This window comes from Lepisosteus platostomus, chromosome 6, assembly GCF_059453375.1.
Source record: "Lepisosteus platostomus isolate fLepPlt1 chromosome 6, fLepPlt1.hap1, whole genome shotgun sequence".
NCBI classification, from domain to species: Eukaryota; Metazoa; Chordata; class Actinopteri; order Semionotiformes; family Lepisosteidae; genus Lepisosteus; species Lepisosteus platostomus.
The window spans coordinates 29,678,741-29,750,829 of NC_142616.1; the positions used below are offsets into that span (position 1 = coordinate 29,678,741).

At 38.2% G+C, this 72,089-nt stretch overlaps 1 protein-coding gene across 2 annotated transcripts; it reads left to right on the forward strand.

Moving 5' to 3' along the window:
- The first annotated feature begins 844 nt into the window (after positions 1–844).
- wdr11 (WD repeat domain 11) lies at positions 845–45,332 on the forward strand. Of its 2 annotated transcripts, none has more exons than XM_088635243.1 (29): positions 845–1,055; positions 2,974–3,085; positions 3,776–3,929; positions 5,548–5,721; positions 6,636–6,822; positions 9,744–9,909; positions 12,130–12,232; positions 12,568–12,766; positions 14,025–14,128; positions 14,517–14,693; positions 18,744–18,828; positions 21,899–22,005; positions 24,724–24,799; positions 25,593–25,701; positions 26,197–26,318; positions 26,553–26,700; positions 28,767–28,873; positions 29,161–29,275; positions 29,975–30,146; positions 31,524–31,632; positions 32,104–32,166; positions 32,498–32,563; positions 33,761–33,941; positions 35,985–36,080; positions 37,476–37,641; positions 39,079–39,176; positions 39,993–40,138; positions 40,693–40,772; positions 41,268–45,332. In XM_088635243.1, exons 1-29 carry the CDS (start codon positions 970–972, stop codon positions 41,426–41,428), a joined length of 3,669 nt encoding a protein of 1,222 aa, XP_088491369.1. In that variant the 5' UTR covers positions 845–969; the 3' UTR covers positions 41,429–45,332. The 2 variants fall into 2 exon arrangements, with proteins under 2 accessions (XP_088491369.1, XP_088491370.1); XM_088635244.1 differs by having other exon boundaries at positions 14,028–14,128.
- The last annotated feature ends 26,757 nt before the right edge of the window (positions 45,333–72,089 follow it).

Consider the following 72,089-nt stretch of genomic DNA (forward strand, 5'->3'; position numbering starts at 1 on the left):
ATTGAGTGTTCAGTTGAACAACATCTACAGTACAGGTAGGATACAAAATCAGACATTTTCTGGTTAAAGTGCCTTCTGTTTAAAATCTTACTAGTGCAACAATTTACATAAAACGTTGATCATTGTTTTGTTTCATGTTGCATGATGGTTTGATGTAATGGATTATTTAACTTTAAAAAATGAGATAAAAAATATGTGAATGAAATAAAGTGCGGTGGTCTGTATTGATTTCTGAGTGTAATGAAAAACAGAAAAAATAAAGCAAAGTAGACTGTCCGGAGTGTCTGAAGAATAGTTTTTACAAGATCATTAATCAATGTCACAGCCCTTGCTCTCTGCATGAGAATGGAAGCCAGTGTACCAAAGATAATCGATATGCCGTACTTTATAATGGTCGAACACAATGGTAAGGACGCAGACGCATTTTTAACATTATAAATTATTAACCTACGTGTGTTTACGCGCATGAAAGTCTCTGTTTTCCATTTTAACTCCCCCCTCAATATGTGTAATTATTGTTTTACGCCTACATTGTTTAAGGAGCTATTTGGTACATACTGTACTGTACGTCCAAATAGTAGAACGACATATATTTAAGCCATTTCATTTTTTGCAATATGTGGTTTCGGTACATTTATAAGTATATATAAGGTATATTATACTCTTGGCTAATTGACACGTCCTTGCTATTGCAAACAGTTTGGGGAATTAAAATAATATAAATGATGCAATTCTACTCTTGCTTGATAAATAATTCACACTCAACAAATGAAACGTAAGAAGAGTCATTCTTCCCTGGGAACTTTTCCTGCTTGAACGCTTTTCCTACACGGACTTGAAACGCGTCACTCGATGAACATTGGCTGATGTCTACTTCCTGTTTACAGTGGGCTCGCTTGGTAAACCGGTGTGCAAAGCGAGAATCTGGATTTATTCTTATAATTTTATTTTGAGTTGCCATCCCTCGATATGAATCCCATTACAGTGAATATCAAGCTGTCAGCGCGGACGTTGACGGGTGCTCTCAGCATCCAGAATAAATCAGCCGTGCACTGGTGAGTAAATGCATCGAGGAAATGCATTTCTGGTAGCTATAGTTCATAACACAACGGCAACCAGGAAGCGTGTCAGTTATTTACGAGTAAATATTTTTGCATTAAAGGTTAAGACACCTTCACAGGTCCCTATTGGTTTGCTTGTTCTCACTTCCGTAACTGGACGAATTCCCTTTCTCAGTTACTCTGTAATGTGAAATGCTTGGTTGGTTTGTTGTTGCGGATAATCACGACAGAATGTGCGGTATACGTTTATTTGGCATGAGAAGTAGTGAAATGACTCGTGTAACAGAAATATAAACAGGTCATTTATCGGTTAAAACAAGCTGAGTGGTTCTTAAACGTATAATGTATTACTTAACTGCTGTTTTATTCACTGCTGTTCTTCTAATAATAAACAAAATATAAACGAATTATTTTACTTCTCTGTAGCAATAATTATCACATGAATATAGCATTTTTCAACCTAAGGGAGCGGAATGTACATAGTTCATGCGTCATTACCGTTAGTGCACCAGCTGATACGTGGCAGGCAGTCTGAACCAGCAGGTTCACTGCACAACAGATCAGGTGAAGTAAGAAATTCTCACTCGGGAAGGTCAAATGGTGCCAACCAAGACTGGTATTTAGCAAGAACCCTGTGGTTAACAACTCTACTCATACAAATAGTGACAAGGTGTCTTCAATTACCAAGTAGTCAGGACATCAAGCTAGAGCAGGAATAGGTCACCCTGGTCTTTTAGGGATGATGTGTCAGCAGGTTTACAAGGTCTCTTAAAAGCTCCGACACCTGAAGAGCCAAGAGAAGATGTTAAATTGGTCTCATTAAGACTGTAATGAGCTAGTTTAGGCCTTTAAGCATTGGAATGAAAGTCTGCATTGCAGCTCTCCAGATGGGCCAAGATTGCTCATCCCTGGGCTAGAAAGTGGTAATGATGCTATCTAATCTATTGTAACTTGTTTATGTGTCTACTTTCACCTGGCAGCATCTTGTAGATCTCATGCATGTGCTGAGTCATTACTGTACCGGCAAACCTGGGTGTAAAATGAAAAGTCTTTTTGGAAGTCAAAAGCATCCTTGCACTAAAGGAAAGTGAATGGTTAGAAGGGAACATAAGGAAATAAGCTAATTCACTTTGAAAAAAGAATGGATAAGAAACAATGATAGCGATCGAACTCAGGCAAAGTGTCTGTGTGCAAATGCTCATCCCATGGTAAAATCATGGCCCTGAGGCATATCAGTGGAACACATGTAATGCACCACATACTGTTCGAGACTCAATCCAATTATTTGAATCAGTAGAAACAAGTTTGTATTAAAAATATAACATGTTATGCACATCTTATTTTGTCTTTCCAAAGTTTAATTTTATATAATCTGTTATGACTTTGCTGTATGTTTTAGATGGCATAAGCAGAACTCCTAAATAGATTAAATGTGAAAAGACGAAATGTTACTTAAACTTTGAAGATTTTTATGACCCTCTTTTCTGTTTATACATCAGTCTTTCTCTTCATTTAATTTTATGTATATGTAAATATGAGAAAAGCAGTGGAGATAAAACAACTGCACTGCTGTTTGACAGAGTCAGTAATGGAATGTCAGGCTGCTCTTATAGGTCTTCATCCAGTTTTTAGCTTCTCTGATATAACACTACACTGTCAAAGCACCTTAGTCTCTGTTGAGGAGTAATTTTTTCACATCTTGTCTGTGTTGGTTGACTGATGTGAAGTGTATGCATACTGTAACCATATTTATTTTCAGTTTCTCTAGTCATTTCGAGTACTGCAGTGAAGCTCTTGAGTTCTGAAGAGTGCTATTAAAGGTGACGTCAGGTTGTTACGTGTGCTGCTAGTACTGTAATTGGGTTTTGTTGTCCTTGGAGAAGTGATGTCTGTCTGTTTCTGTCCTTCACAGGGGCTGGCAGGGATTGATTGCCCAAGGCTGTCATTCTGTTGTCCTGATCATTGATCCTAAAACTGCACAGACCATACAGGTCCTGGAGAGGCATAAAGCTAATGTTGTCAAGGTAATCCACGCAGCCTTTGTATTTTTTATTTTTTTCAGTACCAAAGGTGAATTAGAGATCATTGTCCGTATTTGTCAAGAGCTCTCAACCCTGTTGTGTGGAGCTTTTTATGAGAGCCAAAAGCAGAATGTATAATGCACTGAAATTATGAAAATGACAACCAGGGTGATTAATCACATTCACTATGCATACTTAGATATTCTGTTTCTTGGTACCAGTGTATTTTTTAAATTTAATATGTTGTGATCTGTACTAAATGAAAGAGTCCTTGACAAAGGGTGATTTAATGCACTCGGTATGTACAAAAGTATTCTTTGTGTCCACTAAAAATAGTTTCACACTTCCAAGAAAAGTGTGATAGGAAGTGGTAAAACTAAAACAAAACTTTCAAAATGTTTGATGTTCATCTGCTTTTCTTTCATTTCACTATGAGTGAGTGCTGGAGTAATAGTTGTCCATTGTTGAGTAATTTATAAATGCTTGTCCTCAGGATTCTTTAGCTCATTTCTCACTTTGCAGCTTAATCTTGTTAACCACTTTTGTAAACTGCATGCACTTTTTTGGGATGATACCAAACATCTGTAACTATATTGTAAAATCATTGTTTGCTGTCTGTGAATATCAGGGCTGGTTCTGGTATTTATCACAGGGGTGATGATCGGTATTTTCAAACAGGCTTGTTTCCAATAGGTGAAATGGGCTAGGGAAAACTACCACCACAGCATGAGATCCCCATACTCTCTGCGCCTGGCGTCTGCAGACATGTCTGGGAAGATCATTGTGTGGGATGTGGGGAATGGCACAGCGCGCTGTGAAATTCAGGAACACTCCAAGCCAATTCAAGGTGAGGAAGGAGTGTATTATAATGCCTACTATACAGTATTCAGGAAGTTTGGCCGGGCGGATGTGCAAACTAGGCCACAAGCTGTTAATTCACTGCAAGAGCTCAATGCTTTTAATGCGTGCCAAGGAAGGCTTTAGCAAGTTTAGTATTATTCTCATTGTTTTAGCTCCTTATACATTCTGATGAAGACATTCAGTGTTCATGTTGATTATTCTTTTGATTTACAGGATTAGTTATGTTTTTGTGCCTTTACTTTTTTCATGACCTGGCCTGTACCCTTGTGTCCCTGTTGTGCTGTTTTACAGTGGGTCATGCTGTTTGCAGATGGTAAAGGAGCCAATTCATGGATACTATAACAATTTGGACACCACTGAATTATAGAATTGCCTCAGCCATGTTTTGCCATGGGTTGTTTGACAAATGAACTCTTTTGCCACCACCATTCCACAGTGCTGGCCCTATGGGGTGGTTAAGTGGCTGAGTATCTCCATGAGTAAACTGAGACTGCCTTTTCAGAATCAGCTCATGCTGCGAGGCAAATGTACTGGGATCTTAGACTTTAAAACATCACTGCAACATTATCATCCTTCTTGGCTCATCAGAGATCACTGACTATGCAGTGTTTATGTGATTCTGCTGTGTTGTAAAGAATTAATGCACAAGGCCCCAGTGATGCTGTGACAGATCTGTTACTCTTGAGTCAAAGCTGAATACGTACAATAGTGTTTCTTTCTCCTTTGTCAAAATGCATATGCAAGTCTTTAATTCCTGAGTGTCCCTGCTGCCTCTACCATGCCAGAAGGAGAGGATGTTTGTTTTGATGCTTATAATCCTCTATAGGGTTTTGTCCCACTCAGGGGTAGACAGCAGGTTTTATATTTCATACTTCACTAACCTCACTTCCTGGCCACTGCATTTCCCAAATTAATCACATCTGCAGTGTAACCCTACTCTGTGTGCGTGGATCTTCAGAACAGTTCTTGCTGCCGTGGGAGTAATTAGTTGATTGTCACCCACTCTTCTTCCCCTTTGAGCTTCCTTCATTAAACTGTGAAAATTGTCTCTCTAATGCCTCTCATTCCATTAAGGGATTACCAATTTTAATGTCTATGACTAAACTTTCTTTCACTGTCTTTCATTCCTTTTCTTCTATTGATTTTAAAGTCTGATAGCCATTATTAGAACCTGTCACTGATGAAATCTGCTAACCATTAACGGAACTGAACACCTGCAAAAAAGCCTGAAAGGAGAGAAGTGAGGGTCAGTGCGTTATTGCTACACTAATGGAGTACATCTGTACAGAATTGTGTGGTCCTCACCATGTTCTCTTGTGAAAGATGGGGAACAGGAAAAAATGCTTTTAAAAGCCTTTCACTGTTTCTAAAATGCCCTGTATCCTGCAGAATGAACAGACAGGGCTTTGTGTCTCGTTTAGTTATAAAATGGAATTGAAGAGTTTTGCAGTTGTTATTAAATTTACCTTATGTGCAGGGTGGCGAGTAGAGTCTGTTCTCGGGTAATAACGGAATTATCCCTTCTGGGAGTGGGTAGCTGGTGCAGAGTGGGCTGTGCGTTCCAAGCAGTGAGCTGGCAAAGATTGCTTTGTGTTCTGCGACAGACATGGAGTGGCTGTGGAATCAGGATGCCTCCCGGGACCTGCTGCTAGCTGTGCATCCTCCCAATTACATTGTGCTGTGGAATGCTGACACTGGGACCAAGCTGTGGAAGAAAAGCTACGCTGAGAACATCCTCTCCTTCTCCTTTGACCCCTTCGACCCCAGCAACCTGGCCCGTAGGTCCACTGTCCAGCATAACATGTCCTCGCCTAGCAAGTTTTGCTTTTTTTTTATTCTCCAAAGATTCATTAGAGAATGAGCAAAATCTAAAGGGAAGGAACCATGTGCACTTTGAAGCTGTTCTATGAATTAGGTGTTTAACACATTTCAAATTAATTACCTCTTTTTCTGCTCTTGGAAACCAAAACCAGCAAACATTATTTTAAAATAAGATTTTAATGTCACACTTCTACATTTGTGAAGAGAACACCAGTTTATACACGTCATGATCAGCTAAGGGATAAAATGCTTGTCATGGACTCTATTTATATTTCACTCTCCTGACTTTCTTTTAAAGACCTGAAAGATAATCTTCAAGAGGCTGTATTATAATCCTTACTTTTTTTTAAATGTAGGATTTTTAATTTTGTTTTTTTACATGGAATGTTCCACAGCAGAATGGAAGTTAGAGCAGCTGTCTTGCAGTTCTGAGCAGTGGAACATTCCATGTAGAGTTTGCATGTTCTCCTCGTGCACACATGAGTTTTCTTCAGGCTCTCTGGTTTCCTCCCACCTTCCAAAGACATGCTGCCTGGGTAAATTGGTGTCTGTAAATTGTCCCAGTGAGCTTGTGAGTGCCCTGTAATGGGCAGGTCCAGCTAATAGTCCTTGAGACAGAGACACATGAGTGGCTTTCAGATAATGGATGGAGCTCTTCTTTTTTAGCTTAAATGTAGTTTTAGAGTATTACCAAGCTTTACTTGGAGGAAAAAATATTTCGAACTGTTCAATTGCAGTAAAAATGCGAAATTTTGCCATATTATCTTTATTTTAAAGTCTGATATTTTTTGTTCTGTAGCCAATACAGGAATAGTTTTAAGAGCATGTGTTTGTGGTTGACATTTTTCTCATTTGGTCTCTCCCTGTCCAGTGCTGACAAGCGAGGGGATAGTGTTCATCTCTGACTTCTCTCCGTCCAAGGCCCCTGGTAGCACTGGGAAGAAAGTGTATATCTCTAGCCCTCACTCCAGCCCCCTACACAACAAGCCAGCACCCCCCACCGGAGCGAAGAAAGCCCTGAACAAGGTCAAAGTCCTCATCACCAACGAGAAGCCTAGGCAAGTCTGCCAGCTGCAGGCAAACAAATCTCCTGTTGCAGAGCAGGGTTTTATGAACTGCTGTCATACTGGCTTTTCACTTTAATCTAATCCCTTCATATTCTAGCTTGCTTGGCAAAATGCGTGCTTTTTATGTGCTTGTTATAAAGCAACTTGATAAGCTTGCTCTTTTTAACGATGTGGACAAGAATTGTTTTTTTTTGTTATTTATGGTCTGAAGAAATACAAACTGGGCAGCAAAAATGTTCTGTACTGCAGAAGATTAATTATGCGTTCGGGCAGCAGTCTGACAATTTAAATGTTTGCTGTACTTCATTTTATGAGGCTTGGCATTATTATTTACCTAAAGCTTTAGAACTCAATGATAAAAGAAAACAGAACAAAACCAACAAGCTGAGTACAAAGAAATAAAACCAAGTTGATTAGCCTATTTTATGATGTGAAAATCTGACATTTCAACTAGCTTGCAGAAGGTGGTATGATAAGCGGTGTTTTGGGGCCCGAACTCTGTGAAAAGCATAATGAGCTAACTGGTGAACATTGATTAATGTAAAAATCAAGGGGTCAGAACATCTTCAGAATCAACCTCTGTGATCTCCATTCTAGAGGGCTGCTGTGACAGCTCCCTATTATCATCTCTGTGCCATTCTATAGAAGAGTGCACCTCTTCAGCAGACAGAAACACCTTCTGAACCATTAATAATGATATTTTTCAGGTGCATGGGTAAGCTAATACGGAGAAGATTTTTTTCAAATTAGCTTTACTTTTCTTGAGGTACATCAGGTGTTTTGTACCATACCCAGCCAGTGTTCGTGCTCTAATCTGCGTTCATTGATTTCCTCCTTTCAGATCAATAGAAGTTTAAATGTGTTGTGGCTGCTGTTATTTCTGCTGTTTGGCTACAGTGTATATCATTCTTATTACTTATCCCTTGTAGGATCCCATTAGGTGGTCTGTCTTGGAAATGGATATAATTGATTTTCAGGAGTTGTGCTGATTGCAGTGCCATATAGTGTACCTTTGCTGTCTTATTGTTTTATAGTAGTCTGGCTTTGTCACTACATTTAAGCCACATAGTGAAAAGTGTTAGTTTTAGACACTGTTTACTTTGTAAAGTAAGCCAGCCATTTGTTTCCATCCACAATTAGAGACAGCATTTATATTTATAAAGTACATTATGCAAATGCTCCACTTAAAATAAATAGAAGTGTACAGGGTATTATCATTGGCTTGTATGTTCCCGGTATCAGACATATTCTTCAAGACCTGTTTGATGATGTAAATTGCCATTACTTGTCAAATTTAAATTTGAATGACTTTGACTTTTGTTTTTAAGATAATAGCTAATTATGCAAATTATAGGTTCAATTTCATTTTATGCTGAAAGAAGAATGTTGCTTTGCAGTTAACAATGCAATAAGGTAAAAAACATGATCACCCTTTGTTCTATTTTAACTCTTCCATGCTTATATGCTTATTGTCTTGTGCATCTCTGTTTTTTCAAATGACATTTTTTAAAAACATTTTCCTTTTCTTTATTGATTATCCTGCTGGTAGTAAATACCATGTGAGTGATTATCCGTAAGATCTGTTGGGAACAAATAAGAGAATTTGGAGAGATATATTAAAAAAAAATAAGTTAGGAAAAGTTGTTTAAGGACAGATAATAGCAGTGTTTGGTGATAGTCTGGTGCTCCCTTGCATTCTTTTATGCAGCAAACAAAAGATGGTGCTGAGTTTTGTTTTTGCTGCAGTATATGTAGAATTTTCAAATGTCTAAACATGGCCTTTTGTAGTAAGCTTTTTCATTGTCAAGATACAGCTGTAGAGTATGGTTAGTTTGTCCCAAATTTATTAAAACACAAGCTTAAGTCATTCATTCTTTGCTGCATGGGAAGCTGTTATTTTGCTTCCCGCTCAGCAGGAAAAACCTTTTGTTTCCAAACATGAGAGCTGTCAGGGCTGTGTTATAGTCAGCTGCTGCTGTGTGTGGGTGGGAGGGACAGATTATCTTCTTGAAAAGGAGTATTATCCTCAGAGATTAGACCTGAACTAGAGTTCCCCAGAACACACCTTGCTAGGCACTGGCAGGAAGTGCTTTGCAAGAGTCCACTTCAATTGTCCCAAATCCTAGCAGGGGTATATATGAATGCCAAAGCATGTTTCTCATTAGGCATGCAGTTTTTTTCCTTTGAAATGTCTTTAAAATCTCTTAATGTATGCAGTAAACCTGCAGTGATGGATTCCTATTTTAATAGAGTAAATATAGTTCTAAGTACTTGATGCAGCATGAGTTAACAAAGGTTTATAATTTGGTAGTGTCACTCTTTGAAAGCAACTTTGGTTAATAGTAAGATAGATATGAGTAAGAAGAACCTGTTTAAATTGACTAGACACTGGTTCAGTACGTTTATCATCCCCTTTGCTGTCTTTACAGCTCCCTGCAGGAAAATCATTAAAGACCTGCAGACTTGGGTCACACACATTAATCCCACTAATGCTGCACTTGACAAGAGTCTTGGCAGACTCTTTAATTAGTGCTCCTAAGCCCAGCTAAGCCTGAACCTCAGGACTGGTCTAAAGGCCAAGTGGTGACTTCAAAACAGATGATGTATGACTCAGAAGGAAAAAGATCCTCTGCAGCTGTGGAATTGCCCAGTTATGTCATAGTGCTTCTGTTCCTCCAGGCATAAATGTCAGTCTTCTCTACATGCATCTGCATCAGGGCCTGCAAGGTACGCAGGGCTAAGTACAGTAAATGGAAGTGTTGATGTCTGCTCTCTTATTCATGTTTGGGGATTAATTAAAGTTTTATAGTTTTGCTTTTGTATCAGAACTGCTCTCTGTAATCTGTTAGGTTTCCTTGTGAATCAAGGACTGCAATGGAAATACATTTTAATGTGTACTTTTTACTTGCCAGTGCCGAGTCTGTGACGCTGAATGACTGCCTGCAACTGTCATATTTGCCATCGAAGCGAAACCACATGCTGCTGCTGTACCCCCGAGAGATCCTCATCCTTGACCTGGAGGTCAGCCAGACTGTGGGGGTTGTGGCTATAGAGCGCACGGGGGTGCCTTTCATACAGGTACACAAAAAAAACTCTTCTCATTTTAGTCGAAGCATTTTTCTTTTATTTCCTCTGTTCTTGTTAAATGAAAGGTTGGTGAGAAGAAAGTAGTGCGTTAAAGTGGTAAGGTAGTAGGTCACAATGAAAAAACATGGGTCTCGGAGTGGTTTCTGTGTACTCCCAACACTGATGTTTATTTTAGTCGAATCTATTCAAGATCCACTGATTGTTTCTGCCTTGTAGCTTGATCTCATAGGATCTTAGAAGCTAAGCAGTGCTGGGCCTGGTCAGTAGTTGGATACAGTAGCAGGTTGCTGCTATAAGTAGTGTTAGTGGACCAGTAGGTGGAACTCTAATATCTGGTCCAAGATTTCTGGGGACACTGTGTGACAAGAAGATGTCTTTCAGATGAGATATTAAGGTAAGTTCCTGAATACTTGGTCATTAAAGTTTGCATGGACTTAATTTAGCCAGGTTGTTAACCCCAATGCCCTGGCTATATTTCGGGCACACTGTGGTATTTCAGAAGTTCATTATTAATTCAGTTGTTGAATTTCTTCACCTGATTTGTGGTGCAGTGGGGTTAGTTGCTCAGAATGGTTGCTACACATCAAACAGGTGGGTGTTGCACTTGAGTGGTAGATGAAGTGGGTCCCCTTCTATATGTTAACCATTTTAAGATTCTACAAGTTGAGAAATGTCAGATAAATGGAAAGAATCATTTTAATTATCAAATTTTTTTGTCTTTTTTAAAATCCCTTAGGTAAACTGGAAATATGTTGAGTGTGGTCAAATAGTTTATTATAATATTTTGGAGAGGTCAGGGGACAGCGTATCCCTCACTAGTAATGTATTTTAAGTGATTAGGATTTAAAAGTTGATCAGTAATTGGATCCTTCCGATATCTATCAGCAATTTGCCCAAGGTCGGACGGTTTACACTCCCACCTTGACTATACAAGTCAAAGAACAGCCAAATCAGGAGTGTTTAGGTTTCGGTTTTATTATTTTCTATATTTTCAGGTTCTGTCATTGCTTAAAGAGTATTTTTAGTTTATTTTGTCCACTCTTGTTTGTAATTAAAGACCCTCCAAGAGGTTAGCTTAGAATCCACTTTTGAATACAGGGACCTCTCTGTTTATATCCAGGTGTGTTCATTAAGGTTTGCTGCTGGCCCCATCACTAATCTTATTTCCTCCTTATTATATAAAAAACAAAAAATATACATTATATTCTCTATTTTATTTAATAAATATATTGGCTAGAGCAAGTCATTGATTCATTTAAACGTGTGGTTGTTATTCAATCTCTATGCTTTTTATATCCTAAACTGCTGGAGGAGAAAACATCCTATGTCCTGGGGGGTAATGAAAATTCTGCGGATTGATGCCATGAATTTCTTTTCCAGTCTTGCTTGTGGCAATCTGTCTTGCATATTGAAAGTACAGTCATCTCATAGGATGATAATTCAGAAAGATTATGCTCAGCCAGAGATGTGTATTTACTTTTGGCCTTCTGATTATAAGACAGTTGTTTTGTTATAATCATGGATTCGGAAACACCTGCCAAGCCAAGTGAGTGCTCTAGCCCTCTGTCACAGTCGAGGAGACACGCTGCATTAGTCACAGTGACTGCAACGAACTTACAAGAGCTCAGTGTATCTTAAGTATTATAAACTACATGTCAGGGATGCAATTTGCATTACAAATTATATTCTCAGAGATATGGCAGCAAATCCAGCCAGAGTATAGAGGCTAAGGATGAGCTACTGTGCCTACTGAGATGTGCATTAAAAAGACCGCAATCTTTGGGGGTCTCCCCACAACTGTTGGGACTGTGTTGAGTTTCTGATCTGTGCACATCTGTTCTTTTATTTGATTTGGATCAGCTCCTCAGTATAAGAAATGTTACGGCAAGAAGTTTTTGCAGCATTTGTGGAGTTTCTCCCATCTGTTTCTAATGGAATCTGTATGCCAAATAGCATTTTTTAGAAGAAAAGCTTAGTAGTTTGTAAGTGCAATAAATGTTAAGTACGCATAATGTAATGGGAAAGGGCTGTCATTTAGGATGAATTAATAATTTAGCTCTGGTGAAGTTTAGAGTTGACTGATGCTTAAATTGTCTTTTATCTGCAGTCTGTGCGACTAACAGATTTAACCTAAAATACTTTAACATTGAAATACAACATTATGCTGCTCGAAAGAAGTAATGAAGATGAAGCATGCTTTCTCCCATGCAGGTTATACCATGTGTTCAGAGAGATGCACTCTTTTGTCTACATGAAAATGGCTGTATCACTCTGAGAATCTGCCGCTCCAATTCTAGTGTGCTGGAGGACACAGGCAAGTGACAGTGGACTGAGCTTCTCCGATCCCTTCTTTAATATTATGTTGTCCATATATGTTGTGAATACTAATATAATAGCAAAAGACTTGTACTGAAGATTATTGGTTTTATACTTTTAACTTTATTGCACATCATTAAAATTAGAAGGCATTTTCTTATATTCCATCTGTGAATGTACCTGTCAGTCCTGAGTTATAAATTCAGAAATTCACTTTCCCACCTCACCCACATATTTCCTTTATCCTGCTTCATTGTCTTTTTACTTTTCGCACCCTCTTTTTTTCCTTTTTCTTAAATTGTTCACTCTACTTCTTTTCGATCCTCTGTTTAGATGCAGACCAGAGTGTTCAGGAGCTGGTGTATGACCTGCGTTCTCAGTGTGATGCAATTCGTGTGACGAAGACAGTGCGACCATACTGCATCGTGTGCTGTCCTGTCAATGAGAACTCTGCTGGCCTCATCATCAGCGATGGCAGGGTGATGCTGTGGGAACTCAAGGTTCATGCTGCCAGATCTAATGTGCACCACAGGTACACAGTGTTGCCTTCAAGCCAGGATTAAACTGTGGAGAGTTTTTTTTCCATTACCCTTTAAGGCCTATAACTTGTATCTTGTCTTACCCCAGGTCAGGCTTTTATACTGTGATCATCTAGCTCATGTGACCACCTGTGAGCGTTTGATTTGTAGGGCTTTGTAAGATGTCAGCTCCCAGGTGCTTAATGATTGATTGGCTCATCAGGCATGCTTTATCATTTGTAAGAAGAACAAAGCTTTCACCTTTCTTTCAGTCATTTGAACTTTCCCCTTCTTGTCGGCTCTTTTCAGAAACCAGTGTCTTAAACATACGCTTGAGCCATTTTTTAGTGACCATTGCTACAGCGAAGAGCTTTCTAGCTGACGGGAGTTGAGTGGAAAACAGTGGTATTTTCATTCTCTTTTTGTGTGACCATTAACCTTCATCAGCCAGTTTGTATCCCTTTCTTATCACTAAGCATGCTCATCTGTGCTAAGCTTTTTCAGAGTTTTTTAACACAGCACAGTAAAATTTGCATTTTACTTCTGGCACTTGGACTTGTAAATCACATGCAACACTGCTCTGGTTTACTGGTGTACTGTATGCAATGCATTTTAATTCTTTTTTGTTCTAAGCAATCTAATTTCTTTGATGTATTAAAGTGCAGAAGTGATATATGTAGTATATGTAAATGTACATTTCAAAAAGAAGAAAAAAGTATTTAATATGATTTTTCCTTTGGAATGCCATAAGAGTAAACATTTAGAATTCTTTATGCTGTTCACAGAAGTGTGATACTGTGATGAACACAAAAACTCATATCCCTCTTTTTTAGCCTTTTATTTATAACTTTCATACAACAGATCATCACGTGTAATGGTCCAGTAGTTGCAGTTTGCAATAAACTGTTTTTTTAGTCTGACTTCTTAACAGTTATCTCCCTGTTATGTTATTGTGCTTTTACCAGATGTGTGCAGTAATCTTTTAAGAAAATATTAATTTTTATATATAGCTTTGCTTTTTATTCCTGGAAAGATGTGAAAATAAAATACTTAAAACTGTCAATATTCTGAAAGGTTTTGGTGCTGAAAGCAGTAATGAAGTTGGGTCCGTGAGACTGTATAGTTTTTGCCACACCTGCTTGTGGTCCAGCAGTGCACAGCAGGCGTAAAACATGGAACAGCTGAAGAAAAGCACAGTTGTATCCAGTGTATGCAGCAATAATATGTAATACTGAGGAAGCAGAACAGACAGCTTCTAATTTCTTTCTCCATCAGCTCAGGAGTGTTTCCTCTCTACTCTCCTGTCTCGTTTTGTGGAATACCGCTGGGACTCCATCAGAAAAAAATACCCGATCTGTCGCTCGACAGCATGATCGGTAATATCACTGAACTGTCCTATTCTTATTCTTAAAATGCAAAATCAGCCTTGATTTTGTCTTAATCTTGTGGTAATTAATTGTTCTGGTTTCATTTACCATCAAATAATTTTGTGTGTTTTGATTCTTTATTTGTTAACTTTCATATCAATGTGTTACAAGTCCAGTTGTTTTTACTTTGGGGGAAAATATGGTTCCTTCCTAGATAAGTGTGAAATGAATCAATATTAATAATAGAAACAGTAACAGTAGTGACAGGATGTCACCCATGTTAGTACTGTGAGCTTTTCAGTCTTTAATTTCAGTTATCCATCAATGGAAAAAATTCTGTAGTGAGGACAGCTGCCGAAGTACTTGCTGATGAAGCATGTTAATGTGTCCCTTACAGGACAGAGCCTGATTTCAGGAGATGAACCCCCTCATGCCCCCTTACAGCAGGAGGTCCATCTGAAGTTCCTCCTCACAGGCCTGCTGTCAGGGCTTCCACATCCATCCTTTGTCATCCGGATGTGCCCTCCTCTCACCACTAAGAACATCAACCACTATCAGCCCCTGCTGGCCGTTGGTGAGTAGTGCAGGATCTAGGACCCCCTTGCTCATTTAGCAACCAGACTGGACACAGAGAAGCCTCTTTTTACTCCTGTGTGCTTTGAAAAATAGACATCAGTTGCTTTGAAAGTCACAGATTAACTGGAGATGTGAAGTTCTATTTCTATCTCTGACATGTATTGAGATTATACAGGGTTCAAGACCAAAAGAAAAAAAGTCTCCATGTGGGTTAAAGTTGAGGCAATATACCTGTATCTCTCTATTAAAGCTCCCTAAAGGCTGTGTTATCTCAGACATAAAACCAATATCATCAGGATAAATAATGTGACATTTATAACAATAATTTCAATTTCTGAGAGACTATGGCCATCGACCAGAGTAGGAAGATTATCTGAGGGAGCCCAACACTGAGAACGAAATGTTGGAATGACAAAGCAAACCAAGAGTGCTCAGTTTGACTGAATTTAGCATTACACATATGACCCGAACAAATATTTGTTTACTGTAGGAACATTAAGGGAAATTACTCTTATTCTAATTTAGTTTATGGCATACACGGATAGAAAGAGTACAACAAATCATCTATACATAAACTGCAAAATAATCTATTCACAACTGTTTCTGAATACAGAAGAAAAGGGTGTTTAGATTTTCAAATTGCATGTTTGCTGATTCCAAATTGATTATGTTTAACAAAAATCTGACAGGTACGCTCTGCTTTTCTTTTTGTGTCAAGTAATCAAACAAAATCAAGTAAAAATATGTCCTTTCTCCTGAAAGCTACCTTAAGCTGATTTGTACCTATGTTAACGTGAGCAATGAAAGGTAATTTCACAGATTTCACTATAATACAGTGTTGACATGATGTCAAATGTAGATTTAATTAATGTACTAAATGAAATATCATGTCATGTCAGAGACTGACACATTAATTACATGAAAATTGAATATATTGGCATTAAGCTTTTCCCTTCGACAAGCTGGTACTTTTACTGCCAGCACTTTAGCATGTTGCATTTTTCATGCTGGTAAAAACCTTTACCATCATAATTTATTAATCACTTAAAGTGTATGCAAATGCATGGAAAGGTGTATCTGAATGTTATCACCTTCTTTCATGGTACCATGACAAAAGCCCCATTTATAAATCAGAAACAAATATAAAATGATGGTACCAGCCTTGGCCAAATGTGTTTTAGGAATGATCCCAAATGTGCAGATAATTGCAGAAAAGCAACATTATTGTAAGTTTATGAGTATAGGGAAGACTGAAGGACTTCAGTGGTAAACATGGGTATGATTTAAAGAGTGTAAGGTGACTGCAGTTGTGTCTGCTGTTCTGTGGAGGCATGTTGGCTTCTCCAGTACTGACCATTCCTAATCACTGAAGCCAAGGGGGCGAATCTGCCGCCAGGTCCTGCACTAAGAATGATAGGTCCAAATTGGGCTCCCCTCTGTCAGACCTCAGACAGTTTTCAAAGCAGAAATCAGGGAAACATAATTGCAGTACAGTGTATTAGTGATTAGTGACTTGTTGCCTCTGGCACACCTACATTATTTTGTTATATCTCATCAGCATCATCTGCTCTCTCAGAAGTGTCTGAATTATAGTGGAGTCAGGTTCAACATCCTTTATAGTTTGCTGTAAATGAATAATGTAGGAAAAAGAGCCCTTCGGTTGCAGAAGTTTGATTCAAATCTGTTATCTTATGTTCCCGATCCAAATGTTTAATAAAGCTTGCCAAGACACTAATGGCATACATAAGTCAAAGAAGCAATGGGATTAAGAGTACAACCGGTTTAAACAACTAATTGAAAAATGTATTTGTGATATGCCTCAGTAATGATGTATTCATATGGCAGACATGAGTTGAGTCCTGGTTCAGCGCATTGGCAGGGTAATAAGTAAAAGATTCCTGATAACATCTGTGCATGAGAAAAAAAGCCCAAATCAGTTTGTGCCTTCTGGATTATATGTTGAAGTTTAACTCCTCAAAGTAATTGTAACAGACACTTCACTATAAAAAGAGTCCGCTTGGCTTTTTACCCTTCTGCTCTTGGATTCCCAGCAACTGTATCAGAGACTCTTTCTGGCTGAAGCACTTGGAACCAGCAGTGTTTATCCTCAGCTCAATCAAACAAGGAAAAAGAACGAGAACAGTTTAACATCTTTTCTCCTGTGTTTTGTGCACAGTGCATCTGATTATTGTTAATTTCAGCTCTTCTGGCTTGGAGAGGGTTACATTGCTGGAGTTTTTGTCTGTTTGAGATACCTCATCTTTAAAATACGCAGACATACTTTCCCACAAAATGAATTGTTGAGACATGCTGACTTTGTGATTTACACACAGCCCTAATCTTCAGTCAATGTTTTGTTAATTATTACCCTTATTGGTGGAAACCCCTATTAATGAGCCTCATCACAGGAAATTGACCTGAGCTATAGTAAGTCTTTATCTATAGAGCTTGTGTGCAGAATATGTCTGTGAGCTGCAGGATTCAAGATAAAGGGCATCTTCTAATGAATTTATATTAAAGCAAGCACCATTCTTCATGACAGTGTTCTCATTTTGCTGAAACTAACCCTTCAATTATTAATTTGCTAACTGTGTCATTTTAATTAATTTAGCCCCTCTGTTCAATGTTTCACTAATACACGGGCAGAAACAAAAAGGAAAGCAGCTTAGTTGTGAAAGAATTCTTCTTCTTTTTGTTAGTCTTGTAATTAGCATGATTGGAGCAGTTAACATATTAACGTAAGAATAGTATATTTAAAATGACAGCTGAGTTGCTTGTTGTTTAACTCTTTCTCTGCATTTTCAAAGAAGCAGGACCAAAGGACAATTTCCTCTCTGATTTATATGAATTCATATTTTCGGAAGACTATTTGGAAGTAATGGCAGTGTCATGTTTCATTGATCTTTCTGCAATTTTGCAACATTTCTCCCACAGAAATAGCTTCGATTATTAGTACAATAGGCTGTGTGGCAGAATTGACAGCCATAGTCCCACTCTAGATTTGCATGAGTGTTCTCACTCACTCAGGGTTAACTAATGCTGTGATAATGCAACACTTTTTAAATAGTAAATTAAAAATGTGAACCAAACTTTTAAACCTAGATAGAATTGACAAGGGAAGCGCAATGACTTGCATGCTGTAGCTGTGTTGAACCATCAGGGGTGGAAATTGCTGACTGAATCCCATTCAAGTCAGGCTCCCACACTTTTTCTTCTTAGTCTTTTACACTGCAGGGCACCGGCTGTTACTGCTGACAACACTGAGTTTCTTCTAGCTGTTTTATGGGAGGTTTGCATCTCCAGTCAGCCTGCACTTAGGTGGTAGTGACTCAGAAACAGCAGGTAATTAATCTGGATTCTGAAAAAAAGCTTCATTTCCTTCTTTGTTCCTCTTGGTGAGCATTACGCTCTGAGAACCAACACAGCTAAGTACAGGAAAGAAACTTTGCAAACTGCTTCTCTTATAAGGGGAAAATGTATGATTGCAAAATATCATATTTTATTAATTGTACAGATTAAATTAGCCTGTGGCAATTTTCAACAGTGAGGCTGAGGCTATAAATAGCAAACATATAGAACCCTAATAACAAAACGGAAGAGAGCAACCAAAACTACGCATTTCTTCAGAGCTGCAGATGATATAATAATGCCTCCTGGCTGAGGGAACGCGTCTGGAACAGTAATGGGTAAAGAGTAACTGTGTTTCTCTCTGAACACAGTTAATGAAAAGCAGTTAATTAGCTTTAATAAAGAGATCATTTACTGTATTAACAAAGTTGATCATTATTTATTTTAAAGAACCAGTTCTTCAAGTGGAACAAATTTGTATTTCTAAAAGGGTGGATGTGTCTTATTACCAAGGGTGTACACATATTAAGAAATTCAATTTATAATGTCCCAGAGCTGCTCATAAACCCACTTGCTTTTATGGGCTCCAAAAAGAAACCTATCTGATTGCTTTGCCCTAAGGAGACTGGAGATGAAGTGATCATATAATAACAGGAATATAAATAACATAATGTACCTTTCTGTCATTTGTCTCTCTCAGGTACAAGCAATGGGTCTGTCCTGGTTTATAACCTCACAAGTGGGTTGCTGCATAAGGAGTTAAGTGTGCACTCCTGTGAAGTCAAGTAAGGCCTGTCTTATTTAATATAACATCCAGAGCATTCGATACTGGCAAAGGAAAAAGCTTCACATGTCCTTTGATAAACTAATCCTAAATGACAGCATGCATCTTACAAACATGAATAGGTCCTTATCACTTTTGTGTAATTAGATACCAATATTTAAAAATGGATCATCTCCATCTGATTTATTGGATTTCAGGCATGAGAGTAAAAAAATCAATGAGATTTAAAATGATGACAGAAGCTTTAAAGGACATGTGAAGGAGAAGAGGAGAAGGAAACTGTTTCCTGAAACATGTTTAATGGTTTTTCAAGATATTGATTAAAAGAAAACCCTTCTATTTGATGGAATGTAGCATATTTTATTTTTTCCCACATTGTAGTATTTCTCTGCTGAAGAGTTGATATTCAAAAAAGACATTCCACACTTCATTCATCAGTACCATTTCCCGGAAGAAAAAGAGAGAATTCTCTGACCTTAAAAATATTAAAAGTATAAATCAGTAGCTCATGCTGTTTCTGGACAGATTTTTTGGTACTTTAGCCAAATCTCAAACTCCATTTATAAACTCCTGTGAGAGTTTGAAGGCTCTTCAAGACTGTTACAAATGTTTATGCCTCTATGGTGTAAATATTCCATACAGTATATAATGTTTAGAATAATAATTTGTTGCATTTATATACCACTTTTTATATACCTCCATCCTAAAGGGATGCAAAGAGCTTGACATTTTGGAAGGAACCCACATCATCCACCCTGAAATTGCAGTACCCACCTGAGTGATGTGCAGCATGCATAGTGTGCCAGTAGCCCCACTATACAGAACATCAGAGAGTGAGTGGAAGAGTGAGAAATTGGTTTGTAAATTGAATTAAGAAGGAACTTTAGGGAGGACAGACAGTGCAAAGTGGAATTTAGCCAGGGCAGCAGGGGTTAACACTCCTGCTCATATGAATAATGCCATGGGAGCTTTAATGACTAGGTAGACAGGACCTCAGTTTAATATCTTATCCAAAGGATTTCACCTTGTGTTGGACCAAGTTATGCCTGAGGAGATGAGAGCTCATCTTGAGAGAGCCAATCAGCAAGGAGTTGGGGTGTATGCGGCAGACCGCAGGGATGTAGGCCAGCAGAAAGGCATAGAGTGCAACAGGCAGCCATGCAGAGGTTGCAGATAGGCAGGCATGCGGCTCAGGTGGAACAAGAAAACGCACATGAGGTAGAACTGAAGGGATAACTACACAGGCAAGAGCACTGGAGAGGGTTCACGAGATCGGGTGATCCAGGTTGGAGGAAGATCCAAGAATCGTGGTTAGTGGAACAAACAGTGAGTCAGGCAAGGGAAGATGTCCAAATATGAGAAAAAAGCACTATGAAAACAAACCAGCAACCCGTCTTTCCTTAGGCATCTCCCATCCCTATACTAACTACTGAGATCTGATAAGATTAGGCCACTGTGTGGTTTCCACTGAAGAATAGAGAACACACTGGCAGTGAAGGAACAGAGACAGGGGCAGTTCCTTCATGCTCCTATTGGGCCTCTAGCCTGTAAAGCCTTTTAAACAAGAGTGGGCTTCTGGCCATCTGCCCAACACTGTATCCAGTGTAATCCCAACAATTGTTACAATTTCACTAGAAAATGTGCTGCATTAGAGAACTTCAATATAAGTCATTATAATTTTTATTTTCTGAAAGAAAATACAGTTATAATTAAAAGATCAAATTTCAGTTTTTTATTGCACTGCCACTGTGATTATTTCTTTCTCCTTGTCCTTTGTTTCCTTTAATTCAGTTCTCTTTGTAAACATTTTCATTAAGACAGAGAAGCCTTAGTATATTTCTATGACTTCGATCCCTCTAGGCAATACTGCAGGTAAAGTTTTCTAGTCTTGTTGTAGCTTTCTCTATTCATATCATCGTCCATTTCCGTTCCAATTCTGATGCTGTGTTTCTAAAGGTTTCAGAGCTGGAGTAAATGTGACTCCTTCACATTGCTAAGAGGAGGGAATTGAATTTTTATAACACGTTGTAATTAATTACATCACTGCTAAATGTATTCCTACAAAGACAAGCCAGTTTTGTGCTGTAGGCTGGAATAAGCACATCTTCTACAGGATGTGTATTCAGAGATGCAGATTTGCTTTATTAAAAGTGAAGCTAAAGAAATATGTTGTAAGCTGTGACAGGCTTATAGGATGTCAGGAATAGTTCAAAAACCAACAACCAACCAGTCAAGGTGATACTTTTACTGTTATCGTATCACTTCTTGCATTTTTTTTCCTGCATTTATCAGAAACTCAGAAAACACCTTGGGTAACTACATTTGTTTTTTCTGTATGTCACTTGTTCTCAACCTGTCTTCGGAGACTGACATTTCTGGCTTTTGTGGTATCGTGTTTTTTTTCCTTAAGCCTATGATAAAAATGATATTTTTTTTTATTTTTGTTTGTAATGTTATTGAAAGGTGGTTTTGACAACGTTGTGGGTATTTTGGAAGTGTTTGTTGTGGAAATGTAAGCATACACTTTTGCTGTAGTGGCACTGTCAGAAAAATAGCCTAGTCAACACATTGTCATCGCATTTCAACTGTATTAATGTCTTAACAGATAAGACCTTACTTTACTAGGGCAATTTCATGATTCACACACACACACATAAACTAATAATGGTTACCAGATGTATAGTCAGGAGTGTTTTATTTTCAGGCTAAAAACAATAACCAAAAAGTCAGCACCCAAAACCACTAGCATTATCCCAATCTTTTATACCAAACCAAGAGTTAATTACACCCATGTAAGAATTCCTAATCCTTTAACCAGTTAACTAATAATTAACAAATAAATCCCCACTGTAGCTATTTACAGTTAACTTAGAGACCATATAGTGCCCTCTGATGGCAGGTTACCTGCAGTTATATCCCTTTCTAGCTGGCCTGGCACAAAGGGCTTTAACAGTTTTGTGTTCGGGAAGAGCTATGCTTTCACTAGTAGAGGAAATGATAAGGATGCATATCTGTCCATACTGCAATTATAGGTTCTTGTGGTACTCAGAGCCAGGCACTTTATATTACAGAGGAATTGAATGGGCAAGCCTCACCAGTTTCCTGTCTTTCGCCACATCTACTCCTAACAACCTGGGTCTAGTGAGAAACGAGCTGCAGCACGTGGATCTGCCCACAGGTGGGTGACGTGATAGACAGGAGTCAGAATCTTACATTTTTGTTTGAATCTATTTCAAGAGTACATTAATGATTGTGAAGGAAATCAATCAATTTCAATGACATTTTCAATGTAGTGACCATTCTGTCAAGGGTACTGTCTACTGGCAGCACTTTAAAAATAATAGTCTGTTTCTGATAATGGTAATTAAAACTTTCTAAGTGTAATAATTACTGCAATACTTTAATATTGTCATTTTTATGTGAACAAATTGAAATGTTTGTTATGACCTTTAAAGCTTTTCCAATTGAAAACCCTGTGTGTTTTTTTAGAATCACATTATTTACTGTAGCTAAGCAGGTCTGTATAAGTGACATTTCTTTAGAAAACTGCAATAACAGACTTTTATGAACTCCAGTGGCAGTCCTGAAGGGCGTCTCTGTCAGATTCTCAAATTAAAGCACACAACTGCCTTAACCTCCACAGCTCTGTTTAGAGACCACGTCTGTTTGTTTTGCATGCAGAGAATATGGTTGAATAATTAATACTGCAGCAGCCAGCCACACTGGTTGTGTCTTGAGTGCAACCAGTAATCATGGTAATGTGCTTACCTATATTGCTGTAGCAAGAGGGATCAGTGAATTAAAGTGTTGAAGTATTAAGCTTAGCATAGATCTCATTTTGTGTTTTGCATAATTAGCTCTCCTATAATACAAAACTATAATATTGCAGACTATTGAACTAGTGGAGGAATAATATGAGAACAAATATGAGAACAAACTGCAAGCATTTGAACAATAAGTATCTAAAATTACAGTTATTTTTTTCATACTTCCTTTGCTTTTTCACATGTGGCGTCTTTGCCATTCAGAGTGAGTGCTGGTGCCATGTGTTTTTTTTCCTCTTCTCTGAGCAGCAGGAGCTAGGTAGGGCATGTGAAACAATCCCTTCCTCATCTTGCCTTTGTGTGTGAAGGTAGAGGTGAAAGAGATTGGTGAATCAGGGCATGGTATACTAGCCCTCTGCTCAGGAGCTGACACGAGGACATACCATGTGTTTCCTTTAATTCATAAACCCAGACAAGCACTGGTCAGTGACCTGCTGAGGATAAAGAAGGAATTGGCCAAATTTGTTCATTTATATGCTCACGATTGTTCTTTTACAGTGGTGATTCCATCCTATGATGTATAGCACAATCAATCTACTGGGATGTACTTTCTGAATAAACATAAAGAACAGGCACCACCGTCCTGTTCATGGAATGACTCGCAGCTTGAGAAGCAAAATAACTACTTGTCCAAATTTGCTCGCAGATGGCAAAGTGCAGATTGCCCAGGGAGCACTAGTGGAGCATTGTCCTTTTCACAGTGGGGTACATGGAACCCCTCGTTCTCTCAATCCCTTATGGAACCAGGGTTATTGAATGGCTTTTAGCTTTTGCTTTTCAAAGGCCTTTCTTTGAAGGGAAAGTGGTGCCCTACATATTTCCGTACGTGCTCTAGATAGTAATATACAGTAAATGCTAGAATGAGATGCTTGTGTAGGAATTGTGGACCAAGTGTCCGTCTGCCCTGGTGCTGTAACCCACTCTGTGTTGCCCCATGAGAATGGTGTTCACTGACCCACTCTGAGGCCCAAGCCAAAACCCTCTGTGGTTCTCTCACTCTACTGCATCCTTGTATAAATCAGTGCTGTGCGCAAAGTCCTCAGTTCAGCTTGAGTCTCCTGAAGCACTGTAATTACAGGTAGCTGAAATGAGGAAACTAGAAAATGAATGCATGCACAATTAAATCATAATTTGAATCTGGCAATCAAAAAATGTAGGTGGCAGATCTCTCATGAAAACAACAAGCAAGTGATAAAGTAGGGCGCATTAGCATTTATTCAGCAGACAGTTGATTACATATATTTAAATTTAGTCTGTTGTTGCTTCATTTTGTAATTCCCTTGATCAATTTCAGTAGAGGACTTAAAAGCCAAATTGCTTTTTTAGTTCTTGTTTTTTATACAGTGCTTCCCTGTATCCTGCTATAAACAGTGTAGGATTAAGTAGCATGTACGTTATCCAAAATTATTTGGATAACTTATCCAAAATGTTCCAAATGCAGTTATTCCACAGTTTAAAGAGGGAACTAAGGGTATTTTGGAACAGGTTAGCACAGCAGACACTCCATTTCACATAATTATGTTTGTAGTTTAATTTCTCTGATGAAAGTGTCCTGTTACCATAACTGTGAGCACAGTTCTTCACAGTGATCAAGTCAAAAGTCAAAAGATCATGTTCTGGTCTGAAGTAGGTTTGCCCTTGAACTGCATCTCTAAATGCCCAGGGAAATCACACCTTTTTCTCACTGCCAAGACAGTGGGTTTCTATAGTTGGATATGCTGATTAATATGTTCAGAGGGCAGAAAGTAATGAGAAAACAGCAGATCAGCCTTGGAGGAAAGGGAAAACAAAGCATGTAGTGCAGTAAGGAACTGAGTGCTTGAAAGCAGAGCACCTCCTTTTACATTTGGTTTGGCATTTTGTCAGTTGTCCTTAATAAAATGGTTTGAGGTTTGCAGAAAACTACCACAAGGTGCTATTGCCTGTCAAACAGGGGAGGTAGCTGGGGGAGGGAATAGGAGCCTAGTCCAGAGAGATGTAAGGGATGTGACAGGTCAATTACACAGGGTGCACTGCTTGCAGTCCAAATGAAGTTTTCCTTTGATTGTTTCTAAATAACTTCATCCTCCCAGGCAGGAGCTTGGCGTTCCGGGGTGAGCGAGGCAACGATGAACCTGCAATTGAAATGATTAAAGTGTCTCATCTGAAGTAAGTATGCCTAAGGTCCTGAACACCTCAAGTATAAACTTTAATAATGCTTTTTTTTACTTGATTAAAGCCTGGCTTGTCAATCAGGAGCTGATTGCTTGGCAAAGATTTTCATTATAAAGCACACACAAGTGGCAGCCTGTGAGCAAGCTAGTCTTGAGTGAGTGGATGAATAGAAACAAATGATTCTCTGACAGAGAGAGTCCATTGTCAACAATGGGGTTTAATTAACCTTCCAAAACATTTCTCCCAGGACTAAGTGCTGTGAAAGCAATACCAGGATTCTTTTTGTTTCTTTCAGCCTTCAAGATCAAGTTCTCATGCTATTTAAAATTGCCTTAAAAAGCCTTTGTGTCCTGTTACTGTCCTCTTTTTATTCTGGTATTCAGGCTAACATTTCTAGCTGCTTTTATTTGCTTTAGAACATTTCTTTTGGGTTACAGAACTGTTGTCTACCCCTTAATCTTCCATTACCCGCCCTTTCCCTTCTGAACCTAAGAAAGAACTATTACCTGGGGTTTTCCATTTGAATACCTGGCTAAGAGGAATTGTAATAATACCTGGTCTTATATGTGGTCTGTTCAGGTTTTTAAAAATATTTTCTAAACTATGTCAGATGAACTTAAATGACATTAAAAAATAGATGTTTAACTTGGTATTTAAATTTAAAATGCATATTTCTGATATAGTGGGTTCTGTAACCCATGCAAGCTCTGTACTGTATTTGAACTGGGGAGCTGTATCTAAGTGGTGAGTATCTGCCTCAGTTCTGGCTCTGCCCTGTCTCTGCCAGGCAGTACCTGGTGGTTGTGTTCCGGGAGAAGCCGCTAGAGCTGTGGGATATCAGGACAGGCACTCTGCTCCGAGAAATGGCCAAGAACTTCCCTGTGGTTACCGCACTGGTAAACATCTGTCTGAGATGCAACACTCATTCTGCATGCTGGCAATGCTAATGCCTGACCTCCCACCTCCACATCATCTATTTTAATATATAAAGAGTATTTTAAGTGTTTAAAGGTTTGCATAATGCCTGTCTAAATGAAACAGTAATTTGCATTCCTATTTCATTTTCATTTTATGCTGCTTCCTGGTAAAAATAAACTGTTGAGATACACTGTAGCAATCCAAGCAATGCTCCCCCCTCCCCCCCGCATGTGAACATAATATACATTCTGGGTTAAGTAAAGGTGAATTTAGACGTATTCGACTGTCATCAATGCAAGGTCTGTGGCACATAAACAGCAGGAAGGTCCTCTCATGTATTTCACTCTTGAGTGTCATCACCGTTTTCAATTTGCCAGTGCTTGACCTTGTCTTTTATGGTACTCACAAAAATCCTGCTTCACACAGATCTCTTAATCTAGGCGGTTTAAAAGCAGGTAGGCTGTGTTTTGCAGGAATGGTCACCTTCCCATAACCTGAAAAGCTTGCGGAAGAAGCAGCTGGCAGCACGAGAGGCCATGGCCAGGCAGACAGTGTCTGATTCAGAGCAGAGCAGTGTGGAATCCTCCGTCATAAGGTAGGGCAGGAACAGTGCATCTCGTCTAGGTGAAGATAGATTGCTAAATTAATCTGTTCTTTCAGAAGTAGAGTCAGAGACCTGTGCCATTATCTCTTTCATTACACCGTGAACAATCTACAATTCCAGAATGAGGTCGCAGTTGTAGTTTTGCTCGTTTTTCTGCTTTGGAGCTCTTGAAAGCCAGTCCAAGTCTTCGGTATGCCTATGCAGACCTGTGTGTTGTCTGCTCAGTCTACTGCAGGAGGCAGAGAGTAAGTCTGAGATGAGCCAGAACATCTCAGCCCGGGAACATTTTGTGTTCACTGACACGGATGGCCAGGTGTACCATCTGACCGTGGAGGGCAACGCTGTGAAGGATGGTGCCAGGATCCCCCCAGATGTAAGCGTTCGATGACCTCCCACACATGCACACACTAAACTCGCATTACTTCTGCCAGGCACAGAAATGTCCCTTCTGCCTTTCCTGGAGGACCCATATTAATACTTACAGTGCCCACTTCAGCGCTTGAGTACTGACAGAGGAGAACAGAAAAGAGAAGGAAATGGTGGAGCCTTGTGTGTCAGCAGAAAAAGAATCTCTCTTGTCACAATAAAAGCCTTAATTGCACACTTTGGTAAAATTGTGTTTTTTCTAATGTTTGCTTTCAATCAGGATGAACTAATGACCATTATGAATGTATTTTCTCCACATTTATAAATTTAAACGTGTATAGACTGAGATTGATTTACAGCGAGTTCAGAGTTTTTAAAGTGATTCTTTTGGCCTATAAATAGTTTCTCTTATAATAACAAAATGGACGTCTTAACAGGCCACTTGCTCTTAGCTATATACTGTGTTGGCTTGTTTCTTTGAATCTTTCTTTTTTCCAATCATTTTGTAATTAAGCACTGGACTCGGGCCTCTTGATGTTTTGTTTAATATACAGTTAATTTGTATGTGTTTGCACTTTTCCTTGTTCTGCAGCATGTTTAGGTTTCATACATTCACCTTGCACTGCAGCTTCCTGAACCTTCCTCTTCACAGCACCAGGCCATTGATTTTACTAGACATTAAAGCAAAGTGAAGAATCATAACGATTGCATGTAGTGGTTCATTGGAACGGGTGAAATAATCCTCAGCAAAAACAAAATTAAAAGTTGCTGAAAAGGATTCTAATGATAGAGTATGCATGAATTCATGGTTCATTTCTTCGGGTTATCTTTTGGAGTCGGTGTTTAAGAAACATGATCATTAACATTTGATTACATTTTTAAGACCACACAGACGGCTTTACGCCAGAGAGTGGGTGAGAATGTAACACAATTCATGTACTGCTCCTTGTCCTCAGCATGCCTATATGTGTCACTTGTGCCTCTTAAAGAAACAACAGAAATGAACTTACAAAAGCTGCCAATAAGTGCATGCAGTTAGCTTTACCTCATATTGCTTTTTGACATACATCATTTTTAATATGGTCATACTTTTTAGAAATGTGCTAAATTTGCAAATAGGCAATGACATTTGTTATTAAAAATTAAAAAACACTGATTTAAAAAAAGTCCTATTCTCAATTTGGCAAAATAATCAGTGCTTTGATATATTGGTTTACTTAATCAGCCATGGTTTCTTGAATTTTGCACTCCTTCAAATATTTAGTTCACACTCCTGGGGGAGGTTTTGGGGTTCTCATTTTTCTAAGCAACACTGTTACTATATCTTATAGATTTCCCCCCCCCTTATTAAAAAAATCAAATACAGCTTATAGATAACAGGGTCCCTTAATTTAACCTTTATGGCTTGTTGCTTTTTCACCCAAGACAGAACCTATTTAAGAAACCCTAAATGCAGGCCAGTTTCATTGCCTTTTATGCCAATAATACAGTCAGACTGAGAATGATTAATGAAGGTGGCCATGCTCTTACAAAATAAAAACCTGACTGACTTTCGCTATTATAGAGAGACAAATGAAAAGCAGTAGATTTCACTTACTCATTTCCCTATACTTTGTTACTGTGACAGATTTAAAAAGCAACACAGGGGATTAGAAAAGAACATTGTTTAAGAGTCTTTGAATCTGAGATTTACCCAGCTCTTCTCTTATTAAGTTAGTATGATGAAAGAAATGTTCTCCCTAAGTTGGGGATTCTGTGCACTCTTCCCACAAGATGTGAAACAGAGCAATTCAAGACCTTGTGTTCCCTTTGTGCAGAACTGTGAAATTACATCCTGTTCAATCTAAATGGGAGAACATAGAATCCTCTTTACTGCAGAGAAATAACCCCTTCTGAACTCAACACTGAAAGTTAAAATTGCACATACTCGTTATAGAGCCTTGTCGGGAATGATCTACAGTATGCTGAATCTTGCTGTCCTTAGTTTTTTGTTATGAATCATTGTCATTATAAAGTGGTGTGGTTAATGATTTAATAGGCCTAAGATGATGTGTATTTTGTGTTGCCTTGCAGGGAAGCATGGGCAGCATTGCATGCATTGCGTGGAAGGGAGACACCTTGGTTCTTGGGGACGTGGATGGGAACCTGAACTTCTGGGATTTAAAAGCCAGGCTTTCCAGGTGCAGTGAGCAGTCATCAGGCACTTTGTTTCTTAGTCATTGTAGTCATTTTTATACCCCATATCTTCTGGAGTTGAAATAAGAGTATAATTCTGTAACAGATGGGTCCATTCCTGTTTTTTAAGTTGCATACTGTTTAACTAATGAAAATATTTAAGCAGAAGAGCGATTGTGTGTGTGTGTGTATCTAAACATGTTCTCAATTGTCTAGGCCAGTAGAAACATGAAACATCTAGCTGACGGTGCAAGTAGCGGTTATAATACAGTGTTGACTGTTCTGGTTTAAGGGGAATCCCCACACACCGTGGGTGGGTGAAGAAGATCAGATTTGCTCCAGGGAAAGGCAATCAGAAACTGCTGGTGATGTACAATGATGGAGCTGAAGTCTGGGACACCAAAGAGGTACAGTGCTAAGTACAGAAATGCTTGTAAATGTTGTGCATGGAAAGAACCAACAGCGTAATCTGCTGAACAGGAAGGTTATTTGTTTCATTTAAGTTTTAAATAGAGCAAAGTAGTCTACAATCTTTTGTGTCTATTTTTCTTCATCTCACTCTTGACTGAGAGACCATGGGCGTGGGAGTGAGGCATTCAGTGAGTGTTTATGTCAGGCATTCAAGGTCTCATCACCAAATAAAAACAAATACTTAGCAATCTTAATTTGAGAAACTTGATTTGTTTAATGGAAAAAATACTTTTATTGGAGTCCACAGTTTGTGAAGCGAAAGCAAAGAACATCATTGCTGTAAAAACAACTGTAAACTGTTGGAATAAGCTTTCCTCATCACTTTGGGAAGCTAAAGAGTGTGGATCTCTGTGAAAATGCCCTACAGTGAGAGAGATTTTGATGTTGTCTTCGATTTTAGAAATGCGAATGGTGGATCCAGGGCTGTAGGTATACTTGGGACCTCCTCTTTCCAAGTGATACCCTTCCTGCATTGTACAAACAAACTGGTGCTAAAACCCAAGAAGAAATTGCAAACAAATGTTTTAAAGTTTCGATAAGCAAAGTAAAACTTCCAGGTGGGGCTCAGTGTGTATTAGACAGCACCAATGGATTTTGGGACATTGTGAGCTGATGTCTTGGTGATTCTCGCACAGGTGCAGATGGTGAGCAGCCTGAGAAGCGGCCGTAATATGAACTACAGGATCCTGGACATAGACTGGTGCACCTCTGACAAAGTGGTCCTGGCCTCTGATGACGGCTGCATTCGAGTCCTGGAGATGGCAATGAAGTCGGCAAGCTACAGAGTGGATGAGCAGGAGCTGACAGGTGGAGAGGCAGTAGCTGGGCTTTTTAACTGGTGCCGTTCTCTACCAAGAAAATGCAGTTATCTTCTTTGTATCATTTGTTATATATTTGGCACGATAAATTCCACAGCACGTTCCTTTGTGAAGAGCAGTTTATTGGTCGGTTTCTTCGAGTGTAAGATAAGATAAGATCACTTTATTAGCCATATACAATTTCTTGCTCTGTGTCTCCATGAGACAAGGAGAGAGAAGCTTGGGGTCAGAGCGCAGGGTCAGCCAATAATACGGCACCCCTGGAGCAGTTGGGGTTAAGGGCCTTGCTCAGGGGCCCAACAGAGTAGGATACCTTTGCCGTCCGCAGATTTTGAACCAGCAATCTTCCAGCCACTGGTCAGATCCTTAGCCACTGTGCCACCGCTCTGCCCCTCCTCCTCGTGTAGGATGCTGTCTTTGACGTTGCTGTCTCATTTTTGTGGTTATGATTTTGTTATAAACGTTAGTGCTCTGTATTTGCTGATACTGTATTAAAGATGTGTCAGTACCTGTGGTTTATCAGGAAAGAAAGGATTTTGTTTAGTGCCAACGATGTGTGAAGCGGCAGCAGAATTGCCCATGTACAACCATACCATATTAAAGTTAGAAACTTTAGAAATAGCAAAAGGGTCTAATTATAACACTTATAACTAATTTTGTTATATGACATCTTTCATCCCAAAGCACTTTACTATAACACAATAAAGAAAAGTATGCACTACTAAATATACTGAATTAAATACAATTGCATTCTAGAGTTTAATGGTTTTCGACTAGTTGTGAAAGGTAGATATAAACATGGCCTGGAAGGTCATACCACAGCCTTAGAGTGACTGATAAGAAAGCATGATGTTGCAGTGTTCAGAACCTCGATTTGGGATGTGAAGGAGTGAAAAAGTCCAAAGAACTCATGTAGATATATAGGGAGTATTCAGGTGCCAAATCATTCAAATCCTTAAGCAGCAGTATTTTTTATTTTAATTAGAAATATACAAAAAAACTAGTGTTCGAAAGCCAAACCAAGTTATATACAGGATGATAATGCATTTTATTTTTAGGTAGCTGATTTTGAATAGTACCTCTACTCCCATGGTGTATATATATTGGCTATCTGAAAGATTGGCTTAAATTGCCCATGATTCACAGAGTTAGGTGTTTGGTGCTTCGTCACAGATCAGCACAATAGTAGATATCTCACCTTTACTTTTGTTAACATTCCCACAGTATATATGGCTGTGATTTGAGATGGTTGACTTCATGTACTGCAGAGATCCTCCATGGCACATTACTGATCATGAAGGTGTTAGGTTTATGTGGTTCCCAGCAGTGTGCCAGCTATCAGTGTTCTTGCGTTTCTTTCCTACAGATCCCCTATGGTGTCCATATCTGCTGTTGCCCCGGGCTGCCCTCTCTCTCAAGGCCTTTCTGCTGCATCAGCCCTGGGATGGCTCCTATACACTGGACATCTCCCACATGTAAGTCTGTCTTTAACTCCAGTCCACACCTCTTAACACATTTGAAAGTTAAGTTCAACTTTCTTTAGGGCAATAAATATGTGCTGCTTCTTTACTGAATAAATGCATTTGAACAGTAGCTTTACTCTTTTGTGGAAGCTAATTCAGTTGGACCATGCAGTTTGAGGCAGTCAGTAAACTACTAAGCAATCAAATGTAAAAGATTACCTGATTTGCCTCCACTTAGCTGTAAAATTCCTAATGTTGCTAGTTACAGTACGTCTGTTTTCTAAATAATTAGATTATTTTTTTAGATGTTTCATGTCCTTCTCTTTGTAATTTATGTAGAAAGCATTTTATTTTCTCCTTTTGTTAAAGAAGATCCGAATGTAATTTGGGCTGAATGGATTTAAAATGTTCTTTTGATAATATAATTCCATTTGAGAAAAATTTTTTTTTGGTTTTGCTGATAACATTTTCATTACTGTGCAGAAATTATACTGAGAACGAAGAGGTTAAACTTCAAATGCAGGAACAGCTCAATTCTCTGTCCAAGTAAGTAGCTTTGATTATAATTATTGGTACTGTGATATTAGTTAGGATTGTGGGTCATATTATTTTTTAATGAAATGGTTTTATGAGTGGGAAGCTTATCGTTTTTCTGTAATTATTTTTACCTGTTTCATTATTCTTTAAATCAAGATTTATGAAATGTTCACAGTTTTGTCACAAGATTAACAAAGTATAATTAATTCTAAAATATAAAAAGTAAATGTAGTCTTCACCTATGAAAATATGCAGATCTTCCCTACAGTGTTTTTTTTTTAATTAGGATGCTTGAAAGCTGTATTATGTTTGCATTGTGTGCCTATTTGTGTTTTCTCAGTGATTTCAAGGGCATTTTGCTGGATCCTGAGTTTAATCTCCTGCAGAGGTGCATACTTGTGTCCCGGTAAGACTGTGTGTTTCATTATGTTGACACAGTAACAATAGCGTAATTCACTCTGAAGAACCAGTGAAATGTTGAATGGCATGTAAATTGCCTTCTTTCATTATACTTTTAAAGTAATGCATGTACACTAAAGAGAAAAGAATAACAAACTTAAAACTGTTGAGGTGAAACTCAGTAAAAATAGTAATAGCTAGATGCAGTTACTAGTATAAAAACAATGGATTGCTATGTCACCAAACATATTTAAACCTGTATTTATATTTTGACAAACCTTATTGTAGTTTTTCATGTCGGTGGAGCGGCAATTTTTACAGTTACATAGTATACAAATAATGAAGACAGTTGATATAAACTTTTTAGAGTTGGAAAGATATATTGTTATTATAAGAGGGAGAGATAAGATGACTTTATTGGCCATATACAATTTCTTGCATTAGGAATTCGTCTTTTTTCTTTTTCATCTCCATGAGACACACAGACAGGGAGAGAAGCCGGGGGTCAGAGCGCAGGGTCAGTCATTGTACAGATCCCCTGGAGCAGTTGGGGTGAAGGGCCTTGCTCAGGGCCTCAACAGAGTAGGATTCCTCTGCCGGCCACGGGATTTGAGCCGGCAACTTTCCAGCTACAAGCACAGATCCTTAGCCACAGAGCCACCGCACCCCCCCATCTGACACTAATTGTTTTATTTACACAGCTTTCACAACACTTTTAAATTCAGTGCCCTGATTTGTAAAATATTGCCTCTGAATGATTTTGACTAGAGCTGCATGAGGCTCTTAACTAGATGTTTTCTGTGATTTAGAAAGGAAACTCAGGAGATTCATTCTTAAAATTCAAGAGCTGGTACAAGAATTTGTGTTCATTAATATGTGATAAGAAATTAAAACTGATTCAGCAAATGGGAAAGGAAAATGAGTTGTTCTCGTTACCATTTATTCAAGTTTCATATGTCCTAGTCATGTGCAAAACCTGTTTTTATGAATTGGTATAACCTAAATGGTAATGCACGGGCAAGTCAATTCATGTTTTTCAAATACCTTTGGAAGCTGCATTGCAAAAAGTCAAACAATTATCAGGGCAAATGTGATTTGACGTTTGAAGCATTTATTGGTATAAGAGTGTGTTCAGAAGATCAGAGGTGGTTTACTGTGTAGGGTATTGCAGTTTAAAGTGTTGTTTTGTCTGTGTTCTGTACAGGCTCTTTGGTGATGAATCGGACCTCCAGTTCTGGACAGTTGCAGCCCATTACCTGTATGCCTTTTCCCAGGGGAAGCTCCTGAGTGTGCCCAGTCAAGACCAGACTGAAATGACACAGGACAAGTTGGCTGGCCACCTTGACATCTGTTATGACACGCTTTGTGAGAACTCCTATTTCCAGGTACATTGTTCTGTTGTGTAGCAGAACACTTTGAGTGTAACATATTAAACCATGAAGACTTACTCTGTATGGAGCTCAAATCCTAATTACTGACGTGTAATCTTTTAAATGAAAAATGCCATTTGTTAAGATAAATGACTGTTCAATGTGCTTAAAAGTGTATATATATATGGTTTCATACTTAATAAATTAGTGATTTATCTTATTTTAGGTGTTAAGTGCCAAAACTACTGTTGGTAATTGTGTATAGACTTAAGAAAATGTGTGAGTGCAGGAGACCAGGCTTTTCAGTAAATCAGAGCTAACCACAGTCCAGTAAATGCATTTCTTTTTTAAAATCTTTCATATTTCCACTTACATTTTATAAACCTGTCAAAAACTATTTGTTAAAACCCCATAAAAACAGAACTGCTGCAAGGACCACCAGAGGTGAAAAGTCATCATTCGTTTATTATTTATTTTGAGCAAAATAAATTTGATGAAAAGGCCACGTCAGGCTCTATGCATTGCCTGAGCCTCCTAAGAGACAACTGTTTTCCATTTGCAAAAACTTTCTAAATATTGATTTTGCCAGGAAGGATTCCAGTTGTAGTAGAGGGATACGAGACTGATGAAATGGAGTGGGCCCCTGTGAGCTGCTGTAGAATGTATTATTCACTCTGGAGCAGTGACACCTATTCCAAAGTGTCCTGCTGTAAAAGCCCTGCACATTTGTGGTCGTCGTATGGATTAAGCATCCCTGTCTGTGTAAAAGATTGCATATTGCCCTCACATCTCTTTAGCCATTTAATTATTATGAGATTGCTTTTCGAGATCAATGTTTTACCTATTAAAGTTAGATGTTTGTGAATGTGCTTCACCTAGTGAAAAGATGTTGGTAGTAAATTGATTTTTTTGCAGAGAATTCCCTTATTTCAGAATGAAAGTCTGTTTGATACCTTAGTGTAGTGATGGTCCCTGTATTACGTGCAGTAAGTGATTAATGCTGTCTTCATTTTTGCAGCTTGGATAACAAGTGTGTGGAATTGATCATGTCTAAAAGACAGTGCCCTCCTAAAGTGTTGGGATGTTGAGGTCAAAATTGCTATTTTTGCTGTATAAGCAAAGAAATGCCAAAAACAAAAGGGGAAATTCTTTACGTCTGCCTCATATTAATCTTTTCATCTAAAATCCAAATTGCTTGAGTAAAAATACTCAGCAAAATAGCAATTGTGACTTTATTGTCCCAATACTTATGGAGGACACTGTAAATTCATTTCAAATGAGGTTAGAACTGCAAGGTTTCTAAATGATGAGTGACAAGATCATACTGCCATTTCCATAACTGTACAGTATTTGCTGCGTAACTGCAGTTTACTTATGCACTAGCTATGGAGAGACATGCAGTAAAAATAAATCTCAGTAAAAAAAGTAATAACTGCTTATTTGTATACTTTTATGGTCTTACTACAACTTGCACGATACTTTGCTGCATTTACTGATTTATTGCTGTTATAATTATTCCTTTCTCCAGCTAGACTGAAAATTTGATTTGGTCTGCCGTTTGGGGACATCCATTTTTTATCTTGCCAAAGGATGCATTTAAACTGCTTCCTCTAAATACATTACTCACTGAATAATGAGTCTTTAGTTTGATTTCTAACACTGTTACTGAATATCGCATTTTGTCACCCTAACTGAAGTCATTTCAGTCTGAAATCCAATTAATTGCAAAGGAGAAATCAAATTCTCCACTGCAGAGGCTGGCATCTCCATACCTTTGGCTCAGGCCCCAGACGTCTCCACATCTCAGTTTGACTACAGATTTGACATAGTCCAGAGTTTTGTGTTGGGGGCCCAGGAGTGATTCACTAGGGTATTTCTGTCAGCTTTCTCTGAGTTTCTCTGGAAAGCACCACCCCTGGATCAGTGTGTGATGTCATCTGTCAGGTGCCATGAGCTTGAAGGCCTAGAGTATTGAGGCTTTCCTGTTGTGTGCAGGGGGCCGAGTTTTCAAACAGCCACCTGCCCATTCTCTCTGTGCTTGCTCCCTTTTCTTTGCAGAGATTCCAGCTGGAGAGAGTGCACTTGCAAGAACTGAAGAGGTCCAATTACGAACACACCAAGAAATGTGCAGACCAGCTCCTCCTGCTGGGCCAGGTCAGTTATTACCATTCCTTCTGCCTACTATCTCGCACACATCTGCTACCCACAGCAGACCATCTGTAAGCGCTGCTGCCGTTAGGAAATAACATTTGGCAGTCTAGACTTTTTTTTTAAAGTGAGATGTTTCTTTTGTTTTACTTATACATGTTAGTATTTGAAATTCTGAAAGTAATATCAATATGAAAATAACAGTTTAGCTTATGCTTGTTAATGGTTTTGGGCATTGAACATGAAGATGCTATCGTCTTCTGCATCTTTGACTTAAGACAGACACTGTCTCCATTTCTCTACTGTCGACATTTTCTCCAGTTTTGGAAAATTTAAAACTTGTAGCTGTTAATATTCATGCTTATCTTTGCACGTTTACCTCATTGATTTCCCTCAATAATCTTTGAACTGCTGTTTTTGTTTTTTTCTAATTAGTTAGTTGTCTTTAGCAAATTGTACTGGCCTATAAGGAACACTGATCAGGATAGAGGTAGACAGTGTTTTGCAAAACACAGTTACATTTATTTCTTTGATGCTGCAAAGTAATATCAAGTGAGCATTGTTTTTGATCACACAAAGGATGGGAAACTATTGACTTAAGATGCATTGATTTAATAGCATAATGATTCTGTTACCTATCAGATGTGTGTCCTGAATATAGAGTAGTGTATTCAGTAATGAATTCTGTGATTTAAACTTTTAGGTCTTCATTTAATTTAGTCTTCTGTTTTCTGACACCTGTTTTCATGAGAATATTGCAAGTGTGATGAGGAAGGGACATTTCTCCTGTTTTATGTAACTTTTTTGTGACATTAATCAGCACTTTGATTAGCCCACCATTTTCATGTTATTTGTGATTATTTTAGGCTACATCCCCTGAACACTGGAGCTCGATATTTTCCTTTATGCAGTCACAACTCTGTGTCAAGAAGGTGCTTTGCATCTTTTGTTTAAAAAAATACTTACCAGCCAAGGTTTTGACGCTGATAATATGACTTATTTCAAGAAACTGGATGAGATCCTTGGGCCAATCACCTACTAAGTACTAAAATGGCTAGATAGGCTAAATGTGCTCCTTGCATTTTTAACATTTCTTATGTTCTCTTCAGTTTAGGTACAGTATGCTGTTGTACTTGGTTGGCTTTTAAATGATTTGGGTCTTCACCTATCTCTTACAGTATACCTTGCAAAGGAGGGTTTTATTTAAACGTCACTTCTACCCTCAAACGCAGTCATTCAATGTACACATTTACGTTTCTGTAAATACTTCCAAATTTCATTTCAAAGCGCAACCAATTATGCTAGCAAAATAGGAAACGAAGTAGTTTTTTTTTTGAGAGGGGAACTGTAGGTCAGCTTTGGTCCTGCTCCAATAACACTTCTTTTTTTCCTGCTTCTCAGACCGATCGTGCAGTACAGTTGCTGCTAGAGACCAATGCAGAGAATGCCAGCTACTATTGTGACTCACTGAAGGCCTGCCTGGTCACCACCATCACCTCCTCTGGGCCTTCACAGAGCACCATCAAACTGGTGGCCACCAACATGATAGCTAACGGGAAGCTGGCAGGTACTTTTATAGAATTAATAAGGTGTTGAAGTGTGGTTGTCTCATTCTTGTAAGTATATGAAGCACTGTCTGTCAAGAGCTATAGTAATCCTTTGACAGTTTAAACCATGTCTCACAGTCATATAGAATTAACATGGATCTTTTTGGACACTCTGATCAGCATTGTGTGTGGTGTAAAATAGGTAAAGCTCTTATTGAAAAACACTGGAATGAAGTGGGAGGTCCATTTTGTTTTGGGTTGTTTTGCATCTACTGGTCCTGGAGCCCTTGTAAGAATAGTAGGAATCATGAACTCCAACATGTACAAGTACAATTTTGCCAGACACCTTTGCCAGAAATCTCAAGCTTGGGTGTAAAATTGTAACCCATTCCAGCATGACAATGAACTAAACCATACATCCAAATGGACAAAGTAATGGTTAACTGCACACTGAATAAATCTTCTCGACTGGCCATCTGAGTCTCCAGATCCCAATCCTATTGAACATTAGTGGTTTGAACAAAAGAAGGCGGTTCACAATCTGAAACCACATGGTCTGAAGGCCCTAAAAATATTCTGCCTAGAGCAATGGTAAAACACCCCCCTCAGAACTCCTAGATACAAATTCCTTTTCAGTGTAATCCATGCTAGACATAGTGAGTTACAAAATACAGAAGGAATGTAAATTCATTATTATTTTCTGGACTAACATAATACATGTAAACATGACTTTGCTCTTTGCAATGCTTTCAAGATTACAGTATAACATTTTTTTCTATCCATAAATCTTTGTTATATGATGTTTTTTTTTCCTGTGCTTTTATAGTAATGTGAATTCTCTTTTACTTAGCACTGTTCGTAGTGTAAATGTATATTTACCAGAAACAGAACTACTGTAAAAGAAGTTTTGTTCTTCAAGATCACATGAAAAATGCTTTGAATGGATGAAATATTTGCAGTCATTTTTCACATTTTCTTGAACTGCACAGCAATTTATTATTTTGAAGTTACAAAATGAACTCCACATTTTCTAAATCAAAGTAAACTAGTTTACTTTATAGATTATAATGATCTTATGCCTTCCTGTAGGGGCTTTGTTTTGAACAACTGAACTCAAGACAGGTTCAGTGCTTTGGCAATCACATACATTTCAGGTTAGTTTTTGCAGTTAACCCCAAAGCAATGTGTTGAAATAACTTGAACTGTATTAAGTATGCAGTGTTATTATAAAACTATTCATATTGCTGACATTTCATTTAAAAAATTGAGAAATGGTTTTCCCAAGGCACCTGTACAATGAATGGAGAAGTAAAGTTTTTTTTCTTTCTTTCTCGATTTAAAGCATTGACTTGTAAATTAAGGTCTAGCAAATGGCAGAGAAGTTCATGACAGAAAATAAATTCCCCTCACTGGTGCTTGATTTGTTAGTAATTCAATGTTTCTTCTCTCTTTTCTAGAGGGAGTGCAGCTGCTGTGTCTGATAGATAAAGCAGCTGATGCCTGTCGCTATCTGCAGACGTATGGTGAATGGAATCGTGCAGCGTGGCTGGCAAAGGTGTGAATCAAATTTATCTGAAAAGAAGAGGTGTCCACAACCTTTCATAATCTGTCCCCATATGACATAAAACTGCATTGACATCATAATTTTGATTTTTGATTAAGAGGTTGCCACTGCAGCTGAGGTTTTGCTGTCAGTGTCAGATAGAGAAATGGGTCTGTATGCAATGCTCTGCAGGCTGTACTTATGACATCAGTGCTATGGATACCTGTATATGTTTTATACCTTTCCCTCTTGAAATGTTTAAAAAACAGGACATCGTTCATTTGGGCTGTTATTTCCCTGAAATGTATAACTGTGGCGCAGCTCTGGTTGGAACATAATGCAATGTATAATAAACCTGTGATTATGGGATACTTTTAAATGTATTAGCTCTATTTCAATCTTTGCTCCAGAAACCTATACCATTGTAAATTTTTGCTGAATTATTCAAAGTATATGCAGCACCCGTGTTAATTAAGAAATTAAGAAAAAGTGGAGTTCAGGTGCCTAGCTTGACTACCCCTTATCTAGGGCATTGCAAAGACTTTTGAAAAACCGAATGACCATATTTTGTCAAATCTAGACACTAGACTAATGATTATGTCTTCAGTTAATTTAATATTTTTATATACAAACAATAAAACAGGGTATATGTCTGTAATATTAGTTGCTAAGAGTGTATTTTCATATTATCTTTGCTTCCAGAGGAATTATAGCACACATTGATGTAGTTGTGTGGTGGACTGTTTAGTCCCAGGTAAAAGCATTGACAATAATGGGGTCTTATTTGCAAAGGTAAACCTTTCCTGGACTTATGCAATACTATTTCAGGTACGCCTGAATTTCACTGAGTGTTCTGAGGTTCTGAAACGCTGGGTGGATTACCTGTGCTCTCCACAAATCAACCAGAAGTCCAAGGCTATCCTGGTGCTCCTGTCTCTGGGCTGCTTCCAGAAGGTGGCTGAGATGTTACAGAGGTAATGTCTGACCTTTTATTGTTCGTAAACACAGCACAGTCTCGCTCCATGGTACAGTAAATCGTCAGTGGAGGGTGGATTTCACCTATCCCAGTGTTTCTCATTCTGCGTTTGTCATAGCATTATTTTTACCTATGAATTGTGTTATTAAATTTGTATATGAATTTTAGACTGACTTACAACTTTTGGGCAGAAGAAATCAGTAATTTTTTTTTACTAATAATCAGTTTTTCACTTGTCTGTGTTAATGTTTGTGTTTAACAGCCTTTACATTTTTGTGTTCAGTGATAGCAATTTGTCTGAAGCAACTTATTATTGTGAGAACCAAAACTAAAAATTGATTCACAAATGTTAAAATTATTTTTGTTTTTTGAAACATTCCTACAGCAGTGTCATTCTGATCAAGCAGTACATTTGTTTGAATGTATTTACAGAAGAAATGGAAATAAAATGATAGTAAATAACCAGGAGGAGAATTGTAGCTAAATGAGATGTTTCATTCACACTGATCGAGAGGTTAATGGATAATATTTTGCTTTTCTTGTGTCTTGTAGCATGAGGTACTTTGACAGAGCTGCACTCTTTATTGAAGCTTGTCTGAAGTATGGCGTAATGGAAGTCAATGAAAACACAAATATCCTTTTTTTAATAATACTTAAGCACAGCTTAAAGTAGACAAATGGGAATAAAATTTATTTTTTGTACCGTGCAGAAAGGAAATTCTGTCTCTCACGTCAGAAGGCCCTTTTTCCTCTGTCTTGGGTAACACCACAGTTTTGATAATGTATTGGTTTTGCCCTTGCTGTGGAAAGCCCATTACAAAAGCAGCTCTTTGTGCTCACCTATGGGCAGGCTGTGTGCAAGAAGATTGCTGACTGCTGCAGGCTCTGCTCCATTTCTCTTAGGAGCTGTCGCTGTACTGTACATCCATTCTAGATCTCTGAGGAAAAGATCATAGTGCACAGGAAGCATTGACAAAGAATGCCCTTCACCTCTGCAGATGCTGTTTGCATAGCTGTCTAGGAATGTGTTCATTAATCGATGAATAGGATTTTCTATTATTCTTCAATTTTCTTTTTACTTTGTCTTATTTTCTCACCCCTGGTTTCTTTCCTTAACATATCTCCACATAAACTGATTGGCACTGTGTACACTGACTACGCCAGGGTGCTAAGGGCTCTGGGCCTGCAGGAGGGGGCTTTGCTGTGGGCCTCACGGGCCGGAGGGGCAGGGGAAGATCTCATGGCCGAGCTGTCAGACCCCTCCCTTGAGGTGGAGAAGGAGGGATGAAATTAGAGGACTGGCAATAGAGAGGCATCTGGTCTGACGTCACCAACAGGTTCCCAGCATGTGGATCACTCCCATGATCCACACGCTGCAGCCCCTACCCCTTTCCACCCAGGTGCACAGCACTTCTTCTTCTCTTGTTTCTTTCTAGTTGATTGAAGGAAGCGTTATATGAACAGAACCATGTGCATTAATACAAACATCAGAGGAGTTTGTCAGAATTTAGGACACGTGTTGAAAAGGACACGTTGATCTACTTTACAATAGTCATGGCTGACTTGTCCAATTGTCCAATTAAGCATTGGAGTGTTGGACTTAGTACAGCTATTCTTATGTCCATCTTGCACATGCATCATACACGATGATAGAAATGCCTTCATCTCTGTGCATTGTCTACCCTGTCTTACAAGCTCTAAATGAAAAAACAATTAAGAGTATTTCTTAATTAACAGGTAACCAAAGAAGTTGTATTCTCTTTAGTTAACCTATAATAGAGGTTCTTAAAAAAGCTTTGTCAAATACTAAATTTAATGGGAAAGGAACTCCTTTCCAGCAAAAAGAAACTATAAGTCAAGAAAAGTTCTGCTGGGACCTGACATCTGGAGTGCAGACTTGGGATGAATTGGAGTGTAGTTCCTTGTCAAAATTCACAATGATATCAGTGAAATATTGGATTTGGAATCATTCTATATATCATTTTTAGATATATATATTCAGATTTTAAAACTTGCTCTATAAAAATCAGCAAAGATCAGTCAGCTCATTGACACTGAACCCTCCCTGCAGAACCATTCTCCTCTCCTACTTCTACCTTTTAAATACTAAACTGTTGGCCTTGAAGATTTGTTGTAAATACTTAAAAACTCAGTTTAGATTTGAATTGTACAGAATAAAGCAAAAAATATATGCTCCTGGTAAAATTTAATTTTAGGCAGGTGGTTCAATTAAATGCATTTCTATGTGCGTTCTGCAGAATCAGTGTAACTACACCTGTATTTGTTATACTCTAAAGGGTTAAACTAATAGCACATAGCTCTTGTGTGTCTCTGATTAGTGTGCAGAAGCATTCCAATTAAATTGGAGTGTATAGAACCAGATAAATTAATGTATGCACTGTGCCGTCTCCAAAGGAAAACCTTGGCCATGACCAGGTCTGAGCAGCCACATGTCCCACTCTCTCTGTATGGGGCCGATGCCGAGGGGAGGGTTACCATTTTCATAAAAATCCATTCTGCAGGGTCCTTTTTGCATATCAAGAAATACATTTGTTTTCTTCCATTAAATGTTTCATTTAGTGACCGATGGATATATTAACATTTTATCTATGGAGAAACCTTGGCTTTGTGTCTTTTATAATGCTGTTATCTTGGGATGTTAATATGATTAACAATGCTCTAACTATTTGTTGTGATGTCTTTATATGTCCCTGCAATTAATACAGAGCAGAAAAAAACATAACACTAACATTTTGTTGAAGCCATTCTGAGAGAACATGTTTTATAAGGTTTAAATTTAAAAAAAAATTCATTAGGAGTGGCACCATGGCACAGTAGTTAGCATTGCTGCCTCTCAGAACTGAAACAGTTCTGATTTCAGTTCCGGACCTGGGGTGTTATGTGCGTATCGTGTGTATGTTCTCCCCCATGTTCACGTGGGTTTTTTTGTTTGGTGATCTGGTTTCTTCCCACTGTCTAAAGATGTACTGCTGCTGTTGGTTAATTGGTTTCTGGGGAAACTGGCCCTAGTGTGAGTGTGTGTTTGTCTATGTGTGCCCTGCGATGGACTGGTGTTCTGGCCAGGGTGTATTCCACCTTGCGCCTGTTGCTTCCTGGCTCTCCTGCAACCTGAATTAGATTAAACATTTAGAAAATGAGTAGATGGATGTTTATCAGCTCCTTTTACCATATAGCCATTTGAGCCATTCAATGTGCTAAGCCTTTGCAAGTAGCTTTGAACAGCTCAGTATAAGTGTTTCCTGTCAAGAAATTTGTGATTAAATTATAGAGTATATTGTCACGAATGGTATATAATTAGTTAACCAAAATCATAATACATTTTGGTTTTCTGTTTTAATTGGATATTTGTAAAATAGCTTGCACATTAGTAGTACAATAAAAAAAATGTACTCAGTTGAGCTGAGATACAGTAAAAAGAAAAGCTCTTCATTTTCCCACAAGACGTGAGATAAAATGCATTCCAATCAGACTTCAGACAGAATGACTCCCACAGGGCCAAGATGCATCCAATCGCTCACTCAAAATTGAAAAGAATACATGAATATAAGTGCTTACTCAGCTTGTTCCATTTCCTTGGTAGGGGGTGCTCATTTTATTGTGGCCATGAATTAGTAAATTGATTGCAAGGGCATAACAACCTTTGATTTGGTTTTTCAGACTGGTTTAGTGATATGGATATGGGCACTGTCCAATCTCCTCACAGTCCCAAAGTCATTGTGAGAGGGCCACAGTTCATTCTGCCCTACACACAAGCAGTGAGCTGCAGGGTCGTTCAGAGGGAGATTGTGGTAAAGAACTGAACTTCAAGAGCCTAAGTCATTATTCTTCTGAATTTGTTTACTTCATTTTTCATTTTTTGATCTTGCTGTATTATTGGGTTTCTTTCCTTTTTCTATTACCCCAATTATGTTTTAAATGTTCAGTGCCTGTGGCAATGTACTGTATAATGCCTCTACTGACATCACTGCTAGAGTACATCAAATTTGCTAGAGTCCAGACATCTGAAAGCACAATCCCCTGTCCTTTGCAGCTCATATAGCTATTGAATACACTGAGAAGTAGTCTGATAAAAGTAAGCAAAGAAGGAACATTTTTATATTTTTTAACATTCTCTTTTTTCAGTGATTTTATCACTTCGTGTTGGGTAGTACAGATAATGGGCTTGGTGACAAAACCTCTCTCTTCTGGGTATTCCCACTATACCTTACTTACATTCGTAAAGTTCAAAATCACACATATGTAGAAAGGTCTTCGAACTGTATGTGAATAATGGTTCAGTATTTGAATGTCACTGGTTTGGTGACCTTGAGGAGAAATTGTACTGTAGCAGTTATGTCATGATTCAGAAAACTCCAATGCAGTCATCTTTATAAGCCCTAATTCGTTTCAGTGTAACCCTACATAGAAGAAGGGGATAGTAATGGAGTATTGGATTTGTACATTTGTAAGTTCTCACACATCAATTAGAGAAATCAGAAAACCCCAAACAGCTGGGCTCTGCAGCTGTAGTTCAGAGCTACAGAGGTCTCTGAGTTTACATCCCTGCTGTGCTGTTGACTGTTTAATTAACTCAGTTAATCAAGATATAATCTTCAGCCACTAATTTAAAATGGATGCAAAACTGGAAATATCTAAGGTTTTGAGGTCCTGGAGCTGAAGACCACGGCTGTTTGGAAAGCTCGAGCTCTGTGCTCTCTGTATGCACTGTTCATATGTCTGACAGAGTGTCTGTTTGTGGGCAGGTGAAGAGTGTCCTTTTCCACACAAGCCACAATGTAGCAGTGATGGCAAACCTAAGGAGAAGTGTAAGCACAAGTGGAAAAGCACACTTCCATATTGTGAAGTAAGAATCTCGGAGCAATTATCTGGAATGTTTTCAAAATTATGAGACCAATAATATGAAGTATCGAATATTTAGTTTTTTAATACAAATAAGCTTGAATTTGTTTTCTGAAACATCTTATGATTTGCTTGTTATTAAAATACTGTTTATGAAACTTGTGCCTGTTATGTTTTGAAAAGCAGTTTATGAAGATATTGTAGTTCTTTCAAAGATTTATTTTACTTCGTTATTGATTGTGCTTACTGTGTAATTCAGCCAGACACATATCGGTGTCTTTATGTTCGGTTGTTGTATTTATAGAAGCAATAAACTATATTAAAACAATTTACACAGCAGTTTGCTAGGATTATTGAAATACCATTTAAAAATGTTTCTTGGTTATTTTGTAAATAAATGATTCCATATTCATGATTCATTCCATGCATGAAATTGCTGATGAATTGATAATAAATTGTTTCTTAGGAAAGTGTTGCCATCTGTTATCTTCAAAGAAGTTTTGCCTTAAATAATTATATTTGTACTTTTTAGCTGTGAATCTATCCTGTTCTCAACAGATGCATGTTAACACTAGGTGGTAGTGTTGTCCTTCAAAAGCCTTTCTAGAGCTTCCATTGGACGGCTGTGGAATTCAGGAGTGAATGATATGCATCTCATATTATTTCAAATATTTGTATATCACTTAGGGAGAAAAGTATGATTTAAATGTATTAAATGATGTTCAGAGGTAGATGTTGCACTTTCAGGATTAGACAGAATGCACAACTCCCTGCAAACTACCTGGAAATATTTGCCCCAGCCATAGTTATGTTTTTCACTGATCATCAATAACTATCTATCCCAGAAAAACCACAGAACTGTCATCAGAGAGAGGTGACTTTTCCCTGTAGAACAAATGTTTCTAAACCAATTCCACAGTCTGGTGACTGGGCACTGTGCTATAGAAGATGAAATGTTAAACTGAACTCCACATTATCTGGTCATTTAACATCCCATGACACTGTTAGATAGATAATACTTTATTAATCCCGTAGGGAAATTGATTAAGTTAATTGTTAAGAGTAAAGGTGTTAACTCTGATGAAATGGTAAAATTCTACTGCGCATTTGTATGATCTATCCTTTATAAAGTTCCCCCTTAATATAGTGCTTTATCATTTCTCCACCTGATCTGCTGTATAGAGGACTGAATGGCTACCAGACATCAAACAGGTAAGTGTCACACTGTAGAGGTGGGTCAAGTGGTCTTCACATATATATAACATGCTTACATGTATATTTATTATTATAGGAGTTTTTCATGTTTTTTCAGGATGAAAAGCACTATAAAAATACAAGTGTAATGATTGTATTATTGTGTTTATTTTTATTATTGTTGTTGTTGGTGTTCTTTCAGTAGTGCTAAAGACTGGGACTCTTGAACTGGTAACAGATGGTATGTGTTTATGACTCAGTGTTTTCTATTTATTTCTGTAATTCTTGCTATTTTTCAAGGTTTGGACAGAGCCTTTTCCATAGCGTGCCTTAGAATTAAACATCCCCAGATCATGGGATGGGAGAGACACAGGATTTAGATCACAGTCACTCTATTGACTCTATTGTAAAATCAGTGCAGCTCACCAGATCAATGCTTTTACCACCAATATCATAGACATCCTGCAGATTCAATATATTGTTTACTGTGCTGCAGTATATGATTTACTAATTGTTTATCCAACAATGTTTTTTCTTGTCCAACAAGATACTATTTCTCTGTTAACACTTCGTTTGGTTCCTCTGGATCCAGAAGGTCTGTTTTGGTTTTCTGTTGCTTTTTCTGTGCAGTACAGTTCATCAGCAAAGAACAGAAATGAACTACTAAGCTGTTTTGTTTATCCTGTTTACAATCCTGAAAACCAAGATTTTGCTTAAATTAAAAACCTTTAAAAATGGGTATATTATAATCTTTCAGAATGAAATCAGTTCTTAATTCTAAAACTAAACCCACTGTTAACCTGTGTTATTAGCATGCAAGGCAAACAAAGGCACTTTTTAAAATTGATGCTGAGATTTTTTTTCAGCAAAGTTTCAAATAGACAGGGTTGTTCCTGCTTTGCGGTGTGTAAATCACAGACTCTGGAACTCTTCCCAGAACCATTCAGCCTGAAGAAAACTGTAAAACACTGAGCCAACAGCTTGTTCCACACACTACACACAACTTGAATGGTATTTTACTGTTTCCTGGGAAACTTTTATTTAGATACCCCAGGGACCAGTTGCTTGTTCTCTTTGCAGTTCCTGTGCTGCTCTTTACAAGAACATTCTTCTGCTTGATTTGCATTTTATTTTCTAAGTTCATTATTCACTGAAAAAGTAAGGTCAGTAAATCTTGTTTTTAACCAACCCAAGTTCCACTCAGTTTAAGCAATGAATAGTAATAGCAGTAAAATTCCACATAAAGACTTAAACATGTAATAATAAGAAATTGTTGATATTGTATAGCAAGTCGATGTGGAATTAAACCGCATTATATTACATGAATTATTGTGAATGTGACTTTTGACTGTCCATAGATTGATCTCACTGATGATTGCTTTACTGTAGTTTAAACACTGCAGTAACCATTGTCTGAAAGCCCAGTGCTAAGACATTTGAAAATCTTGGCTTTCGAGTAATTCAAATTCAACAACAACTGAGCAATGTTTAAGAATACTGGGACAGATTGGACTTGAGCAATCTATGGTTGTGTTCTTTCTCAGATACTACTGTTCAATATATATTATGTGCTTTTCTGCCACTGCACAGAATCCCACTGTATCCAAATTGGTTGTCATTGTTCATGGTAGTGATTCAAATTTGTCACTTCCTGTAAGAATATCAGAATCAGACCCAGGATTATGTAAATCTGTCCATTTCTCAAGTTTCTGTATTTCCACAGTTAGGCTAAATAGAGGCCCTTACTGTGAAGCAGTGGTTTGTAGGTGTTGTAAGGTTGTTGATTTGGGTGAAGCAGTAGTGTCTGCGACAGCAGTTATTCCTTCTTTCTGCCTCGCTCTTTGTACTTTTTCTTTTTCAGCCTGGCCTCTCCTAATCCCCTCACCTGCTATCAGCAGATCACAGATAGTGCCTCCACTTTCTCCTTCACTAATAATTTAATATTTTAATGGACTATCTTTGCCAAGTCTCGGGCACTTCCTTACTCCTTATCACTGAATAAATATTATCTTAATCTCACTGAAACTCGCTGGGAAAATGAAGGCATGGGTCTAAAGTGAACATGCCTGAGTTATCCTGCCTCCCTTTGGCATGTTTTCACTCAAAGCCCTTAGTTGGATCATTTAGAAAAAGGATCAAGTCCCGAGAATAAATGCTGCCAGACGAGGGAGTGTCTTAATGTAATGATTCCTTAAATAATTTCACATTATGATGAAGTCTAAGTATTTTTCTACCATTCTAGCTACCTTGGTCAGTTTAAGAAGCTGCGTTCTTTTTCACATTCTGAACTTAACTTTTTGTGCTCAGTAAAAATGTTTAAATTAATACTTTATTTAAGTTAGGCAGACACACAAGGACAAAACTTTTTAGTATATTCTAAACTGGATATTTTGTATCCCAATGTCATGCTGCGGATATTATTAAAAGCGTGTTGTAAATATGTCCTTTAAGCAGTGTTTCAGGACTTTGCAGCAGAATTTACCTTGCATTGAGACGATTATCTCTTGCACCAGTTTGTCTTGAACTAACCAAAGTGATTTGTGGTTGGAGCTCCACATGTGATCTTTTTCAGAAGAAAATATAGAATAGTTGTTTACATTCTTGATCAGGCAGTGTCCTACTAAAAAAAAAAAGTGTTGTCCACTGTGCTTTAGGATGACATTTTTTTTAAAGGGCTAGTTTTGCTGGAGATGTGATGTCTACATGTCTTTGCAGCAGGGGAGCTCAGTAGTCTCACTGCATGTCAGTGTCTCAGTGGAGAAGTGGGCAGGGAGCAGTACCAGTCTCTGAAACACTTCTCATGTGAGCGCTGATGGGAAAGCAGTGGCAAGTGTTTTTAATACTGGATATGTTTGAGAGGAGGGTTAATTCACACCAGGCATGTTTCCACGTGCAGCGGAAGTCAGATCTCCACTGAACTGTAGTGGCCCAGCACTGTACTGCAGTATGGCTAACAACAGTTCTTACATTTCATTTTCTTCTTCATCTTGTTTCTTTTCTGCCTCTTTGTCCTGTGCCTAGGCTGATAGACTATTACGACTGAGATTTTGTGCTACAAACTTATATTCTTATAAAATCTAGTTTTGTCACGCAAATTCAGATCAACAAAACATGGCATCTGGCCTTTTTTATGCTGTTTTTATGCCATCATGAATATCAATGGTTTATTTCTCTCACTTCTTGTACAATTTGGTGTTTCCCAGGAAAGTTTTACTCATTTAGTTTTACGCATTTGTGATTGACTCAGTACCACCAATATCAAAGCAGTAACTCCCCAGATTTCCCAAAGACTATGTTGTGGATGAAGCCTGTGTTAGTCGTGCACTTTCCCCGTAACACAAGCCTTCTGTCAGGCCTGGTCTCGCACATCTGGATAACATTCAGCAGACCAGCATGGGCATACACAGCCTTTATTGGCTTTTACTGTAATACTCAGCTGATGACTGCAGGTGATGTTTATGTTGGAGATATATAAACTGTTTCTTATCTGATCCCAGTTATATGTTACGTCCTATTGTGTCAGTAGACCATGACATTGCTTTGCCAGCACTAAATACCTCAAAGGGAAAATAAAACGAACAAAGAAATAACAGAAACAATGGGCTTTTGATTGCATTAACATCTGATGACATCTTGATATTGGGTTTTGTAAACACTTGTAAAAAATGTATAGTAGCTAAAAGTTTCTTTTAAAAGTTGTTTTTGGCTACTTTATGCTAAGACAGGGGAATGAATGAAGAAATTATCTTTTAAGAAAGTAAATTCTGTTAACACTGTTAAGTATGAGGGAATGTCCATTATGAATTTTGATTTCTGTTATGACGGTAGTCGAAAAGATGATTTTCTTTACAATTACTTTTTTTACTTCCAAAGCTTAATGACTGTAGCTTCAATTGTTAGCTCTGTGTATGGTAAGTACAGTGTGTCTATGAAAGAGAGAATGTATTAACTTAAGTCTCACAAGACCAGCTGTCTGACTGTTGTACCTATCCCAGGAGAGACAGTGCGCGGAGCGTTGGGTGAGTCAGACATGCTACCAGTGACATGTAGTCAACCAACATCATATGTCTCCACTCCTCTCTGCTATACCCCCAATGCAGGACTGAGGCAACAATGCTATACAAAAATACTTTGATTCATCATTAAAGATTACCTTACATAATACACATCTGATCATACAGGAATTCACACCACTACACCAGAACTTCTATAAATTCACACCGCTCACAATTATACTATTGTCCATATTAATTATAATTACATTTTATTATTTAGCTGTTAAACAGCATTTTGGATGATTTAGTTGTGATCTGTATGTAAGTCTCTTTTAGCTTTTTTAGATTTGGATATTTTTCCTGTATAAATGAGTAGACCAGAGTTCAGTTGACTCGGGAGATGCTCAGGTTTTTGTACAACTCTGCACTGAATGGTGTGTCATGGAGATGAGTTTGTCCCGACCCCCAACTCCCATTTTTCTACTATGTGTTTGTGAGGCCTACCCAGGAGACCCTTAGCATTCCTGGGTCATTGCAAGATAGCAGCAAGAATCTGACCATTGAAAAAAGCTAATAATCTATCATCCTTTTTTGTTTGTGTTTTCTAAAGTAATTCACTTTTAGTAAGTCTGAATTCTCCATCTCAGTCTTTTAGGGTAACTGGATTAATATGCTTTTTCCATCAAATTACCTCATTAAATTAAGAATCTTTTCATTCGACTCAACCCTTTTGGTTCTTATGCAGGTAGTTTAAATAGATTCCCATAAAACTAGTTGAACTGTGCCCTTGGTGACCAGAAATGAGTGGCCTTCTGGTTCCACAGTACATTCCAAAGGCACTGTGTACATGAGTTGCAGCATTCCCACCTGAGATTGGCCTGGTGACTCCTATGTTATTAGACGTCTTAGGAAAACCAGGCTGCTGCCATAAGTAGTTTTGGTGGACCAATAGGTGGCACTCTTTCCATGGGATCAGATTTTCCAAATCAATTCATAAGAATGAAACACGAGACTCTGCAATAGGAGGACTGAGATGCTGACTAAATGGGTCATTAATGATCCCATGCCAGGACTAGTGGCATAACCCTCATTTCCTGCCTAAACTGCAAATTAGGTTTCCTCAGTTGGAACTCCCTATATTTCTGCCCCTTAATTCGATTCTTCTCACTCCTCCACCTGATCTGCTTGTGCATAAAAGTTGACTCTTGTTATCCATATCACCCTGCAACTCACAACTGGCAGCCCATTGAAGCTAAGCAGGTGTGAGCCTGGTCAGTACCTGGATGGGAGACCTCCTGGGAAAAACTAAGGTTGCTGCTGGAAGAGGTGTTAGTGGGGCCAGCAGGGGGCGCTCACCCTGCGGTCCATGTGGGTCCTAATGCCCCAGTATAGTGATGAGGACACTATACTGTAAACAGGCGCTGTCCTTCAGATGAGACATAAAACCGAGGTCCTGACTCTCTGTGGTCATTAAAAATCCCAGGGTGTTTCTCATAAAGAGTAGGGGTGTAAACACTGATAGCTGATGTGTGGTGAGCTTTCTGACGCACTATGGCTGCCGTCACATCATCCAGGTGGGGCTGCACATTGGTGGTGGTGGAGGGGAGTCCCCATTACCTGTAAAGCGCTTTGAGTGGGGTGTCGAGAAAAGCGCTATATATAAGTGTAAGCAATTATTATTATTATTATTATTATTATTATTATTATTATTATTATTATCCAGCTGGGCATTGCACTTCTATGGTGGATGAACATGGTTTCCTCCTATACAGTACAATATGTGCAGCACTTTAGGATCCTTTGGAATAAAAGACAATTGTAAGGAATCGTTAGATCATTTGCTGAAATCCATGATCACTGCCCGTAGCATGCAACAGTCTTAAAATACCATTTGTATATTCACAAAAATCTCAAAATACATACTAGTCAGAAAGGGTCTGGATCTGTCAGTAGTTCTCAATAGGTGGCTAACACTTGTTTGTCATCACTTACGGCATATAAATACAGCCAGGTCTCCAGCAGTTTGTGTAAACAAAATGAAACACAGAAGGAACCAATTAACAAAAGCCAAATTAAGAGTTTCAAGAGAAACGGGCGACAGAGGCAGATTTTAACAAGATGTTTTCAATCCAGCTATCTGAACAAGCCATCATAGCACAGGCAGTGTTGTAATGGTCAATTTCACCACCTGCAAATTAGGTAAGAAAGTCTTGTGGCTTTAACACCATGCTAGTGAAATGTTTTCAATGAGACACTCAGGGTCTGTAGGGAAATTACAGAATAATTTTAGCTATTGCAGAGGAAATTGCTTTTCCTACTTGATGGACTGAAAGCTGCTGCTTCAGAGAGAGAGGTGTATTCTGTTGGGGGCTGATTCGGTGTGGGTGAACAAGTGCCTCTGTCCAGGATGTAAACCCATGGCAACTCTTGATGGAAAATATCATTCATGCCATCTCGGAGCTTGAAAGAGAATGAATTAATCTGCCATAAATGAACTTGTTAATGTCACCGTTTGTTTCCAGTGAAATCAATTCTCAACTAACTTTTAAAGGCTGGACCTTAATTCATACCTTTTCTATTTCTATTTATTTCAACTAGAATTGTGTTGTGTTCAGGAAATAGTTTAACACTAAAGATACTATTGAAGTCTTTCCTATCAATGCACATGCACATAAAACAATTGAGTCTTCATTAGCATACTTTTTTAAAATATTTGGCAGCCTTGTAATTATATAGCCCCTCAGCAGTTAAGTATAAAAGAATGTAAATGATTAAGAGACATTTTTTTCTGGAGCCTTGAAATGAATAAGTCCCTAGAAAAATGTAGATATAGGCAGTCTTTTGACATTTTTGTGTTTTCTTGAACAACTTTCCTCTATACATTTCTATTTTGGTTTGTATCTTTATGTTCAGAGTCTTAGTGGCAGAAGTAAATGGTGAGAGTTCTGATGAAGAGGAGCCTGGAGCTGTTTGCTTCAGTGACACACCTGCACTGGGCCTCATTGCCTGCCAGCCTAATCCACACCTTCCCATTGTGCTGTAGTTTCAGCAACACTCTGTGTGAATCAAAGCCCTAGCAAGGCCTGAAGGGATGCAATGCTTTCAAAATCTCTAAAGTATTAAATTAGTTAATCCAGGAAAAGGATTCTCCACAGACATATTCTTTAATGTTTTTTTTTTTAGTATTGTTGTAAAGTAACAGATGAAAATATAATGATGTGAAGAGTTTAGAGTAGAGAAAGTTAGACATAATCCTAATGCATTAAACACCTTTGGGATTGAAGAACATAAGAAAGGTAACAACTGAGAGGCAGCCACTTGACCAATCTGGCCCGTCTGGTAGTTGATTCAAAGTGCTAATCCAGCCGATTCTTGAAAGTACCCAGTGTATCGGCTTTAACCGCATGGCTGAATTGCTTGTTCTGCTTTAGATTCATTTCCATGTAGTTTCTGCTTTTGTCCTCTCGTTTGTGTTTCACTGTTCATTCTGAAGACATCCACTAGTTTAAGAATAAAAATATTTACTAAGGCCTTACAAGTGCATTATACAATTTGAACTTTGATTTAAATTCTACACTTTTAAATATATAGCCTAACATTGTTTTTCTTTTTTTTCCCCCACATTGTCTAAAGCAGGGGTGTCCAACCTTTTTAATGTAAGATGTACTTTTTCATTTGCCAGTCCAGCGCGATCTACCAATGTGAATTTGAAGCTCTGATATAGAAAAAACAGACTGTGGGCACATCAGTTCAATAATGATACTAAAATGACAGCAAATAAAAGCTAGTGACATGCTACAGTGAACAAGTAATGTTCCCCATTTTAGAAAAAAGTATATCCTACCTTAATGTGAGCATTGCCACTAAGAAGATTACTTGTAATTTTTTTTTAACGTGTTGGGGGAAAAAAAAGTCGATGACATTTTTATTTTGTCCTTGCAGCTCGAAATTCAGCAGTTCAGTCGGGTCTGTGAGGAATGCTAAATCCAGAAGCCACTGGTCATCCTCTAATTGGGCATATTCAACATGTTTAGATGACTTCAGAAACTCTTTGATTTCAGACAACAGCCGTCTGAACCTTGCCAAAAATGTTTGTTTTTTAAATCTCCAAACTGCATGTCAGCAGCCTCAGCAAACGCTTTCTTTATTACTTCTCGATCCCTAAATTAGTTTTTCTGTTTAGCCAGGACGTGGCTCACACGGAACGATGCGATGATTGCTGCTTTCCCTCTTGTCTTAGGCCTCGTGAAAACCGACTGCTGCTAATTGAGATTTAAATTTTTCCACTTTTCTTTTCCGTAATGCACTTTTAGCAGGAGAGTCCACATCATAAGTTTTGTGTGCAGTTTTGAAATGTTATTCTGTATTTCCCTTTTTCGCGTAGACATCAGCATTACAGATTTGAATGCGAAAGTACAAACAAATAATCATGGTCCCATTCCTTGTGATAACAGTAAGTTTTCAGTCTCTTTGCTTCATCATTTTCGCTCGAGCACTACAGCTGTCAAATATGCAACCAAACTTATCAAACTATTGGCGAATTTCTCACGGCCAGTCTGTTTTGTAGCGAATGTGGGGTTTGTGCGGCAATAACCAAGAGAATCCACTGAAGCTAAGCAGGTGTGAGCCTGGTCAGTACCTGGATAGGAGACCTCCTGGGAAAAACTGAAGTTGCTGCTGGAAGAGGTGTTAGTGGGGCCAGCAGGGGGCGCTCACCCTGCAGTCCATGTTGGTCCTAATGCCCCAGTATAGTGATGGGGACAGTCCTTAGGATGAGACATAAAACCGAGGTTCTGACTCTCTGTGGTCATTAAAAATCCCAGGGCGTTTCTAGAAAAGATTAAGGGTGTTACCCAGGTGTCCTGGCCAAATTTCCCATTGGCTCTTACCAATCATAGCCTCCTAATAATCCCTATTTATGCTTCATTACTCAGAGCTTCATTACTCTGCTCTCCTCCCTACTGATAGCTGATGTGTGATGAGCGTTCTGGCGCACTATGGTTGCCTTCGCATCATCCAGGTGGATGCTGCACATTGGTGGTGGTGGAGGGGAGTCACCATTATCTGTAAAGCGCTTTGAGTGGAGTGTCCAGTAAAGCACTATATAAGTGTAAGTAATTATTATTATAATTATTATTATTATTATTATTAACATTCTTGGGTGGCATGCGCAACACTCTTTATTTACAGAGCTCCTGTAGCCTTTTTTGTCCAGTGTCAGCCAGCACTCAGGGAAGAGACTTTTACAACCCATTCGACAAGGATTAAAAGCACACAAGGGCAGTGACATGTATGACATCACATGCACAGATCTGAATGAATTTTAAGGCTATTGAAAAAAGTAAATAGTCAAATAGCCCATTCATTTTTTACCCCTGGTCTAGATAATGTAAATGACATGTCAATATAAACTCCCAAGTCTTTTTCATAAGTAGGAACAAGTAATAGGTTTATTCCATGCTTAAAAGAGAAGGCTGAATTGCTTCTACAGGAGGGGGACTCGGAGACAGCTTCAGAGAACATGTTAGGAAAATTAAAGATTTCTCCAAGCCCATAGTTTCTGATTTCACCCCTGATGGCCATGATCACACTGATCTCTCCATCTGCCTTCTCAAAGTAGGGTTTCTTAACTCCTATAGCAGAAAGACATCAGAAACTAAAATTATCCTGAAACGTAGTTCACACCTTCCCCCTTTTCTCAATGAAAGGCTTGTTTTCTTCTAATTCTCTCTATTCATTTGTAGGTTTCGTTTCACACCTTTCCACACCTCTCTCGACCTCACACCACTCGATTGGCCACTCTGCTTCTCCCCTGATCCTGCCTCCTCCTCTCTCCTGGCTTTTGTTTTCCCAAACTATATTATCTTTACTGACTGCCCTATCTTTCTTACACCCGATATAGGCTCCACAGCTGAAACGTTGTGTTTCCTTTCTTCTCTTTTCAGCATGGAATAAACCTTTACTTGTTCCTTTGCAGCCTACACATGCTGACAGAGCTTCCCACCTGAACTTTTTCATAAGTTGCATCTTAGCTTGTTCTAACAACATGCATTTGTGGTTTAATAAAACAGCAGTGTGGTTTAGGATTGTCAGTGAGACAGAATAAGGCATAATAAGATCGAACATTTCAGTGAGGATTATTCATGCTTTGTTTTGGGAATGTTTACCACCTGTTGGCTGTGATTGTGGACAATGAAGTGCCAATTGAAGAGTGCAAGGGACAAGTGAAGGAATAGGAGCCTGTCGTTACTCTGTGTCAATGTAATTTAAAACATGCTGCCACTGCACAGACAGCACCAACCCCATCTCATCCTAAAAGGAGGTTCTTTAAAGTCTCAAGGTTGAATTTCATTTAGGCATTTTATTTATAACAGCTTGACTTTGAAACATTTCTGGTATCATCTCATCTTTTTAAACATATTTAGATTTGTGATAAAATCAACCTGCACATTTTAAAGTCCCCGTGCTGTCTGTATCATACTTGTAAGGAGCTTACTTTAAAATGGCAGGCTGGTTTTCTGCCATCGTATTGCAATTAAAGATTTTAATGTGAGTTTGTGCAGGAACTGGAGAAGATGTTGTGAGTGCACAGGCACCAGCTCCATGGGTACTGTGTGTACTCAAGCATTGCCAATATTCATATTAATCTTTTCATTAAAAAGGGGTAAATGCCCTTTTACTTTCCTCTTTGTTTGAGAGATGACCATGAGATTTCACTTACACAGTGCTACAAAATTATTGTCCCAGACTCCATATTTAACTTACCAGTTAGTTTAAATGGATTGATTAAGTTATTATAATGAACTTTTGTTATAAGTAACTGACATTTGAGATGAAAAAGTGTCTGTGCAGGACCACTGCCAACAAGAACTTAATGCGAGATATGACTATTTCAGAAATGGCTAAATCTATAATTTGGAGACCAACCCTCCAGAAAATGACAAACTACAGTTATCTGCACTTAATTTGGCTTTGGGTGTGGGAAGTGTGAATTTGGCTGTTACTGTGAAGCTTCTAACAAAATAATGAACATGAAAAATGTCTGTGTAAGTATAAGTTCAGTGAAGAAAAACAAAATGTGTTTTAGTGTCCCAAGATCTTATTACATTGGACATTGAAGATGATTGAAGATGCTGTAAATAACTTTCTTCTTGTTGCACTTCTGCTAATGAACACGTACTCCTGAACAACAGTATGAAGCCTCATTAATAGCAAGTTAATGCTTTATTATTTTTTTACCCTTAATGAAGGAAATGGGGGGGCAGCAACGTTTTGTTTATGTGAATACATTTTAGACTAGTACCCATACCCCCAGTAATTTGCAAACGTTGGCTCCAGTGTGTGGGTGTTAGGAAGCCAATGTAATTGGGCAGCTCTCCCATTGTTATGTGGAAGGCAATTTTCATTGTAAGCATAAAAAAATGAAAACTGGATTTTAGCAAGAGTGATGCATAAAAACAGATCTGTTTCCCATAACGTTGTTTTACTGTCTGCAAAAAAACTGACTCATTACGATGGTCATGACCCTATTAACATACTTTCTTCAAATTATTTCACTACAACTCCAGGTTACTTTTTCAGACTCTAATGTCAGTGGTTTTAGTGTGGTATTGGAAAAATAGATGTTCATTATATATTCTGCTTGTATGTATTATAGCCAGAACTTTAACCACACAGCTGTTTATAAAAAAGATTGTGGCAGACTGGAACATACTCTACTTGCCTGTGACTGTGGTTTTAAATGCCATCTGTTGCTTCTTTCTTTAGAGGCCCACATGGACATGGTGATCCTTGAGATGGCTCTGCAGAGACTGCCGTTGTGTGGGTTTCTGTGGTTTGGTCTGTTTGTTTTTCACGTAAGAGATAAATGTGTTTCCAATTAAACAACTGAACAAAATGACAGGCTGAGCAAAATCAAACTTGAGGAGACTGGATTGCAATGCAATAACTAAAGGTAAATTTCCAGCAGTGGATATACTTAATTCTATGCAGTTTTTGCATGTTACCATTGTGAAACGATCGGGAACTCTCTTCAGTTTAGCTTCTTCTTAACCGTATGTAATTAAAGTCTCAAGAACAGCCACAAGTAAAAGTGGGCTTTTCTGGCTCAGCTTGTTCACTGTAATACTAATGGTTACACTTTTAGTAGTCAGTCATTTATATATTGTAAGTGGAAGAGAACTTTATTAGTCTAAAATACTATAATGGAGACTGAGTGAATGTAAGTCTTACTTTTTTGAATGAGCTACTAACTGAAACAATTGTACAACGCTCTTGGGTCCACTATGGGCAATCAGCCTAATCCAGAATACATGAACAAGGCAAGTTGTCCATAGTTTTGCCTATGATGTACAGGAAAATCTGTTTTTCTCATGGTTCATGTATCCTACATTTTCTGTGAAATATACTGACACCTAGCATCACGAACTCCAGAAACTCCCCTCTCTTTACCTTTTCCAGAGCAATTACTGGACCCTTCTGCCACACATTTAAGATGGACTTCAAGGGTAATTTTTGTCTATTAAAACTACTCCATCATGATGGATTTTTATTTATTGGTGAATTTATTTGATTATCAATTGCTGGCCCTGTATATGGTACACAGCATTGTTGTTTTGTCACAATGACAGTACAGCGGCTGACTTGTTTTCTTGCCAACAGAGGGCAGCAGAGATCTGGTAATAAGGGAGTCAGTGTACTGTTGTGTACAGAATGTTTTTTCATCCTTGGTCAAAACCATAGTCTATTCGAGGCTTGAAAGTACAAGGAATGCTAAGGGGATACACAACACGGGTACAGATATAATATATGAGATGTGGTTTGAAATATATTTCTTTAAATGAGATAAGAGCACTTAAAAAAATTAACAAGAGAAGCCAAGCTGGCCTCTCTTCTGTAAATGGATTGCGCCATGCCTAGGGCTACGGAGATAATCCAAGAGCATTTACCTGCAGATCCATACATGAAACTCAATAGGATCCATGTCAAAACAGACTTCAGGAAGAGGCAAGTGCTTCCCTTGTTTGCAGAGTTCATTAACGTTCTGAACACTGAAACAATCTGACATGACAGCTCCTCTAAAAGCCTAATCCATGTATTTCATGGATGTCTTCACTCTGAGACCTAGGGGTTTCACCTGCCACCTGCACAGCCTTGACAGGCACATAGTGTGAAAGAGTTCAGCAGTCCTCTCAATGCCTACCACTAGCCTGTCTCACAGTGGAAACCTTATTTTCTTAGATTAATTTGCAGATTTTGCTTTCAGTACTACTGATTGTCTTAAAGGAACAGGATTTAGTTCACACAGTCTGAGCATGATGAAAAAAGGAGTGCATCATTTTAATGCAAATTATAACTCCAATCAAGTAAATCAACTCAACCATTAGAATCAGTGTTTGCTGCTATAATGGTAATTAATAATTAAAATAGCAGTTATAAGCAATGTTTATATCAAAGTACTGTATATTCCTTACAAATGCTGCTTGGAGGCTATAGACGTTTGCTGGGGAATTGATAAGATTCACTCTCCAAGCCAGTCATGGTTGGATTCCCAAGCTGGTCAAATCCACTGATTCCTGGGCACCATGCCTTCCTCTGTACACCTCTCTCCTTTGGGGAAAAAACATACAAGTGCAGAACAATGAGCAGAATGAGCGAGTGAGGGTGTTGTGTTTCAGCAAACCCTGGAGGCAGCCGCTTGTCCCTGCACGACTGAAATCTTGATTGAAAGGGTGCCTGCCCAAACGGGTCTTTAGCCCCCAGCTACTCTTGTGCCCAATCCCCCCTAATACTTTTCAAGACTTTTCCAAACAAAAACACATCTGCTGTAATCACAGCTTCATGCTCTTTCGCGTGGAACAAATGACACTATGGCAGCAGTGTACAAAAAAAATCTCCACACTCCGGAATCATATAAAGAAACAAAAAGTCGCTTTTCATTTGAATGCAGGACCTGATGTTAGTTATTGGCTGGCGATGTTGCATGTACTTCCACTAAAGCCATGGTATGGTTTGTGAGCTTGATAAAAAAAAATGGAGGGTTTCTGTAGTTCTTAGGCCATAATTGCTGTGTTTTGTAACACCTTGGAAAAACTGAAAACCGCAATTGCAAAAGACTTTAAACTGAAATTAACACCCTGTCACCTTGCAGTTGGAGAATGTGACTCTTTTCCAATGTCCAGATATTATAAGAACAGCATCCTTCATTTATAAAACTCGTTATAATACTATAGTGTCTCATAGTGCTTTGCCAGAAAGGAAAGTGAAGGACTCCCCACTGCGGATCCCTTTTCCCTAGAACTATGCTCCTATACTCCTGTGCTACTGAGTGGGCAGGGAGGCTGAGAGCTGTGCTATGCAGTTTGATAAGGACCAGCTTCAGTGATTTTACCAGGGCCCAGTCCCCTCCCTAAAGCCATGTCCTGTGAACTCCCCTATTTCCCGACTTACTTATCTGTACAGAACACTGACTCTGGGCCGGCTCAGCACAGCTATCTGCATTTGATTTCTGTTTTTAAACTCCAAAGGCTTGGCTTTGTGCAGTCATTCACACAGATCAGAGGGCGGAACAGGAAATCACACTGTAAATACTGCAGGGTGATGGATTAGAGAGTTTCTCGAGGGCTGCTGTGACCAAAGCTATATGTTAGTTTCAGGCCCTCTCCAGCCTTTTCTTCCATTTTGCCTCAATAGTGTCATAGGTGATAGTTTTCTTACATACGTGTTATTATTTAAGACTTTTGAAAAATATTTAGCAGAATGTTTGAAACAGCTACAAGTATAAAGTATAAATCTTGTACAGTCTTTCTGAGGACCTGTGTTTACAGTAATTTAACTTTACCACCTCCAGTGCTCAATGATGAGCCATTCGAGTGCAAATAGTACAGAATGCAGTGTATAGCAAACAATTCCTGGTCTCCTGTTTAAAAACAGTCAATCCTTACATGATGTGTTTTATAGACAATGTGCCCTGAAATCTTATTCTGAAAAGTCTTGCCACTGCAGTAAATGATGGTTGCAGTTTCAACTAAGCACCACCCTTTGGCCTGTAATGTGTACTAAAGAGTCAGCTGAGATTCTTAATTAAGTCAATGAGCCATCTGCTAATAGAACAACAACTAGATAACTTCAGGTTATTCTTGTTGAGGTTAGATGCAGGTCACAAGTACAGTTACTTAAAAACATTTTGTCTCCACGCAAGAGAAGATCTAATTAATTTGGAATAATTTATTAAGCTTTGCTCTCACTTTTTCAGCTGTTTGGATTTTTAAACACATTGAGAAAGGACTAGTCAAATACCAGATTTAACAATCTGTTACACTGCACTGAGGGACAATCAGCTCTTCAATTGCTTGCTGAATTATATATTTTTTATCATTGAAAATATTTTAAACTTAACACCTGCATTGGAATGTTTTTGTGGATGATAAAGTATTTTCTAAGAGAAAGGAATACAAAGAGTCCAACAAAAGTAGACCAAAACCTCACAGTATACAGTGCAGTCCATAAGTATTTAGACAGTGACACAATTATTGCCATTTTGATTTATTCTGAATTTTCAGCCTTATGATCAACCGCTTTAGTGGCATTAAAACATCTTTGGTCCTCATGTTGAGATACAACAGCAACAAACTCCAGATGCCACATCTAGAATCAACTCTAGACCTTGCCAAGAAACAGAGCAGCCAATTGTCCAATTACTTTTGGTCCCCTAAAATGGGAAGACTCTTCTGTACTTTAATCTCATAGTCATTGCTTAATTTCAAACCCATTGTGCTGGAGTACAGAATCAAAACAACAAAAATTGTGTCACTGTCCCAGTACTTACGGACTGCACCGTAGCACATGTGAATACTAACCTGTTGTAGATATATCTTAAAGAAATTCCAGAAATATTTTTAAATGAAGATATTATTCTGAACAGGTAGAGGAGTGGCCAGTGGTCTGTGTATATTAATGCAAAGTCATTTTCCTATAGAAATGAGCTAAGAATCTTAGTGTCTCTGCAGCCTCTCCGTATGAAATCACTGGAGGAGCTTCGCCAAATCTGTGGAAAACAACATCCTGAGAGAATTCAGCATTAATGGCACCATTTACTCCAGAACTAATCTGCCTGACTTGGTAACAAAATTGCAAGCGCATTTATTCACTTTTCAGTGGTTTAGGAAAATACAAAAACACACAAGAATCACATCTGACAGTCAGCCCACCAATGTCATTAAAAGCTCTTCAAATTAAGCCAATATCTGTCTGTTTTTTAGTTTTAATGCAAATACTGCATCTCTTATTGTTTTTTCATTTTCTGGGGTATTTTGTTTTTATATTGGATCGACCTTTTATTATTATACCATGTAATTTGGGATCATTAGTTTTCAATCAGCAGAGCTTACCAATGACCTTTTGTATGGGTGTGGCTTAGCAGATATGTGTGTCTTTCTTTTACTGTGTCATTTTGTTACAGATTTTTCTTCCTGCAAGCCCCTTGGAACCCAAAGCAGATGTAGTTCCAAATAGTAAAGGCAGAATTAGATGGCACAGGAATTCACCAAACTGAAGAAGCCACCTTACACACTGCACTAACACCTTGGCCAGCTCATGGGCACCAAACCCCAGCTGTGCCCAGTGAGTTGCTGGCTGCTGCCTGGAGAATTCAATGACACACAGACTCAAACATTATTTCTGACTAACCCATAAGCATTCCAAATATAACTTTTAATGACGTGCTTAGTTAAGACCAATAGCACTTGGAGAACAGGATTTATTTAATTTCTAAATGATCTGCAAACAGGTTCCAGTTGTCATTTGTGCAGTGTGATTTCAGCCTCCTGACATGCACAGTCCTTTATTTATTTTGTGTATTCTCATATGTACAGATTTCACTGCAGGAGATGGCATTTACTGTAAACACAATATACTGTAGGAATTTCAGGAAAATCTGGTCTGCAATGGGTTGTTTTCTTGTGTGTGATATTGTCCCAAGACAGTAAATTATATTCTAGTTTGTTCTTTTTCGTGAAAACACTGTTCCCTTTTCACAGAGGGTTTAAAAGCACCTCCATTAGATGTTCACTGTAAACCAACCATAACTGGGATATAAATAGAGATTACTATCCAGAGGAAGGCCAGACAATGCAGTGTCTCAGATGTGGATCCTAAGAATGAGGATCACTAGGTTCACCGCCTTCTTACAATACCTCTCTCTGAAGCACATAGGGTTTTTGATGTGAACACCCTGCTTCCAAGAATGGCAACTTAAAAAAAATCAAAATGCCCAGCACAATGAAAAGAAAAAAGCTGTTGGTTTCCTTTTGTGCTAGCTTTAATTGTAAAAAAAAAAAGGAAACATCCTAAATCTCTACTGTACACGGAGAGTTTCTGTTTGTATCGCCTCTTCCTTTTGTTGCATAAGCCAATCGAATCCCGGCACACAGGCACAGCCAGGCGAATCTCCATGTGTGGCTCCAGCTGCAGCTGGGCGTACAGTGAGGTGCTTGAGCTCATTCAGGGACCCTGCAGGCCTGAGTGAAGTAGCTCAGGCTGGCCTGGTGTCAGTCAGACCTGCCTCTGAATGTGCCTTTGCTTCCCTCTCCCTGGCTGTTGTCTCGGCTCCCCCACTTGAGGTGGCGGGCCTAAATCCTGCATGACTCACACTCCAAAAAGAAACAATGGGAAGATTTTTTTTTCTTCACTGTGAGTGCGTGGCCACAGATGGATCTTCTCCAGTGCCACCATCAGTGTTAATGCCTGTTTTGTTCGGTACTAATTCTATTATGATAATCATGAATAAATCTCTTATTGCCTTTCTTAATCTGTTCTCTTCTTGACCGGAGTTCCCGGTTTTCATTTCCATTTCACTCCTGTGCTTGTCTTTGCTGGTTCTGTCTCTCCAGGAACTTCGCTTTAAGCTTATGGAACTGGAAGGGAAGGCTCTTCAGGGCCTGCACTGTGCTTCTTTACCAGTGTTTGTACGGAATATGCATCCCTGAGCTGATGCTCTGTAGACATAGAGAGGTCCTTCACCGTATTGGGATTATGATCTTATCTCAATTAAGCAAGCCATTAAATGCTTATACTGTATACACGGTATATGTATATTAGTTTCCCGTGCAAACAATGCAATGCTCTTGTAATTAACAATGCTTAATTATCTTAATTGAAGATTATTGTTAATCAGTATTAGAAAATAAGAAAGAAGAGGAGGCCACTCATTTAGCTCATTTGGTAGTTTAGTAAAAAAATGATCATAGGATATCATGCATCTTTTTTGTGAAAGGTGCCGGGGTATTGGCTTCAACCACATAGCCATACTCCCACAATCCCCTTGGGATTTAAATGTCCTTACACACGCCCTGTTGTTAATGTTTCACTGTATATCATGAAGAAATCCACTGGGTTGACTTTGTGCTTTTGATGGTTTTGATTGGATCAAATGCCCTCATATAGTCTAAAAAATCTTTCTAATCCTGATTCTGTTAGTGTAGGATATTCTATTTAGCCCTGAAATGTATCTAGTGGGTCTTCTCTGCCAGAGCAGCAGTGTCTTTTCTATAACTCAGCAACCAAGATTGTACACAATATTCTAAGTAAGGCCTTTCTGTTATGTTACACAATTGTACTGTAACATAACATTCCTTGTTTTATTTATTAAGAAAAAAGAAAAGAATATGACACTAAAAAATCTCTCTCATGCACTGAGAAAGAAATACAAATCCATCTCACTCACTGAAAATAAAGACCAGTTCATGATAGTTCAGTGCATTCTATCTTCCTTGGTCTGAGGTCAACTGACAATTTATGCTAAAACATGCAGATACCCTACTGTATATCATGCTACAGCCTCTCTCTTTGAGTTCATGTTTCTTTTTCTTTAAATAATGGTCCTCAGGTCATGTTGTTGTAAAAGGTTAAGTGGAATTTTGTGTTTCTTTTTCTGGCAGAGAGTATAAAAAGAAAAGAAAACAATAAATAAAAATTATGCTGCAAAGAAACCATCTTGTTCAGCTTGCAATAGCAACACAGCATTTTTTAGCCAGAAGGCTGGAGAGACAAATAGTGTAATTAAAAAATGTGATTAGACTTACTATGCAAGGCATCATGCAGAGTGAAAAACAGTAAAGAGTGAGAATCGCAATTGGGTAACCATGTTCTTATCAACTAAAGGTGCACTATATAAGAGAGGTTACAAGCAGCAGGAGGCCAGTCAGCCCATTTAGGGACCCTTAAGCATGTTTCTATTCATTTTATAAACTTTCATTTCCAAACTGCCTATCTAAACAGTATACATGTTGTATCCAAAAATATGACTTTTGCTTCCATATTTGTTTTTCAAATTCAGGGTATGCATACGTTCGTGGAATTGACCAATTTATGGAATTACTTGTGCTCTTAAGGAATTGCTACAGCAATAGGTTCCTGAGGAATAACCTGTTCTTTGCATTGAGTCTGCTTATTTTATCTCATCCTGTTGAATGTCTTTTTGGTTATGACTCACTTGTCAAAACGTAGGCCTGGATTGTATGCTCTGAGTTTGAATCTGTAATAACTATTACTGTCTTAGTTTCTCTATGAGATCTAGGCTGAACAGACTAGACCTCATGGCTAAACAGTCTCCTGATTCTGCCTGAAAATCAGACCTCTTTATTATTGACTGAACGGTTTTGTTACAACATTGGTTGTACAGTAAGCAATTTTCAAATGGTAACTCTGTCTTACAATCAGACAGCAGAAACTCTATTGATCCCATCGAGTGCTCACTGAAACTCTATTATGACTGCACTCATAAATCCTGCAGGGTAATGACCATTATGTCTATCCAATTGTATATAGCTGTTACTTAAAGGACTTTCAGCCTTGTTGTCTTCACAAGGCTCATTTCTAACCATTATTCATTATCTGTTTGTGAAGTGGGGTAACACAAGAGGCAGTTTGTCATTAAACTGGATGGAGACCTTTAAAATAATGTACTTCTGAACTTCAGATCTTTCATATCGTTAAGTACACTTAGCAAAACCAGGTGGGTATTGACAGGTCTTATCACCACTCATGAGTCACACATTTTCATACACTAGAGGGGCAATTTTAAAAGGGATCACATACCTAGACAAGGAATTAAACTTCTCAAACAAAATTGTAAGGTTAATTCAAATTATATTGAAGAAAGATACCAAATATGTCTTCTGTCTCAATCTTGCTACTTCCTAAGAAGTCTTCTCAGTGTTAAAAAAAATGAGGGTTGGGGTGTCTGATCTCACAAGGTATAGAACTCTTATTTTATAGCAAAAACAAAAAGAATACCTGAGATAAATGTATTTGTTATAGGATAGTTGGAAAATATTGTGTAATTTTACTATTTAAACATTTGCACAGCTTAATAAAACAGGATCAGTACAATGAGTCTCTGTTAGTGAGAGATTGTGTCAGTCCAATGTGTTTGCATAGCTCTTAGTGATTAATTGACTTCTTTTCTTGGAACGGAAAGGAGTCTGGAGTCTTAACCCCACTAACTAGAAGTCCCACAAAGACACTCTGCATCCATGGCCTTCTTGCGTATTACTCTAGAAAGCACAGAAAGGTTTCTGTCAGCTCCACTCGAAACACGGTGTTTATTTCACACAGCATTAGCAACTGGAACCAGTTCAAACCAGCCAGGATATTTTTTTTTCTCCACTAGTTTTTGCCTCAAATTTCCTATATTTAAAAACAGTACTATTTTTTCTACTAAATTTTCCCAACAGCATGTTTGGCATGTTTTATTTTATTTTTCCACATACAATACATGTTTTGTTGTTGCCATTCCTAAATCTTTTACATTCACGACTGCTCACACAAAATCAAGAGCAGATTTTTCTGATATTTACAGGCCCAGCCATTCAGAATGCACAAGGAATATTGAGCCTTAATACAGTATATGTACTGCGTTACAATGGTATGTACTATCCAGCTTGTACCTTTCCCCAAAGGAGTGGCTTGGGGTTGCAACTGGAAGATCTCTGGGAGGAGTGGAGTTAATCCTTTTTTCCTATGACATTTTCCTCAGTACATCAGCCTTTTTTTATTTCATATTTTAACTCTAAATACTACAAACAACTGACCTTGAAGAATTAATGCAAATTTACAAGAAATACAGAGGATCATCTTCTGGGTTTGTAATTACACAAATGATTGCTCATTTATTAATGGATCTAAATAAAGAGATATAAATGACTGTGCTTGATACTGCATACCGCATTCCAGAGATTTATTTTACCAAAGTCATTGTTATAGAAATTGAATTTTTTCTGAAGGTTTTTCTGAGACCTAAAGATTTCATCACTACAGTTGACAAGATAAAGATTAAATCAAATTTTCAACTTGCCCACCAACTACAAAGAATTTCCAAACAAATGTAATACCAAATGTTTTGTGTCCAGGTGTTATTCATCTTAAACATATCATTTTATATTTTTAATAAGTTGCTTGTAATTTTGGAGGTTGTGAAGCAAATTATTTTGTATGATGTTTTTTTTACATATACATAAAAGGATTAGGCATATTTTCATATTGCAGGCCACCAAACCTTTGTCCCTGGCAGCCGGTCTGTCGGGTAGTATTATTATTATGGAATATCTTATTGCTTAAAATGCCTATGTGGTACAATTCACTACCCCAGACACTTGGCAGGGGATTTAGACGGCTATATAAATTCCATCCATTTCTGACTGCCCAAAACTTTTTATATATATTTTATATATATATAGGAATTATATATAGGCTGCCATCATTATTGAACAGGGCCATTTCAGAAACCAATCCAGCTTTTGTTTTAAAAGATCCCATTCGGCCTCCCACAAGTTCAAAAGGAAACAATAAAACTCTTAAACTGTGGGGGGGTTGAAAGAGCGTCCATGTTTCAGGCTGATTACTTCAGATTTATTCGCTGGCCTGTTTCTGTGCTGGAGAGGGAGCCCTGTCACAGCTCAACCATGGAGTGCCTGCACCTGTTACATATCTGCACTTCCTCATGGCTGCTTTATCTTTAGACTGTTCAGAGTTTCTAAATATAAAGGACCTGAATTACAAATAATAACACTGGATAATAACAATGGATGCATCACCTTTTTCAAAATCACGTTTGTTTGTAGATGTCTAACCACCAAATCACAAATGAAAACTAGTACAGTATATCAGTCATTTAGATGGATCCTGGTTGAGTGTGAGAGAGATACGAATATGTCTAAATTGTTTAGAAAGGCTGGATAGGTTGCCAAACCCCACCTCACTATTGAGAGGAGGGATTTTGCTGCAAGGGTGTAGATGCAAGAGAGACACATGAAAGGAAGTACTTGGTGCGAGACTTACTGTATATACTGTACGTAGGGTGAGTAGAAGTGTGCAAGAATCTAACCTTACTTCTGAATTTCTATTCTAACTTCTATTACAACTCCATTTCATCCATCACTTGATCACATACTGTATACTGTACTGTGTTCTGTGGAAACTTGCAGGGATATTTATTTTTAAGGATATTTGAATATAAAAAAAGACTATGAGAAACGCAGTAGGCAGGTACTGAACAGACTGGCATGGTGAAATTATATCAGTTTCTGCCTTGGTGTTCACATGCACTGTCCTGCATTGTAAGGAAAAAATTGTTAGTAAAGAAAGGACTAAGCATGCCGTACCAGTCTTTTAAAAAGGCTGCCGGATCAGAATTGTCAGTTTCGTACTACAATTAATTAGCTGTCTGAAGGAACATAACTGAAAACAGCCTCTTGACTTTTTCGGCAGCTGTGTTCTGCCTTAATAATTGAAAACATTGCAATCTAGTCTGCTAAAAAGAAAGTTATTAAACATTAGCAGTAACTGATGCAGAACGTGTGATGGGATACGGAACAAGTCCTGTATGAAGTAGCAATGTAAGTGCAGCTGGCCTGGACTAGTCCATTTAAAAACAGCCTTGTAACAGTAAACTCATTTCATGATAATCACATAAGGTAATACGCTTTTACTAAAGCCTGTTAGCTCCAGCCGTCTTCCATAAAAACTAGATCAGAATCTGTCCCCGTGGGGTTGTGGAAATCAACTCCAAACATGGAGGAGATAAAAGCTTGTGTGAATGAACGCCTGAAGTTTCCTTGTAGTAATTTCTTATGTGCGTGCCTTCATAAAGGGAAAATGTACAAAGTGATTACCTTACAGGTCACAGAGGGCTCATGACACAATGAATCTAATTTATGTGAATATACAGTAGTTTGTAATTCCTGAGATTTTTTAAGAACAATCCAAGATGAATTATATCTTTAAAAAAATCGCTCATCCAATAAGCTGTACATGATGTAAATATAAACCATCCTGCCGTCCATTTTCTAAACAAATCTTCCAATTCAGGGTCGCGAGGGAGCTGGAGTCTATCCTGGCCAGGGCCTTGGACAGGACGCCAGTCCATCGTAAGGCAGACACACAGACACACTCTCACAGGGCCAATTTTCCCAGAGCCCATTTAACCTATGAGTATGTTTTTGGACTGTGGTAGGAAACAGTAGCACCCAGAGGAAACCCACATGAACACAGGGAGAACACACAAATTCCACACAAATAGCACCCCAGGGTCCCAGCGCTGCAAGGCAGCAACACTTACCACCACCGTGTCATCCTAAATGTAACTCATGCTCATTAGAAAACAAGGAGTTTTTGACTAAAGTGTTAAATGCCTTACGTCATAATTCTTTGAGATGGCTGTGTTAGAAAACACAGATTGACATCATCAAGTTCTGAACCGAAAACTGCATGCAATTGCAGTGCAGATGGACACCCGCTGGGATAACCAGGCACTGCTCAGTGGAAGGCTTGCTGGATGCCCACTCTTTGCTCAATTTCTCACAGATTACGAGTGATGTTACTGCCCCTATAGGTTAATAGGTACCTGCTGCCCACATCACGGGTTCAGCCTGAATTGCATCCCTAGTTCACGCAGTGTTCAGTAAGATGCCACGCAGTGCATTTTATAAATATGGGAACATTTTCTACAGCTGTGAATGTAGCCCTTTGCATACAGTGAAGTACTTTTCTACTCAAATAGCTTATGTCTGGCAGTTTTTTTTTCATTCACAAACCTGGATAAATTTTCAACCAATATATAAAGCTGTAAAAAAAAAGTAATAGCCAGGCCACTGAGGAGTAGTTAATACCTCTTATTTGATCAAATTGTGGGTTTTGCGTTTCAAGATCGTGGGAGTTGTTATTGAGGGAGATTAACTTTGTGAAGAAGTGGAGTTACCAATAAACTACTACAGCTGAAATTTGATTTTTCATGGAAATTGCATTTGGCCCAGTATAAAGAAGCAAATGGATAAGGTTACAAACCTTTGAAGTTTCCACAGCCAATAAACTGCTACATCAACGAGAGGATTAGTTAAGTGTATTTTGGAAACTTGGTGCTTCTAAAGTGAATAATCAGATCATGTTTTCTAGAAGAGTCTGTAGAAGCAGTATTTAAGCAGAGGTACTGGATTTCAGTTGGCATGCACTGCCTGTGGATTTCACAATCCTGTTAGCTCATCACAAAACCCTAACAACGACATCAGACCCACAGCCAGATCTCTGCTTCATTTGTCAACGTCATTGGAACAAGAAAGAGTGTTCCATTGTTTTTTATCCTTCATTGATTGATTTGAAGAGCAGATTTTGTTAATGTGATCCTTGCAGTAGGGAGACTGTTTCCTCTTTGAGCTGACACTTTCTATTAATCCAGTGCCGCAAACCAAAGCCCATTGCTAATTACAGTATTTCATGCCTCCACTTTATGTTTTGCATGAAGCACTAGATCCTTTATGATAAATTGCTTTCATATTAGTTCAATAACAGCTCATTTAGATATAAAGTATGTAGAAAACAGATAAAAACATAAGAAAGGTTGAAAAAGAAAGGAGGCCTATCTAGTGCAAACAGGTAAAATATGTAGACAACAGAAGCAAATTAAACCAGTTACAATCAGCTCTGCTGGGCTGTGCAAGAAGTGCAAGAAGTTATACTGTAGGTTTAGCTGTCAAAAATACTTATCAAGAATTATCCAAACAGAAAAGATTTTAATATCAATCTTAACAAAGGAAACATTAATAAAGTGAAAGTCATTTTTTAGAAAATAATTAAATGAAAAAGAAACAGTAAACATGACCGTTTAGTGCATTTTTTTGATAGAAGATGTGAACGAAGATATATGAACGAAGAAGCTCCTTCAGTGTTGGATTTTTAAGTTACAATAATGTTAGCATAAACAGCACTGCAATTCTATATTCTTTGGGCCTGTTGCTCTATCAAGTCTATATGAATGACTAAGACTGTGGTATAGTTAGAAAACGACATAATTTTTAATATGTGCAGATGATACAAAAGTTGGGGGTCTGGGAAACAGAAACAACAGCAAAATAATTACAAAGAGCCACTATATTTGAAATTTAAATTTCATAAGTACAAAGTGATTCACGCAAGAAGTAGTGCATATCACATGAGTTATTTTGTGCCACAGGTAGTTATGTATAAAAGGGATATTTATTTTACTGTGTTTATTACCATATATACATTTATGTAATTATCAAGAAAATGTGGGGAATAATTTAGCAATCAAAATGGGTGGGAATACAGTAAAAAGTGTCAAATTTTAATCCAGGGAAGTTATGTTTGAGCTTTCTAACATAATAATAATATTAGAACCTCAATTTGAAAATTATCTAGTTTCCTACCCCAAACTGCAAAAATGATTTTTTATTCTATTCAGGATGAAAAAATAGAAAAATTAGGTTTTTGGACTCAGGAAACTATCACATACAGTATGTGCAGGTTAAATGAGCTAGAATTCTCTAGTCAAGAAAAAAACAGATTAACATGAAATTTGATCCAAGCACATAAAACCTTGTACGCTATTGA

What these genes read in the sequence shown, in the direction of transcription:
- wdr11 (XM_088635243.1), top strand. Translation starts at nt 970, where the DNA reads ATGAATCCCATTACAGTGAATATCAAGCTGTCAGCGCGGACGTTGACG. An exon ending in CGGGGGTGCCTTTCATACAG is followed by an intron (nt 9,910 to 12,129) that starts GTACACAAAAAA and finishes TCTCCCATGCAG; the next exon opens with GTTATACCATGTGTTCAGAG. An exon ending in GTGAGAACTCCTATTTCCAG is followed by an intron (nt 33,942 to 35,984) that starts GTACATTGTTCT and finishes TTTTCTTTGCAG; the next exon opens with AGATTCCAGCTGGAGAGAGT.